Source organism: Pelobates fuscus, chromosome 1 (genome assembly GCF_036172605.1).
Source record: "Pelobates fuscus isolate aPelFus1 chromosome 1, aPelFus1.pri, whole genome shotgun sequence".
NCBI classification, from domain to species: Eukaryota; Metazoa; Chordata; class Amphibia; order Anura; family Pelobatidae; genus Pelobates; species Pelobates fuscus.
In genome coordinates this window covers 160,803,816-160,875,904 of record NC_086317.1, presented here as the reverse complement: position 1 = coordinate 160,875,904, position 72,089 = coordinate 160,803,816, and the positions used below count along the sequence as shown (strand labels likewise).

At 41.7% G+C, this 72,089-nt stretch overlaps 1 protein-coding gene across 3 annotated transcripts; it reads right to left on the bottom strand.

The window, feature by feature from the left end:
• Nucleotides 1-12,576: 12,576 nt before the first annotated feature.
• BLACAT1 (BLACAT1 overlapping LEMD1 locus) lies at nucleotides 12,577-70,908 on the bottom strand. Of its 3 annotated transcripts, XM_063444349.1 has the most exons (3): nucleotides 70,731-70,908; nucleotides 69,081-69,252; nucleotides 12,577-13,428 (listed from the first exon to the last, which is right to left on the bottom strand). In XM_063444349.1, the coding sequence occupies exon 3, from the start codon at nucleotides 13,384-13,386 to the stop codon at nucleotides 13,285-13,287; it is 102 nt and encodes a 33-aa protein (XP_063300419.1). In that variant the 5' UTR covers nucleotides 13,387-13,428; nucleotides 69,081-69,252; nucleotides 70,731-70,908; the 3' UTR covers nucleotides 12,577-13,284. The 3 variants fall into 3 exon arrangements, with proteins under 3 accessions (XP_063300419.1, XP_063300420.1, XP_063300421.1); XM_063444350.1 differs by lacking the exon at nucleotides 69,081-69,252; XM_063444351.1 differs by lacking the exons at nucleotides 69,081-69,252; nucleotides 70,731-70,908 and adding an exon at nucleotides 36,671-36,697.
• Between the last annotated feature and the right edge of the window lie 1,181 nt (nucleotides 70,909-72,089).

Below are 72,089 nucleotides of genomic sequence, written 5' to 3'. Positions count from 1 at the left end.
AGCACTAAGGTAAAAGGAGGATCCTTCGAGAACTTCTATAGTGGTAGCCCCCCCCCCCCTGCCAAGTCATCAATGGTGATAATTGGGGGAAATGACAAGCTTGCCAAAGGTAACTCTTACTTTTGTCAAGTGTAGAAAACATACTGAGACAAAGTAGCCCTTATTTTGTCTCATTATATCTTTTGACTGTGTTGGAATTTAATTGAAGATTCTATGTTTATAAAATACTAGTTTTGGGACGGGAATGACAGAGCCACTTTAAAGGAACATGCTAAGCAGAACAACCACTAAGGCCAAGGCCGGACTGGCCCGCCGAGATACCAGGGAATTTTCCAGTGGGCCGCTGCACTTGGGGCCAGCAGCGCAGCACCCGACACATTTGTTTTTCATTTCCTAGGTGGCTGCTAGAGGCTGGTACACAGACAGAGGTGGCAGCCAATTGCAGCAGGGAGGAGTGAGAGTCTCTCTCACACATTGACAGCTCCTCTGCATGGCCAGTCTGGTAGGATCCAACCCCCAGCTGGAGCTCCACCCCTCAGCCTCAGCCTGGTGACCTTTCACACAGGAAGAGGAAGTACAAGAAGGAACCTGACACAAAACTTTGAATCCACAATGTCAGTGACAGGTAAATGTATGAGAAAGAATGAAAGAAAGAAAGAGATTGTCTGTTGTGAACTAGTAGTGTGCTTGTGTGTTTGCCAGTAACCCCTTTTTGTGTTTGTGTGTGTATCAGTGAACTTGAAGCTTGTAGTGTGCTTATGTGTATCAGTGAGCTTGTAATGTGCTTGTGTGTGTATCAGTGAGCTTGTAGCGTGCTTGTGTTTGTCAGCAAGCTTGTAGCGTGCTTGTGTGTGTCAGCGAACTTGTAGCGTGCTTGTGTGTCTCAGTGAGCTTGTAGTGTGCTTGTGTGTCTCAGTGAGCTAGTATTGTGCTTGTTTGTGTGTCAGTGAGCTAGTAGCGTACTTGTGTGTATCAGTGAGCTTGTAGTGCTTGTGTGTTTGTGTCAGTGAACTTGTACCGTGCTTGTGTGTATCAGTGAGCTTGTAGTGCTTGTGTTTTTGTGTCAGTGAACTTGTACCGTGCTTGTGTGTGTCAGTGAGCTTGTAGTAGTGGTGTGTTTGTGTCAGTGAACTTGTACCGTGCTTGTGTGTATCAGTGAGCTTGTAGCGTTCTTGTGTATGTCAGTGAGCTTGTAGCGTGCTTGTGTGTCAGTGAGCTTGTAGCGTGCTTGTGTTTGTCGTGCTTGTGTGTGTCAGTGAGCTTGTAGCATGCTTGTGTATATTAGTAAACTTGTAGCGTGCTTGTGTTTGTCAGTAAACTTGTAGCATGCTTGTGTTTGTCAGTGAACTTGTAGCGTGCTTGTATGTGTCAGTGAGCTAGTAGCGTGCTTGTGTTTGTCAGTTAGCTAGTAGCATGCTTGTGTGGGTAAGTGAACTTGTAGCGTGCTTGTGTGTGTCAGTGAGCTAGTAGCGTGCTTGTGTGGGTAAGTGAACTTGTAGCGTGCTTGTGTGGGTCGATGAACTAGTAGCGTGCTTGTGTGTATCAGTGAGCTTGTAGCGCGCTTGTGTTTGTCAGTGAGCTAGTAGCGTCCTTGTGTTTGTCAGTGAACATATAGCGTGATTGTGTGCGTCAGTGAGCTTATAGTGTGCTTGTGTGTTTGTCAGTGAGCTTGTAGTGTGCGTGTGTATATCAGTGAACTTGTAGTGTGCTTGTGTTTGTCAGTGTGCTTGTGTGTATCAGTGAGCTAGTAGTGTGCTTGTGTGTATCAGTGAACTTGAAGTGTGCTCGTGTGTATCAGTGAGCTTGTAGTGTGCTCATGTGTGTCAGTGAGCTTGTAGTGTGCTTGTGCTTATCAGTGAGCTAGTAGTGTGCTTGTGCTTAGCAGTGAGCTTGTAGTGTGCTTGTGTGTGTGTCAGTGAGCTATAAGTGTGCTTGTGTGTATCAGTGAGCTAGTAGTGGGCTTGTGTGTGTCTGTGAGCTTGTAGTGTGCTTGTGTGTCAGTGAGCTATAAGTCTGCTTGTGTGTGTCAGTGAGCTTGTAGTGTGCGTGTGTGTGTCAGTGAGCTATAAGTGTGCTTGTGTGTGTTAGTGAGCTATAAGTGTGCTTGTGCGTGTTAGTGAGCTTGTAGTGTGCTTGTGTGTGTCAGTGAACTTGTAGTGTGCTTGTGTGTGTCAGTGAGCTAGTAGTGTGCTTGTGTGTCAGTGAGCTTGTGTGGGTTAGATCACTCCTGTGTTTGTCATTAGTGAGCTTGTGTGGGTCAGAGAGGTATGTGTGTCGTGAGCTTGCCTGTAGTGAGCTTTTCTGTGTCAATGAGTTTGTCTGTAGTGTGCTTGAGTGAATGTTTGTCAGAGAACTTGTGTGCGGCAGTAAGTTTGTCTGTAGAGTGCATTGGTGTTTATCGGTGAGCTTGTCTATAGTGGACTTGTTTGTGAGTGTGAGCCTGTTCGTAGTGAACTAGTGTGTATCAATGAGCTTTTCTGTAGTCAGTGTGTTTATGTGGAGCGAGAGGCTGCAGGTAAGAAAAAATATAACGGCTCCCAAAGCACATACATATAAAAAATACTGTGACACAATGAATTAGAGGGCTAGAATTATTTTTTTCCAGGGCTGCTTTCTGTTCCCAGTCCGGCCCTGGCTGCCACCTCTGTCTGTGTACCAGCCTCTAGCAGCCACCTAGGTAATTATCTGCCCAGCCCCCCAAACAAAGACTCAGAGGAGGGAAAAATAAATGTGTCAGCGGCCCACCGGGAAATTCCCCGGTATCCCAGTGGGCCAGTCCAGCTCTGAACATACCATACAAACTTTAGTTCTTAATTTAAATATCTAACACTGTCAGACAATAAATAAGTTCCAAAGTAGCACAAAATTGATGTTGCTAAAACAGAACTTCAGCTTTATCATATCAGTGCCGACCAGAAAGACTGTGAGCACCCAGCAGTGCTAGGGAAGTGTCAAACTGTTCATAAATGATCCAGGGCCAGGGGACTCCTGCCACTATAACATGTACAGCTCTCTGTAGTGGTTATCATGGTAAAAGTCCTCTTTTAAATAGTCATTCACTCGCCTTGTTCTTTGTCAACCATATAGGAACCTTTTCTCCTTCCAGGATCTGCAAAACAATTATTAATTATCAGTGTCTTCAAAGACTTTAAATGTTTTACTAATGCTATTAACAATGACAAATGTTGTAGTGTACTCTCCCTTCTCTTGCCTAAAATATATATATATATATTACACAATCCAGCACACTCGCTTAGTCACTAAACAATTATTTAAAATCTTAGAGATTGTAATAGTTTTATTTAAAAACACCTCACCTAGGCAAAAAAATAATGAGGATTTAGTTACATTATATGATCATATATTGCATAAGCCTGCCACAACGTCAATGTACCCCATTCTTGGCAGGTCCTACTCAGGGACATATTAGCCGCGAGGCAAACCAGGCATTTGCCTTGGGCGGCATTTTCCAGGGGGCCGCCCCCAAATGCCCAGGGCAAATGTATTGTTAGCCTTGCGGCTAACTAAAAATCCGTCCGGTCGGTCGTGTGCCGCAGAGTGATGCCGGGAGCCGGAATATGACGTCATATTCCGGCTCCCGGCATCACTCTGCGGCGCGTGAGGGAGCTGAGCAGAGAGCTTGGGGGAAAGTGCTCCCTCGCCAGCACCGCCCAGCAGCCACTTGACCCCAGGGAAAGGGAGAACCCCCCCAGCATTCCCAAAGGTAAGGAGGCTGGGGGGGTTGAATTAAAAAATTAAATAAAAAAGTGAGTGTGTTAATGTGAGTGTGTTTGTCTTTTAGTGTGTGTGTTTCTGTTAGTGAGTGTGTTTGTTAGTGAGTGTGTGTGTCGGTTAGTGTGTGTGTTAGTGTGTTTGTGTGTTAGTGTGTGTGTCTGTTAGTGTGTGGTTTTCATGAGCTGTAAGCCATAATCATCGCACTTATGACAAATCACGGCTTGAACTATCTTGCTTTGCATGTAATGCATCTATCTCATATATTAGTTTCCCCTTTTACATTGCATTACTGAAATAAATTAACTTTTGCACGATATTCTAATTTTTCGAGTATCACCTGTATATATGGTTAAATTACCTAATTTACTATATCAATGCTCAGTTTCTCTTACTTATATGTCACATGAAGAAAATATGTGTGTAGAGAACTGTTAACATTTTAGAAATGTCATTGTTAACTTTCTTAAAAAAAGATAAAAGGTTAAAAAAAAATTCTCAGGCAGGAAGACAGGGTGCATACATCTCATTTCCTCTCCAATAGACAGACATCAGGACACATTTATTTTACAAGAAATTAGTTTATTTATACTTTTCCATATAATGTATACAAGGCATTCAGTACAAATCTTAAAATAATCTATGTTGGTATATATTTATTAAGTTACATTTCATCATTTCGGTATTAATACATTCAATAAATACCAGGTTCACATGACCCTGATTTATAGCTTAACCCATGACAATTTAAAGGCAAAAAATGATGTTGGGATAATCAGAGTGTATAATTCATGTGCTATGACCTTATTGATTTAGGTTATTTTACATAATAACCTACATCAGTAACCTACATTTATATCTAATATAGGCACAGGAAACAAGTTTATGTATAATGCATGGGTTCCAGCAAGATTCAGATTTCTAGCTCAAACCCAACAAGCTTATGATATATATCATAAATAATGAGTACCATCCTTCCAAGGACAAGTTTATACTTCATGGATTAGACCCATCTGTCCACATGATACTGGAATATGATCATATGGCCCTGATGTATATCTAATGTAATGTGGATTATCAAAGATAATATAAAATGCTTCTTTCTCATTTCTATCTGTCTAGTAGACCTGGATCAGTAGACAAAGTTGGATAACACACACAGCACACTAAGAACTTGTATAGATCATTCTTTTTAGATAGAATGAAATATAGGTATGGCTTTATTCTGCCTCATATGTCAAGGCTATGTAGCATCCTACATGAAAATCGCAATATTCGTTAGGTTTAGAATTATCTGTAATCTCGGCAAATACGTTGAATATTTCCAATTTAAAAGGTGATCTCAACAGGATAATTTGACATATTGGATCATGGAGAGGTCTATGAAAAAGCTACGGCTATCAGTTATGTCCTGCACCACGTAATGAAGATCTGCACATATCTAATTTGCACCACCTATTTAGGACTGTGTTTTAAAAACATGGCCCGAACACCTTGCCTTCACATTTCTTTTCTTAATGGAACACTCCAAACACATAAGGCACTTCAGCTTGATTTTTTCATTTTATAAAAGTGCCGATTTACTGTATCTGCAGCTGTTGTAGGATAAGATCTTATAGAGCCCCCCAAACATGGAAAAATCATTACATACATGTGTTCCTAGGTCGTATGAAACTATTTTTTATTTGTTTTATTGAGTGTTTCTTAAAAATATACAAGGGGGACGTTATCCTATCTTTAATTTAATTTAATCGAATTTAAATTCCTTTGTGCTACCACATTTCTCCTCTCTGTATATTTCTTAAAAAATAGAACCCCTGACAAAATAACGTTTAGTTGATTTTCTAAATGGTAAGACAATAACACTCCCTTGCATTGCTAAAATAAATATCTACATATCTTTGTATATTTAAATATGCAGTTACTAGTTATTTGTTACATTTACCGGTAATTGATTGGGAAAAAAAAAAAAAAAAACAGTAACCCAATCAGTACTTAGTAACATTGTCTCTGGCAAAAATTGCAGCTCCAAGCGCTTCTTGTAGCCACCTAACAGTCTTTCTGCTCTGTTCTTTGAATTCTTCCCACTCTTTCTTACACATAACTCCCAACATTCCAGAGTGATTTGGGCTCAAAATAGGGACTGTCTTTATATAGGGACAATTGGGAGGTATGCTTAAAGAATACTTCTAGTTTAGAAATATTCTTCGATGTTTCGTGTGCACAATCAGTTTTTTTTTTTTTTTAAATTGATGTCATGAATTCAAAGTGAAATTATCAAATTTAAGACCAAAATAGCCAAACTTTCATTATTGGAGATTTTAATTACCCACATATTAGGATAGAGGTATTCGTTGTTCAGCTAGGGGAAACATTGAATCTGTTGAATCTGTTAAACGATACCTTCATGTCTCAGTTGGTAGGAGTACCAACTAGAATGGGTGCATACCTCTTGGGATTCAAAAATGGGATGGGGCAGCTTGTGCCACTGGTGATACCCAACATGGGAGGTTGGAAGGAGATCACAGGACATTTGGAAGGAGATCACAGGACACCAATATTGTGACTGTCCTGTCTAAAATCTGGACTGTTGGGAGTTGCTTCTCTGGATCAAGTAATAATTCATGTAAGGGAACACTTGGAAAATAGTGATCATAATATGGTCTCATTCGTAACCAATTGAAAAAAGCAAATTCACATGGAGTTAATCAAGAATGGAATTTTAGAAACGCCAGTTTGGATAATGATAGCTTTACAACTGGTAGAAAATCACACAGGGTAAATATATTATTTTTAGACATATTAGAAAAGTACATTTCTCAATAGACACCATTAGACAACCCGCCCTTTATCTACCAACCCAAGTGCAGTATACTTTTTTTTGTGCCTGATCTCAAATGTGTCTAAATATTGCTTTTTCTTTTTTTTTTTTTTTTCAACCATACGTTCTACACTGATCCCATGTCAAATTCTGAATCTGCCACAAATCTATTTCTTCCCACTGTAACTAAGAAGAGCTGAAGCTGACTTTTATGATATCAGGACACCCATCAAACAGTAGATGCTGCAAGCCTACTTTACGTAGGGATAACACTCAGCCAGGGCTCTGTTACACTCTACAAAACTTGTATACAGACTGAGCTTATCTGAATATTGCATACAGTGCCCCTAATTAGTCATAGGCACTTTATTAGCTGGATGTGTCAATATATATATATATATATTTATGAAACTCTCTTATTTTTCCATTTTCCAGTCATTTTGTTAATCTGCATCAATAGACATACCAGCATATTAGTGAGTACAATTATTTAAGCATTTTTATTTATATAACACAATCTTGTATATGAATGTGGTTTAAAATGAGTGTGTTGTTTCATATTATGTATTCTGAACCTGTTGTAAGAAAGTGATGCATGTGGCATCATAGGATATATTTTTTATATCCCTATTGTGCTTTTGCCACTGAATATCTTTACTGTAGATCTAAGTTATTTTATATTTTATGTATCCCCAAGCAACAATTCATACACAAACTTGCTGTTATGTTCTAAATTCATGCACTAGTTAGGCATTCTGTTTTTAAAATAAATGTTATAGCTTACTTCTCAAGAGATCTCAACAGCCAGCATCTGATTGTGAAGGGATTAAAAATCTTAATCAAATTCATATTTATATACATAAAAAAATACTACTGGAAGGCAATAAAATAATTTGCAAGCAGCAGCTCAGCATTAGCTGGTAGATAATTACATACTGCCTTGATATGCACTGAGCAGTTATGTGACATGATTTCATCTTGAAATTGCGCAAGCCAGATTGTCAGCAAATGTACAGATCAAATGTTGTTGTAACCTGGTGTATATCAGCTGCCATAAAATGTTCTGGCTTGTCATGGGAAGCAATGCATTTGACCACATTCATATCGTTTGAGTCCACCTTACCGGCATAGTTGCCATTTATATATTTGTTACGGACGTCATAGAGATAAGAGAGAGAACCTAGTCCCGACTTTCTTCTACATATTTGCTATCAATATGCACGTTAACTTAAACCCTTTTTAGAATGACACTCTTGCTCAAGTCTGATACATTTACAAAAACATACAGTATTATAGTTAATGGGTTACTATAGCTCTTTTCAAAACGTCTTCTTTTTTTAAACTTGGGCATTCCTACCAATTATTTTTTTTAAACCTACCTGTAATCCAGCGCCAGGTGAAGCTCTCTCAGCTGATCTCCACTCCTCTGTCTGATGTCACTAAGGGCCTCGCGTGGTCCAATCAATGGCTTCTCATAAAGAAGCCTTTGTTTGGAACATTTCGCTAGCTTAGAACACATGCGCTCTGAACCAGCGTGGGTAGGGAGGGAGAAAAAAAACAAACTATGGAGGTAGAAGGGAGCAAGCGAACAGAAGGAGGGTGGGAAGAGAAGGCTTCCCCTTGCAAGTGCTGTAGCTGCAAGTGGCAAGTTAATATATGTCTATTACCAGTGCGCTGTAGCGTGATGATGGACATATTTTTTGCACAGTATTGACATTTGCAAGCGGGAAGTCATGTCTGCTGTGGTTTTAACTAGCATGAAACCATGCAGAACCAGACTCCTACCACCATGACCACTTCAAATCACTGAAGTGGTCAGGCGGGCTGGAGTAACCATTTAAGTGTTTAGTCTTGCATATGTTTTATGAACCAAGAAATTTCAGGAACCTTTATACTTAAAAAGATGTATACAAAGGGTAATAAAAATGCTTTAAAAAGACGCAAGTATTAAAAACACCATGTCTTGATAATTATTCATGGCATCTGATCTATATCATACAGTTTACCAATAGAGGAAGTTTATTTGACCTCCACAGTCACATATCACTAGCACAAATATGCTTTGCTTTTTGTCTCCTTAGGAAATGTTGAGCTCAGACTTTTAGAAGACATTTGATATGTTTAATACTCGTGTGCCCTGGGTTACAGTTTACATTGCAAGTTATGCTATTTGACTATAAAACAGCCAGGGCCAAGAGGGTATTTCCCTTTATTCTGCTTCTCCATCACATGTTACTTAGAGGGATATTCACTAAACCATGAATTGGTGGAACTGCAAATCTTAACTCAAAAAACTAAATTTGAATTTCTTTTAATTTTTTTTTTTGGTAAGAAATACATTAGGAGGCCCAAGGCAATTGGTTGTTTAATTCACAGATTTCAAGTCCTGGTGTTTCCTCACATTACATTATCTGTCCACAGAGACTCAGAGTAGTTTGTTTTTAAAACAGTTGCTCTCCAATTCTCTTTGTATTTAAAGGGACACTATAGTCACCAGAACAACTTCAGCTTATTGCAAATGTTTTGGTGAGTATAATCATTCCCTTCAGGCTTTATGCTGTAAACACTGTATTTTCAGAGAAAATACAATGTTTACACTACAGCCTAGTGATAACTCCACTGACCACTCCTTAGATGGCTGCTAGATGTGCTTCCTGGGGCAGTGCTGCACAGTGAGCAGCACTGCCATTTAGTGTCTCCACCTTCTGCATGCAGACACTGAACTTCCCTCATAGAGATGCATTGATTCAGTTCATCGCTATGATGAAGATGTCAGCAGATAGCAGGCAGGTCAGAGGCAGACAGGGGCAGAGCCAGCATCTGCAGACTTGAATACAAGTAAGATTTTACTATATTTAGGGAGGCAAGAGGGAGCATGCGGGGCTAAATGGTGGTTTTCACACTATAGCGTGGAATAGATGTCTGTGTTCCTGACCATATAGTGTTATTTTAATGGCTTGATAGCACACGTTTTGACAAGACAACTGCAACTTTTCCAAACTGTTTAAATATACTCTCAATTTAAAAATGCATTATTAAATGCATGCATATTTGGTGTATATTTAATAAACTGTGGTTTTATTTATTTTGAATCTGGGTTGTGTCCCTTTAAGATTACAGTTGATGTAAAAGTATTCAACTGTATGTGCATCACAGTAAGATTCAGCAGATTTGGCTACCAGCAAGTGATAGGTAATATTACCAATGCAATTATTATTATTATTTATATAGCGCCATCAGATTCCGTAGCGCTGTACAATGGGTGGACTAACAGACATGTCATTTTAACCAGACAACTGGACGTACAGGAACAGAGGGGTGGAGGGCCCTGCTCCATGAGCTAACATTCTAGAGGGAGTGGGGTATAGTGACACAAAGGGTAAAAGTAGGGGTGTGAAGTAGGTTGTTAGAAAAGTATTAATTGAGGGCTTAGTAGGTAATTATTGACAGTTACAGGAGAGGAGTCATGGAGGGTGGGGGATGAAAACCTGCTAACAATTTAATTGATATGCTTTCTTGAAGAAGTGAGTTTTCAAAGATTTTTTGAATGAGTGGAGACTGGGGGAAAGTCTTACGGAGAAGGGAAGGGAGTTCCACAGAAGAGGCGCAGCCCTGGAAAAGTCTTGGAGGCATGCATTAGGCATGCATTAGAGGTGGGAATACGGACAGAGGATATACGTGCAAGTGCACAATCTGCTGCAGAAATAACTGTAGCGAGGTTAGTAAATAACTGATCAAAAAAGTACCCATTTGTTATCCAGCTTCCCTTTCCAAAACAATACCACTTTCAAAGCAGATTTCGCAATACTTCTCTTTTCTCTTTTTCTGGTCCACTAAAATGCTTGATGCTCTCATATATCAACTTGAGCTACGGCAATGCTACATTGCATTTTAGGCTCAATTGCTTTAGGATATATAGCTATATATTTGGTTCATAATTTGTCAACTTTTTTTTCTAGAATGTACCCATATCAGTATTAGGTAGAAAGGTAAATAAGTAATTTACTAATACAATTTTTTCGTAAATATTGCACTCTTTCTAGAAGGTAAATAAAGTTTACTTGTTTTTATGGGGATTTCAGTCTTATAATCACTTTGGCACAGTGGTGTATCCTGGTTTTGTGCTGCCCTAGGCAGGACAAAACTCAGGCGCCCCCCTCCCCCCGCGCCACCCCCACCCAACCTTTCCCCCGCCCCGCATTCTAAATACACACACACACATTCACTGACAGATACGCATACACTAGCTAACAGAAACACACACTCGCTAACAGAAACACACACACACTAACAGACACACTCACACTCAGTAACAGACAAACACACTCACTAACAGACACACACTAACAGACACACACTCACTCACTAGCAGACACAAACTAGCAGACACACACACTCACTAACATACACACACACACACTCACAGGCAAACACACACTAACAGACACACACACTAACAGACACAGACACACACCCTAACAGACACAGACACACACTAACAGACACAGACACACACTAACAGACACAGACACACACACTAACAGACACACACACACTAACAGACGCAGACAGAAACACTAACAGACACAAACACTAACAGACACACACACTGACACACACACACACTGACAGACACACACACTCACAGACACACACTCATCCACCCACATTAACACTTTTTTTATTTATTTTAAGCCATTTTTTTTTATTTTTTTTTAAGACATTTTTTTTTATTTATTTTTAACACATTTTATTTTTATTTATTTTTAACACATTTTTTTTTTTATTTAACACCCCCCCCCCCCAGCCTCCTTACCTTTGGGAATGCTGGGGAGGGGGGTGTCTCTTCCTCCCTGGTGGTCCAGTGGCTGCTGGGCGATCGGCCGGCACTGCCTGGCGGGCGGGCGGCCGGCGAGGGAGCACTTCCCCTGAGCTGTCTGCTCAGCTCCCTCGCGCGCCTCAGAGTGAGGCTGGGAGCCGGAATATGACGTCATATTCCGGCTCCGCCTCCCAGCCTCACTCTGCGGCTGGCGAGGGAGCTGAGCAGACAGCTCAGGGGAAGTGCTCCCTCGCCGGCCGCCCGCCCGCCCGCCAGGCAGTGCCGGCCGATCGCCCAGCAGCCCGCCGGCATGTCTGTTAGCCGCAAGGCTAACAAGACATTTGCCTTGGGCATTTGGGGGCGGCTTTTTTTGCCGCCCCCTGGAAAATGCTGCCCAAGGCAAATGCCTTGTTTGCCTCTCGGCTAATACGCCCCTGCTTTGGCAACCGGTTTTGCCTTTTAATGGTTTTAAATAATTCTGTATATATTCGTCACAATACATATATCATGACAGTTCCCATCTTTCTCTGTGCATCACTGTGATCCTCTCTTTAAAATAAAGTATTTATAGAAGAGGAAGAAGTGAAAAACATATGTTACAGTGATTTTAAAAAAGCACAGCCTTGTGTAATGTTTTCAATATAATGTATGAACATGCTTTCTAACAGCACCTTTATAGAGATCCCTAATAATGAACATGCTGAATGAGAAATCAGAGAGGATTTCTTTATATTACTCTGTATCATAATGTAAAATATATCTGTGCAATGCCAATAAACGTGCAGTGTTTATAAAGAGTTATTCTATGTAGTATCATGTGTAATAGTATTAACTACAGCTATACTTTTTTAAAGAAACAGTAAACTAGATGTGAATTATTTGCATTATTACTAGCATGCTATATGGAGGTTTAAAAAAAAAAAAAAAAAAATGTTGCCCAAACCCTGGCCCCGCTACAATCAGTGATGAAAGCATCCTTGTCTGCTTTACATGTAACAATGCAGGTTGTCCACTGGGATCAATCCTAAACTTTGCAGCCAGGGATATTGCATTATTAGAGAGTCCATGTATGTGTATGCTACCTGCATATTTCCAACAGCACATGTCTTTGCTGAACTCACAATGCCATACAGTGGTTGGTAGTGCTACAGCAGTATTCGTCATGGAAATTCCAAAATTCAAAAAGAAAATTCTAGTTTCAGGAGTTACAGATAGATATATTATTACTAAAAATGGCTAAATATCTGGAAAAGAATTAGGCTATTTGGGTATATAAAACACGGTTATTTCGTATACTTCAAGGTCACTTAAATTGAAAACATTGTGCAATATAACGAAACTTCCGCACTTCCCTTTCTTTGACTTGTACATGGCGGCCCAGATCTGTATGAGCTTTGGAACATTTTCCTGACCTCCTGCCGGTATAAATGTTTTGCACCATGTTTTTTGCAGCATCTCAAGATGATACTCTAAAATCCCAGATCACATTTCTACCAGGAAATTAAAAAAAATCTACAAAATTACGAGGACTGTTTGAATACAAAAACACAGTTTAGCCCACACCCTCGCTACAGAAGCCTCATATTGATAATTAGGTTCCGGGCAGCTGTAGGAGAAGACTGAGCCAATGGCTACTTCAGCTGGAATCTCCACCACTTGTGTCCACTTTAGAATGCTAGCCGTTAAGGTAAAGTATATTTAACCTGTTGTTTGAGGAGGGTGCATTAAGCAACCCTCTATACATCTGAAGTCTCTTGAGCACAAGAGAACATACAGATAGTGTCTTCACTACTGAAGATATGCAATGCATTTCCCTGTAATCATTTGGTTTACACGCTGATACAGAAATATAGGAGTTAATGAAATACATATCAGCTGGAGGGCTTGGACCTTGGGGGTAAAAATATCTTCTTCATACTGATGTTTCCTGTTCTGCTTGCTGCTCTTCTTTCTTCCTTTTCATGTTGCAAAACCCGTGAAGGCCACAGAAACAGGCAAACGTAAACTGAGGCATTGGCAGCAAGGCAGGGGGGCAGCAGGATATGACTTCGGGCACCTGCAGTGAAAAGGACAGAGTTAACAAAAAAGTAAATCTATGCCATGCTAATATTTTTGTCTATACACGTCAATCAGAAGGAACCCCACAAGGAAGAAAAATAAATGATAACTGGAGCTATTTTCCTTGATTTTGCCAAGGCCTTTGACACAATAGACCATGGCATTCTTTTGCAAAAACTTAAAAACTCAGGCATTGGTGATCGTCCGCTAACCTGGTTTTGATCGTATGTTTCAAAGCGATTGCAATATGTGGCCATTTCTGATAGCGTCTCCCTCTTTCAATCACGTTTGGTGTTCCCCAAGGCTCCGTACTCAGCCCCCTGCTATTCACATTATTTATAAATGATCTGCCTAACGTCTGCAAATCGTTAACTGTACACATGTCAGACGACACTGTAATCTACGCTAGTAAACCCAATCTACCGCAGCTTAAGGCTGTGCTCCAAAACCAATTCACAGAGGTAGAAAAGTGTTTAGCGGATAACAAACTCTTCCTAAACACTGACAAAACTGTTACAATGATCTTTGGAACTGTACCTAAATTACATTAACTACAAAATCAACAACTGTGTATCAGAACAAATTCAAATAGCACACTGACAGCTGTCTGTTCTTTCAAATATCTAGGTATGTTGCTAGACCCCAATCTATCCTTTGGCCTTCACATTGAAGAAATCTCTTCAAAACTTTACCCAAAACTAGGTGCCCTGTACAGAAACAAATTCTGCCTAAGCCCTACAGAAAGGAAACAGATAGTGCAACAAATGCTAATGCCGGTCAATGATTATGGGGATGTAGTGTATGCACCCGCACAGCAAACCCATCTTAATAAACTTAATATGTTATATAATTCATTCTGCCGCTTTGTACTAGAATGTAATTACTTTACCCACCACTGTGATATGTTAAAAGAGCTAAACTGGCTATCGCTGGAATCCCGACGCACTCTTCATCTTTCCAGCCTTGTGCATAAGAGCATTTCTGGGAAGCTCCCACCCTACCTGAGTAGAATGCTCTCCCCAGCTGTTCCCACCTCCTATAACCTCCGATCCAGTACTAGCACGATAGTTAGCATACCGCAATACAAAAATAAAGTGGCTCGATCCTCCTTTTTCTACAGAGCACCGCAATTATGGAATAACCTTAGGGACACCGTTCTTTATTCAATCTAAAATCTTTTAAGAAGTTTATGGCAATATACCTAAGCACAGAATGCACCTGTCATGGTTGAATATATTTATTACCTGTTATGCATTAAATTTATATATGTGTGCATGTATATATATTGCATTTTTGTAATATTGTATCCTATTGTAACAATGCAATGTTTTGTGGACCCAGGACATAGAAAATTAGAGAAATCTCAATGTATCCATCCTGGTAAAATATTTTATAAATAAATTAATTAATTAAGCAAAACCTAGCCTTTATTTAAAAGGTTTCCACAACCACCATGACTACTTCATTGATTTGGAATGGTCATGGTGTTAGGAGTATGTACGTACAGTGTTTCAGCTTGAAACACTACACATACAGAGATATTGTTAATTGTTTGCTGGGGGTTAATTGCACCCCCAGTACACGTGGCACTGGCAGATCAGAAATCTGATGTTAAGTGCCTGCAATGGGAAGCCTGCTATCCCCTCCCTTCCACATTGCACTCCCTCCCACCTCCCTCCATTGCACTTAAAAAAAAAAAAACAGATGTGTCCCTGTGACGCCAAAGGTGGTGCGGAAGATTAGCGCCGGGAGCTTCACCCTGGACATAATTCCACAGGTAAGTAAAAATCTTTATATTGCAGCTTATGTTGCAAACAGAGGAGGAGGACTTCTCCATAGTGCCCAATAGGCCATTTTACATAGTAAAGGTCCTCCCCTCAAAAGGGTTATAGTAACGCTTTAACTTCAATTACCAATGATATATCTATAAACATTACAATTACCAAGAGCAATACAGTATATCTATCTTTATATAATGTAATATTTTTTTCATAAATAGAACATAACTCTTAATCTATAATTAAACATGGACATCCGCATGAGCTATTTAGAGCACATTACTGTATTGCTCGAAGGCCTTGTGTGAAAACCTACATCCATCATATGACAGAGAACAGAGGATGATTGCAATATTTCCATCAATACACTCCTACACGAGTTCTCTTGGCAGCTATTTGCACTGTCTATCTTGAGCACTATCAATGTTTGCTAATATTTGAAATTTGCCAACTTGTAGAGTATTTTAGGAGACAAGAGCCTATTAAAGTAATTCCCTTTGGACTAAGCAGTGGGAAGCCGCTCCAAATTTTTACAATACCAACAGAATATTCAGGGTAGGGAAACTCCAGTGTGTATAGTAGGAGGATGAGAAGTTTTTTTCAAGAACAGGAGGGGGCCGTAAAATGCTTTTTCCAGGAAATATTTTGTATCAGATCTATACAGTACGAGGAGAAACAGGATATCGCATTCTTCTGATTCCACGATACATATCACATTTACAGTCTCAGTTTCTGAGCTGCTTGCACAATATCAAACGTCTCTATCTCATCGTAAAGGTAATGGACCGTAAAAATAAGTAACGTTTACAGTTAAATGAAATATTGTACTAGAAAAATGTGGTCCTTATAGTTGGCTTTAAAATATATTGTGTCTGTGATGTATCTTTAAAGTCACACTCCAGACTATCAACCTCTATTTTCTAAATGTATTAAAATTATGCCATTAATATAAATATAAGATAAGTATATAGAAGAAGAAGTTGGAGGTATATCCTCTTTTTCCCACGACTTAGGAGTGGCTAAGAATCTCTCAGACAATCACTATTCTCTTAATTAATCCTATTGAGATTTGCTGGGTAAGTGCCATGCATGCTAGGGCCATCTCACACCAAACTGGCATCATCTCACGCCAATTTGGCATCATTGGTGTAAATTGATACTGTTCCAGGGACTCATCATTCTGGCGTCATTATTGATAACCTCAGTTGTTAATGATATTGAATGAATCACAATTCCACTTTTACATCAGTTTTGCCATAATCAGACTGGTGAAGAACGCTATATGTCAAGCTAAGCACTTAAGTTTCACATTCGCACATTTAGCAAACAACACTCACTAAAACAAAATTGAAAATGGTCAGCTTCAAATATGGCAAATATAGCATGTTGAAATACTTCTCCTGTTTACAAGCTTCCAAGAGGCTGGCCAGAAGTCTCCTCCTCCATCAGTAATCATTTGAATAAAATGCCATGCCTCCGAAGGGAACGCACATCAGTTATTTGAAGTGGTCATGGTGCATGGAGTCTGTATTTGCAGCATTTCAGTATGAAAAGCTGTGCATACACAGTTTAACCCCTCTGCTGACAAAGATATAACATCTCAGACAGCATCACTGGCGTGCCACTAGCCAGCCCGGAACAAAAATTGCAGGCTGGCTGATATAAATTGTGTACATATTGGATGTCTGTATTCAGCATGTACAGCAAACTGCCAACACACATCCAATGGCAGTATTGCTCCCCTCTCCTTCCATGTCCTCATCTCAGTCCGTCCTCACCCTACATCCCATCTCTGCAACTAGGGGGAGTGACTGAGCTGATGGGAGAACTTGTCCTCGACACTAGAATATAGGTACTTTACGGAGTTTTTTGGGCTTTTTTGTTTTAAGTTTGGGTGGAGCAGGGTTGGTACGGTTATTCTATCAAAAAACAGTGTTTTTTTCATTTGATAATAGTAACGCTTTAAGCCATTCTAATTTCCACATGTATATGATTCAGAGCAGACCTAATAGACTAGGATGAGAGACTCTGGCCTGCCCCGCTAAAGATTGTTTCAGCTGGGAACTTTTTGTTTGTACATTTCTTTACGTATATTCACCTTCTTTTATTTTTTTTATTTTTTGTATTATGTATGTTTATGTATAATCTATATGTTAAACCCATGTTTTTTCTTCACAAACCTAGTAAGAAAAACAAAATGTCTCCATAGGCTTAGATGTAAGGCTTCAGTGGAGCAGTCAAATGGACACACATGAAAACTACAACAGGGTAAGATATTTAAGTTTCCATGAATCCAGAGTCTTAACAACACTGAAAAACAAGAAATTATTCCCCGAGTGTAACAAATGACTAACCCTACAAGTATAAATGGGAGTCCACAGGAGATCCAAATGCAGTTAAGAGTAAGATGCATAATTCAAAGGACTGGATATTATACCACCCGAGGGAAAGCAAAGATTCTGAAAATCATATTTGGTCTTATCTCAGTCTACACATGCACACTTTCATCTGAAACCCTACAGGAGAACACTGACAGCGGAAATACCAGCTGTGCCCATAAATCCCTGCTGTGCATTATATATATATATATATATATATATATATATATATATATATATATATATATATTATGGAAAGCTCCGAGGTTGAGTACTAGGTTTATCAATTTGAATTCTAAAGGATAATAGGAGATCAGTATAAAGATTAATAACAGGTTAGATGAGCCTGGAGGTAAGCCTGGCACTGGCATTTATCAAAGGCTGTAAAGAGGGTATCTGGGCTTATTAAAGCCTGATGAGAAGCACTTTAATTGTTTCTAATTGTAAAGCCAAGCTAATATAAGTTTTTTAAGATGAAAGTGGAAAAATATAGAAACAGACTGGATGTGAGGAACATAAATGATGCCAAGGAAATAAACTGGTGGGACAGAGCCAATGGTAACACCACTGACATGGAGGATGAATGACAAAAGATGTTTGTGTTTGAGACAGAATTTTTTTTCCAGTTTTTATTTCAGGAAGTATTGAGGTAGAGGCAGCTGATACGATGACAAGATCCATGAAGGAAGAAGATGTAGATATGGTTGTCATGAATATAAGAAGTGTCATGGTATATGAAACTGAACGTTGTTAGATTGACAAGAGTGGCATGACAGAGCCAAGGTGAACATTGAAAGAGCAATGGCAGGAGTAAAAAGAAAATCAGAATCATGTAGCCCAAGCCAAGAGGATCACCCTAAGCTTGCTGTTGTGACTGTGGTGCCATGGGTGCTCTGGTGCACTCCCACAGTAAGTAGCCAGTTCCACTTAAGAATAGACTGACAACAAACCTGGGGTAAGCTAGGCACCCACCACCACCTCTTCTGCAACCAGAAAATTTGCCACTGACATGCAGGAATACACATACTGGCTGAGAGCACTCAGCTGTTGCTCTAAGCCAATGAGCTAACGCTTAGAAAAGTGAACCTAATGGAAGTTTCTGTCTCTAGAGGAGATGGCAGTACCCGCTCTGTTAAGTGCACCACCCTCTTCAATTGCAAACATTCCAGAGGAGTGGGTGACAGGCTCCAGATAGACCTCAGATAAGTTGTCAACGGTTTGACTATTTACCATGGGATGGTGCCAGGGCACCATATCCACTACAGCAGGCTAGTGATTAAGGTGCTTGGAGTGTTCCTTTAACCGACTTATATATGTATATATGTAAATACATGGAAGTAGTTATGCTTTGTTGTATTTTTTTTAGTGGAATGTATACTGAAATGAGGTGCAATTATAAAAAGCTTTCTGTCCCCTACAAACAGTAATGGTCCTGCGAGACAGGTATTACTGCTGGTTCCCAAGAAGCCCCAGGTATCATTTGTTACATGATGGTCCCCATTGTCAGCCAGGGCTAGAATTAGTGGCCTCAGACTGACAAATAAGTTATATGTGGTGCTCAAATTAAGCGCTTTTAAATGTCCCTAGCCTGCAGCATTAAACAAAAATCAGGAAACCCAGTGCCTCTCTTAGTTGGGGCTACAATTAGAGGCCCCAGACTGACAGAAGAACTATGTGCTGCTCTCTCGGTGAGCATGACACATAGCTTTTTAAGTACTTGTGTCATTAAGACAATGCCCCCCACCCCTCCCTCCAGCTCTGTCAAAGTGCCAATTTCTCCCCCAGTATTAGGGAGATCCCCAGAGTTTGAAAAGCCCCTTTGGATGTCTCCCTGAATGCTCCTCAGCCCATTCATCAATACTGGGTTTGCCAGCTGCCCAGCAATGATCATAGTTATTAAAGCTGCAGCATGAGCGAGAGCTCTCCTCCATAGAACACTGTGTTTTATGATAATTTGGGCTCCTGGCAGCTTAAGAGGACTGGCAGGAAGAAAATGGCAACCACTGCAAAGGACCATAGGAAGATGATGGCGACGTTACTGTCAGGAGACTTTACAAAATATACAAAGACCCCAGATGGTGACAGAGCTGATTTAATGGAATTTGGATTTCTAGGGATATTATTGATAAGGGAAAACTTTTGCAATTTTTTTGTTTGATTTAGCAAATTAGGTTTCCACAGCACTATATAGTAAAGAAATCCCAGAGCCTTGTGTGTAATTAAAGAACACTCCTAGCACCATATCCAGTACAGTGTGCAGTAGTGGTTATGTTGCCAGGAGTGCCTTGATGCCCCACAATTGTCATGAGTCAAACAGTTTTTTACTACTGCAGTGGTTATGGTCATTGGAATGTTTCTTCAAGGACATCTCTTGATCTTTAAAATAAAGGCTTTAAAAAAAACTGCTTTCAAAAGTTTTCAGGTTAGTTAAAATGTTAGTATCTGAGTTGTATCTATATTGATGAGGGTATTATTACTTGCACTGTCTGTTGCACTAATGAGGCATCAACTGTATAGGGAGATGATTAATACAGCAAATGCAGAGGGCCAGTGTCCAGCATCAGATGTGAAGACAGTGCTAAATTATCCTTGTTTGACAGACAGACTGCTAAACGATGTGATTCTCCACATCTTGAAGGTAATTCAGCAGTCACTACAAAAAACGTGAATGTACAGTGAGCTTCCAGTGCAACGCTCTCCACCTTCACACAGGTCAGTAGTTAGTCAATGTACATCGACCACTCTTTGTACGTAGCCCTGCAGGTGACGTATAAATAAATAAATTGTGCGCATGGGTGGGTCATGGAAATGGTAGAATTAACTTGTGTGCATGAATTAACCATATCCTGCTCAGCAGGGCTGGCGCTGAACTCCCGGCTCCGGTTCAAGTTTCCACAAAGCTCTTAATGGGCTCCAAAATAGCGGCAGAGTCAGCTGACTTTAGCCGCCATTCTCCCAGACTCCGCAGCGGACCTGACAGACCGACAAAGAGGATTCTTAGCTCCCAAGGCCAAGTGTGCAGGTCCTTATTGCTGCAGCTACTATAAGCCATCACCAATGTTTTAAGGAACAATGTAAAACATACCTTCTGACCCTCCCCCGAGCTCTGTATCGCTCTGGCCCCCTAACCCTATTTCAAGGAATTAGTAAACAATGAGGCACGGAGCTGAGGCAGCAGAGTGACAGGGGGATAGATAATCTAACTCCGGTCCCCCTAGCCTTGTGTCACTGTTCTTCTAACCCACTGACACTTTAGTCCGTCGTCCTATTTATCCCATATACCAATATGTTTTGTCAATCTCTCCCCCTGTTCCTCTCACCCTTTTTCACTTGGTTCCCTAATTCCCTATCTCCTTAGACCTGCTATTATTTGGTCCCTCTGTCCCCTTGTCTATCTCACCCTTTGTCATTCACTTTGTCCACCTAATTCCCTGTCCCTCTATGTCGTTCTGCCCTCTAACCTACTTAAAGGGATAAACCAAGTGACACAGGGATAGAGCACAAGGCTGATGAGGTTAGAGGATCTAGCCCTCTTTTTCCTCGGTCCCCCTAACCTTGTCTCACTCTGTCTTTCTAACCCCATGTCACCCTAGACATTTGTACTATGTCTCCTCAATTACTTATATCCCTAAACTTTTGTCACTCTTTCCCCGTTCCCTTAGTCCTGTGTCACTGTCACTCTGTCAGCCTAATCCTCTCTCCCCCTAATCTCCAAGCCCTTTGTCAATGTCCTTCTTTCCCTCTCACTTTTTGTCAATCTGTCTCCCTAAACCCCCTAGCACTGTCATTCTGTCCACCTAATTTCCTGTCCTTTTAGCCCTGTTGTGTAATTTTGTCCCTGTAATCCCTTACCTCTCTGGTCTTCTGTCACTCTGCCCCCTGTTCCTCTTGCCCTTTGTTACTCTATCCCCCTAATCCCCTATAAAACTAGCCATGTGTCACTTTTACACTGTCCACCTAATCCCCTGTCCCTCTAACCCTATTGTGTTACTCTATCCCGTATACGTGTGTCACTCTGGCAAAAGTTAACACTGCATTTGAATTGGTGTGACTAAGCATGGAGAATTCAGACACACACACACACTTATTAATTAGATGTTAACCTTTAATATTAATGTGATATAAATTATATCAAAATGTCTGGAGTGTTCGGGTTTGATCATGAAAGTAAGGTATTGGATCATTGTGTATAAATAACTGTGTGGATGCATGGGTCAATGACAGTGTACATGTTTGACTAAATAACAGTGGCAGTGTGCATGTATGGGTAAATGACAGTGTACATGACTGTGTGGGTGTATGGGCAAATGACAACGTGCAATCATTGTTGAATGACAGTGTATGTGGCAGTGTACATGCATGGATAAATTTGTGCATGTATGGGTAAATAATTGCATACAACTGTGTATATGGGCAGATTACAGATGTCGATGTGCATTCATGGGTAAATGACAGTGTGCAAGCATTGTTAATGCTGGAGTGTTTGTGTGGGAATATTTGCCCATTCATCCAGTAGATCATTTGTGAGGACAGGCACTGATGTTGGACAAGAAGGCCTGGTTCACAATCTCCACTCCAGTTCATCCTAAAGGCGTTTGATGGGTTTGGCTCTGTGCAGGCCAGTCAGGTTCTTCCACAACAAACTTATCCAACAATGTCTTTGTGGACCTAACAATGTCTTTGCTGGATTAGAAATGGGCCTTCCCCAAACTGTTCCCACAAAGTTGGAAGCATAGCATTGTCCAAAATGTCTTGGTATGCTGAAGCATTAAGATTTCCCTTCACAGGAAGTAAGGGACCTAATGCAACCTCTGAAACACCGCCCCATACCCCTCCTCCACCAAACTTTACAGCTGGCACAATGCAGTCAGGCAGGTAACGTTCTCCTGGCATCCACTAAATCCAGACTTGTCCATCAGCAAGATTTGTCACCCCACAGAACACATTTTCATAGCGGCAAGCTTTACACCACTTGATCCGACACTTGTCATTGTACTTGGTGAATGGAAACCCATTCCATAAAGCTCCTGCTGCACAATTTTTGTGCGGATATTAATGCTAGTGGAAGTTTGGAACTCATCAGCTATGGGATCAGCAGAGATTTGGAGACTTTTACGCACCATGCACCTCAGCACTTCGTGACCCTGCTCTGACTTTATGTGGTCTTCCACTTTGTGGCTGTTGTTCGTAAATGCCTTCACTTTCCAATACCACTTACAGCTGATCGTGGAATATCTAGCAGGGATGACATTTCATGAACTAACTTATTTCAAACGTGGCGTCCTATCACATACCACACTTGAATTTACAAATGAAAACTGGGCACACTGCTAGGTGCTTGATTTTATACACGTGTCAATGGATCTGATTGAAACACCTGAATTATTAAGAAATGTGTTCCAATATTTTTGTCTATATAGTGTGTGATAATATAATAATATAATGTATAGTGGACAGGAATCAAGTGCAAGAGAGAATGACAGTCACAGAAACCTCTGTCACATCTTTGGCTGAGGCTGTTGTCAGTCTTCCTGCATGATACCAGTTCCGCATCAGGAATGCAGCCACACTGTCATTTACCCATGTGTGCATACTGTTATTTACCTATACATGCACACATTCATATACAATGTAATTTACCCATGCACTCACTCACAATCATTTACACATGCATGCACACAGTTATATACATGGTTATTTACCCTTGAATGCACACTGTCACATATCGTAATTTATCCATGTGTACACACTCATATACCCATACATGCACATAGTCATATAAATGGTTATTGATCCATGTGTGCACATAGTCATTTACACACTGTCATCCAGTACCTTACTTTCTCTTATAATAATCATCAAACCTGAGCACTCCAGACGTTTTGATATAATTTATTATATATAAATACCGTAACAATTATTTTATAGTAACATATAATATGTCGTGCTATTATAGATGCATTTTTACTTATGATTATGTTTTATTTTAAATTTACTGTGTCTAGGTGGGTCACACCAATTCAGATGCAGTGCCACTTTTTGCCAGTGACAAAGGGCTAGCACAAAAGATATCAGGGAGATAGAGTAACACAACTGGGTTAGGTGGACAGAGGATTAGGCAGAGTGACAGTGACACAAGGCTAGCTGGACAGGGAATTGTGGGTAGATTGAAAAGGGCAACAGGAACAGGGGGACAGATTGACGTAGGATAGGAGATTAGAGAGACAAAAAAATGAGAGAAACAGTGACAAAGGGCTAGAAGGACTGAGTAACAAAGGCTAGGGTCATTTGGGCTTACAGAGTTCTAGGGTATCATGTAGTTAGATAGACAGAGTGACACAAGGCTAGGGGGACAGATTGACAGGAGATTAAATAATGTAATCCTTGTCAGTCCTTAACTTTATTTAGCAGAATGATGGGGCACAGGGCTAGGGAACAAGGGAACCAAGTGAAAAAGGGTGAGAGGGACAGGAGGACAGAGTGACAAAAGGTTAGGGGGTTATGGGATTAATGAGACAGTGACATGGGATTAGGTGGACAGAATAACAGTGACAGAGAGAGCTAAGGGGTTTAGAGGGACTGAGTGACAAAGAGCAAGAGAGGCAGGGGTTAGTGACAAAATGCTAGGGGGGATTAGGGGACTGAGTAAAAATGGGTGAGAGAGAGACCCAGACACAGGCAAAAAGATGAGGGTGACATTGAGTTACAAAGACAGAGACACAAGGCTAGGGGACATTGTGGCAGGGGTGAGGGTAGAGTGTGGGTGTACAGTCTCGTAGTCTACTAGTAATGACTTTTCAAAAAAAGCAAACTGTTACAATGAAATATGTGCAGTACTGCTAAGGTTCCTGGTGCTTTGTAACTAAAATAGTAATAACAATAATGTACAAAGAGTTTTAATTTTAAAAAAGGTTTTGGTTAGTTTTCTACGACCACTTATATGGGTTATTGTTAGAAGAAGAACTCACAATAAAACCCCTGGGTCATTACGACTGCCATCTTAAATTCTGGAAACCACTTCAGAATCCTTGTCGCAGATTTGACGCAGTCGAATTTGACGCATTTGATATTCACATAGATTTTCATGGTGAAGCTCCAAGTATAATGTTGCTGCGTAACACTAAGTTCTCAGTCTTCCCCGAGTACGCATTCTAATTTTAACGCAGCCATGTCAATTCACAGAGTCAAGCCAGCTTCTCCCTCCAAAGTAGAAGCCGTCAATTTTACTAGTCTCGAATGGCCGCATCATTTTCAGTGCTGTCTTGTTACGACTAGGTCATGGGCTCGTTATTCCAGCTCCAAACAAACTGACGTGAGTTCGACCTTCATGCCCTTTTCAATCTTTTCCATTTTGACCTGGGCCTATATATACTCTCTCTGTTATAGGCATAGTGCCCTTACAGGGTTTTAGACCTTGGGTTATTTTAAATATTTAGATTTTTCCTGGTTTTACCTGGCTATATTTTGACCCTGTTATATTTTTCTGGTATCGCTGACCCGGCTAGTTCTGATGCCCTTTTTTTCTTGTTCCTTATGTTTTCTTTGTTCCTTTGGTTACTCTGGCCTAGTTTATTTTTTAGCCCTGCTATTTCCTATTTCTAAGCTAAGCATTAAACCCAGCCATTTTAATGTCTGGCTTATAACTTGGTGAGGATAATGGTGAGGTAAAGGAAGAATTGTTGGGAACTCAAAGGAAATTTTAGGCCAAATTGCCAAAGTGGAAACATTGCTGACTTAGTAGAATTGTTCAGCTTTTTTTGCCCTACATTTGAAATTCCCATTTTAGTGAATAACCCGGTTACTTGCATCACTGCATATGAGCTCCTTATAACTCTCTTGCAATTTAAGCACTTTTTATGACATTTATAACAAGTGGTAGGCTTAAAAACAATATGACCATTTGGTGTTACTAAATCTCCATATATTTAAATAGACTTGGAAGATTATTTGAAGAAAAAAATAAGACAACAAAAACAAAAAGGTTTAAAACATTTCTGTGTGTGGGGGCTGAGCCATACTTGTTTATTATGTATAAACTTTGGTCATTTCAGGCTCTAGCAGCACTCCTGTTAAAAGGACAACTTTTCAATGAAACAGTTTTGGTGTACAGATCATGCCTCTGCATTCTCACTGCTCAATTCTGTCATTTAGGAAATAAATCACTTTGTTTATACAGTCCCAGCCACACCTTCAATGCATGTGACTCACACAGCCTCCCTAGCACTTCCTGAAAGGTAGTCTAATTTTTTTAGCCTTCCTTACTGCACAGTATGTTTAGTTTAGAATGTCTTATCTATTGCTTTGGTAATGTGGTGGAATCTCGGTAAAAATAAATTTAGTAGGCCGAGATTACCACGTGGCATGTGTACGTGCATATGCTGACGTATCGATCAGTTGGTTGCACGAGGCAAGATACGATCAGTAGTGTACGGAGCATGTGCAAGAATACAGGATGTAGTATTCCCCTCCTCCATTGTGCTGAACAGGCCATGCGGTCAAGCAGGAAGTTAATTCTTATTTGTATTGATTGGTCAAGAGAATGTGCGGGTGGAGCTTAATATGGGAGGAGTTATATGTCTATATAAGGAGCCTGCACTATTGTCCGGGGCTCAGAACTTGCTGTATTTTTGGTGACATTAGTCCCTCTGAGTCCCGATCGGTGATCCAATAAAGAATCTCTTCCTTCCTGAAGAAACCTGTGTCCATCTCTCTGTGCTTTGCTTCCGTCAGTTTCTCCGGTATCATTTGGTGCATTGGCCGGGAAGCTCATCGTTCAACGGTAGCTGAGAGGCAGAGGCGTGAGACGGTCTATCTTTGCCCACGTTCTCTACGGCTGCACCCCTGAACTTCTGCGTGGACCTCCCTTCGTCTCGGCGCCACTGGTCTGTTGTCCAGGAGATCATCGGCCTCTACGTAAGAAGTGCTGGGGTGTCCCCGTCGATGAGTGTGAACTCAGGTTCAGGAACGAGGAGGTAAGACAACTGCTGTTTTAGACGGCAGACCCACTAGGGGTATACCGATTGTGCGGTAGGCCCATAAGGGGTTTGAATTGTGTATGGAATCTGCCCCCTCTGTCGGAGGGAAGGAGCGAAGGCGCACCGCTCGATCGAACGCTCTTTAGTCAGACCGTTTGATTTTGTTAGTCAGGCGGGGTTCTGGTGTAAATAGCCCTAGCCGGACACCGGTGTCTTGTCTAGACTAGCGTTCTAGGGTGTATATTACGTTCGCTAGGTCGGAGGGACCGGGAGACTAAGCGGCGCCTGTGTAAATTCGGTTCGCTAGCTCTCAACCTATCTTGGCTAAGTGGGAAGGCGTGTAAATTTGGAACCCACTAGATTTTTGATAGTAATCGACTAAGAGGCGTCTGTGTAAATTCGGTCCTCTAGCTCGCTATATGTGGTGCTTGGGCAGTGTGGCTAACCAAAACGGGTGTACATAGTTTTAGGTAGTCCATTCAAGGTACTGGCCAATAGTTTAGTTGGGAATTGTAAATGTGTTAAAGATTGTTTAGTAAAGTGTATATCTTGTTAGATAGCGCGAGTTCAGCAGTCTAGCGAGAGTGTTAATAGTGTGTTGCTGTATTATAGTGCACGGTACCATAACCCTGTATATTTACTGACACTGTATATAAGTACTAATCATTGTCGTCTATTGCATGTTTAACACCATAACCACTAATAATTGTATTGTGACCTTAAATTGTGCTTTGACCTATGCTAACCGTACTGTAACCGCTATTTGTAAAAGACGATGTTACTGGGGTGTGTTATAGACGGGTAATTCATATATAGAGAATTATAGCGTGGGTGACTGTATAGTTTCGCCAAAGGGCATAATATTGATTATCTAGTGACTGGTGTCACAGCTGTGTGTGTACGGGAATTCCCTGAGTGTTTATTGTGTTATTGTGTACGTTTCACTTGGTAACCGTACCACGTGGTGCTGTTGCCAGAGGAAACGGGTGTGATTGTTGAATAGTACGCGTGCATAGTATTCGTTGTCAACGACGTTCCATTGATAAGTATGGGCGCGTCGGAGTCAACGATTCCGGATCCCTTAGGTTGTATGGTGAAGAATTTTAAAAAGGGATTCAAAACATGTGATTTTGGGGTTAAAATGTCTCCTGTACGTTTGGTCACTTTGTGTACTAGGGAGTGGCCTACTTTGGTTGCGGCATGGCCGCCACGTGGCAGTTTGGATCCAACTCTGGTACAGCGCTTACACGTGGCTGTATCAGGTAGGCCTGAACTTTACGGCCAGTTTCCTTATATTGATTGTTGGAGACAGGCCGTAAATGACTCGCCAAAATGGATTCAGACATGCCACGAGGAGCAATGTCGCCTCATGGTGGCTAGGACTTGTTTGTCCACTAGGACTGGTGTTAGGCCCATTTTGGACACGCCCCCTGAGTCCGAGATCCCTTTGCCGCCCCCTTACTTTCCTTTAAGAGGAAGTGACACGAATGCAGGAAGTCCTGCACCCCTTCCCCCATCCACTTCCGCTTCCTCCTCCAGTACAGAATCCACCCCCTCTCGTACTAAATCTCCCCTTCCGGAACCAGAACCAACCCCCATTAGATCTGAATATCCTGATTTGGCGCCACTTCAGACTGCCGGTCAAGCTTCTTCTAGCTCGGCTCGAAGTGTTTTATTTACTAATTTTTCCCAAAACCAAGCTCCCACATCCTCATGCTTTATTACCCCCCGATCGGAACCTCTAACTGACGCCCCTCTACGTAGCCCCATACTAACCCGACAACTGACCGGTACCCAACAATTAAAACATTATCAGATGCCTCTTCGTCTGAATCCCGGGTCAGCCTATATCGATGCCGCAGGTCAAATGGCACATGCTGACCCAGTCTTCGTATATGTCCCGTTCACGACTACCGATCTCTTAAATTGGAAGACCCACAACTCCTCGTACACTGAGAAACCACAAGCTATGACCGATCTGTTCACCTCGATAGTTCAGACACATAACCCGACATGGGCTGATTGCCAGCAGTTATTAATGACTTTGTTCAATAATGAGGAAAGGACAAGGATTAACCAAGCGGCCATTAAAGCGCTAGAGGATAGAGCCCGTGCTTTGAATCAAGCCAATCCAGCAGCATGGGCCGCAACACATTATCCTAACACCGATCCCGACTGGAATGTAAATGGTGCTGATATGGTTCAACTCAGAGCCTATAGAGACGCTATAATTGCTGGCATGAAAGCCGGAGGAAAGAAAGCCATTAATATGTCGAAGACAGTTGAGGTGATTCAGAAAAGTGATGAAGCGCCCAGTGTCTTTTATGACCGATTATTGGAGGCATACCGCTTGTATACCCCCTTTAATCCGGAAGACGCAGATAATTCCCGAATGGTGAACTCCGCCTTTGTCAGCCAAGCTTACGGAGATATTAAGCGCAAGCTACAGAAGTTAGAAGGGTTTGCAGGTATGTCTATCACCCAACTAATGGAGGTAGCGAATAAAGTGTATATGAATAGGGAAACAGAAAGTAAGAAAGAGGAAGAGCGCAAGATGCGTAAAAAGGCAGATATGTTAGCGGTAGCGATCGCAGGCGTAGATAGACGGGGCCCAGATAGAGGCGATAGTAGATGGAATAGGGAGCCTTTGAGTAGGAATCAGTGCGCGTATTGCAAGGAAGAAGGGCATTGGAGGAACGAGTGTCCACAAAGAGAGCAGTACGAGAGAGACCAACCCAGGGCAGGTTACGGAAACTTTAGAGGCAGAGCGAGAGGTAGAGGAGGCCCCGGAGGGAGTAATGGTAATAGAGGGAGCAATGGGAACAGAGGAAGTGTTAGGGAAGATAGGTATTTTCCAGCAGCGCAAAGGTCCCGCGATAGAGAAGGTAGGGACTTTGTAGGATTGGCTGACACGGTCATGGAGGACTATTGATACCGACCGGGCTCCATCCCCCTTGGTCGAGCGGAGCCTATGGTCGATGTATCAATAGGGGGAAAAAGGAGTGCGTTCATGATCGACACTGGTGCTGAACATTCAGTGGTGACTAATCTAGTTGCTCCTCCATCTGGAAGGACTATTACTGTAATAGGAGCAACTGGAAGAAGTGCTGAAAAAACGGTTCTTAAAAGTCGACTCTGTACATTGGGAGGCCACGTAGTAAAACATCAATTCCTTTATATGCCTGAATGTCCAGTCCAATTGCTGGGACGTGATATGCTATCTAAGTTACAAGCGCAGATTACGTTCCTACCAAATGGAACAACATCCTTAAAGTTTAATGGACCTTCAGGTATTATGACATTATCCGTACCAAAGGAAGAAGAGTGGCGACTTTATACAGCGTTGACTAGCCAAAACCCTAGGAGTGATGAGTCCTTATTCAACATACCAGGAGTTTGGGCAGAGAACAACCCACCAGGACTGGCCCGCAATATTCCACCTATTAAAATCGAACTAAAACTTGGGGTTTATCCAGTGAGCCTAAGACAATATCACATCCCGCAGAAGGCTAAGAAGAACATCCAATCTTATCTGGATAAGTTCATACGGTATGGTATCCCAAAATTCTGTACTTCCCCCTGGAACACCCCATTGCTGCCTGTTCAAAAGCCCGGTACAGATGAGTATCGACCTGTGCAGGACTTGAGAGCAGTCAATGATGCGGTTGTTAGTATACATCCAGTTGTACCCAATCCATATAACCTGCTTGCTTTAATTCCGGGCGGGGCTACTTACTTTACAGTTTTAGACCTCAAAGATGCCTTCTTTTGTCTCCGAATTGCCGCAGAAAGTCAATGTATTTTTGCTTTCCAATGGGAAAATGCAGTAATGGGCTCAAAACGCCAAATGACCTGGACAAGACTGCCCCAAGGGTTTAAAAATTCACCTACCCTATTTGGTTCAGCTCTAAGTCAAGATCTACTGGATTTCGAGTCCATCCCAGGAGAGTGTGTATTGTTACAGTATGTAGATGACTTGTTGATAGCAGCAGTTACAAAGGAAATATGTCAGCAAGCAACGCACGATCTACTACACATTCTCTGGAAGGCAGGATACAAGGTGTCTAGAAAGAAGGCTCCGTTGTGTTTGCCAACTGTCAAATATCTGGGATTCCATATCTCTGAAGGTCAAAGAATTATGGGGCCAGAGAGAAAAGAAGCTGTGTGCCAAATACCGATACCCAAGAATAGAAGACAAGTGCGAGAATTCTTGGGGGCAGCAGGCTTCTGTAGGATATGGATCCATAGATCCATCAGGTATCAGTAATAGCCTGTTAGATCCTATATGAGATTCATGCATGCAATTAAAGTTCAATTCACTAAACAGGTGAATAAAGGTGATACAACTTCCAAAATGCACACACAATGCTGTAAGTTTTGATTGAACATTAAGCCATTCTTTTCATAGAGGCTGTGTGAGTCATAACCAGGCAAGGTGTGGCCAGGGCTGTATAGAGTAAAAAAAAAAAAAAGTGTTTTAACTACTAAATGGCAGATAATTGAACAGTGAGACTGCAATGGAATTATCTTCATACCAAAACCAGATGTGGGCCTGCTCACTGAAGATGTGTGACAGACATTATGGGCCCTTGCTGACAGGACCATGCAGGGAGCACTGCTGAAGCTCTCTTTGCATGATCCTAGTGACTGCTGCACAGTGCAAGCACTCTAATGATACTTGCACTCTGCTGCCCAGGACAGTTCCCTAGCTGTCAGCAGATGCAAAATCATAGCGGGGCTGTTGGAAGACATGGACTCACACAGCCTCTCTATAGCAGACCTACTGAGAAAGACTCAAGATTATTTACCTTCCCCTACTGCATAGTCATTTTAATTTTAAATGTTATTTGGTGCTTAGAATGTCCCTTTAATATAAGGTATGTTAATAAACTATGGATAATACTATAGGATGTCTCCCATTGATTCAATACAGGCATTCCTCACTTACCGACTGGATTCCATTCTTATGACTTGGTCGTAAAGCGAATTGGTCGGTAAGTGAGGATGCGCTACAGAGCATGCTCACCAGTGCAGGTCTATGTTCGAGGAAATTTCCCCGAACATAGACAAGCGCAGCAGAGCAGGGAATCCCTCAAATATATGTTCAGGGAACATTCCCCAAACATAGACCAGCTCTCTAATGTGGGAAACCCCTTGAATGCGTTTTTTTATGTTCGGGGAAATTTACCTAAACGTAGACAAACGCAAAAGAGCAGGGAATCCCTCTAATCTATGTTCGGGGAAAATTCTCTAAACATAGACCAGCTCTCTAATGTGGGAAACCCCTTGAATGTCCATGCTAGAGAGCTGGTCGTAAGTGTGAGTCATCATAAAACAGGTAGGTCGTTAAGGGAGGATCAACTGTAATTACATATTCAACATTCTCAACAACAGTTTTGCTATTCTGAATCAAATGATGTCATTTTTTCTGGGATAACAATTTTGTTATTCTATATTTCTTTTTTTTTTTATCTAAATTCTTTCTTTAGGATGAGACCACAGTAAAGACATATTACAATAGCTGTTTGTAATTTTCCATTCCTTAGCATCATCACTTCTCTGAAAGTTTTTCAACTGAACATAACCTAGAACTTGTGTTAACCATTTTTTCCCCATGTGATGTCATGCTAATTTTTTTTTTTTGTAAATTTAATTTTTATTGTTTTATCAACATTCATATAATTGACAGTATCAAGAAAGAAATAATGCGGAACTCGCAGGTCCCAAGTAGGACAAGTGAAGAAGGAAAGTATTCATGTAAGGTGTATTTTTATGTGAGCTCGCAGGCCCAAACATTTGAGGACTCACAGGTCCCAGATCTTATCACATATCCAGTGTAACAGTTATAGGTAATTTCTTGGGTCTTGGATCTCTGTATTCTCCCCTTTTACTTTTCCCTTATTTTACCGTTAAATAGAAATCATCAAAAAGGAGCCTCAGAACAGGTCCTTGTGACCCACATAGTTATTGATCTAGAATTGTAATAACACAAATAGAGAGGAAGGACAAGGAGGGGGTGGGTGATAGTTCGTTGAGGTCAGTGTCGGTGTCCCTCAAGACTGTGGGTTGATCGGGCCGTAGTCAGTCACCGTCAATGTCGATGTTGCTCAATACTGTAGTTTGTCTGTGAAGTCTGCAGAGGGTGTCGACAGTAGCCAGTGTGATCATGTATTTATGTGTGACAGATGTGTATCAGCTGCGCTAGTGTGAAGGTCCTCGACTGTCCACAGTTCCTCCATCTGGTAGAACCACAAGGTCAGCGGAGGACTCACCGCCTGTTTCCAGTATTGTGGGATCACCATTTTAGTTATGTTCAGGATATGGATCATGAGAGATTTTTATACAAAGATCTAGGGACCTTGGTGTAGTGTAGCAGCATCTCTGCAGGTTCGAAGTAGGGTAGACAGTATGAGAACAACTTTAACATGTTATGTATCCCCTTCCAGAAGGAGAGAATCTTCACGCACTTCCACCATAGCTGAATGCAGTGTGCCCCTCTCAACACTGCATCTCCAGCATGGTGTGAGTGGTCCTGAGTGTTCATGTGTAGCATTGAGGGAGTGCGGTAATAAAAGGTTAACAGCTTGTATGCTGTCTCTTGTGTTTTGCTAAAGCTTGAGCAGTATGTACATTTATTTTAAATGTAAGTCATGTGGAGAACAAAGCTTATAACAATGATTGACAGACATTATGGCACTCTGTTCCAAGACAGAACATTGTAGACTTGCACATTTTACTTTGGTTTTCAAACCTCACAAACACAACCCTGTTAAATATAGAAAGTAAGCACAGTATTGAAAATCCTAGAACATAACAGTTCCCTTTAAATCAATTTAACAAATCTATCTTGTCCCAAATGCCTTAGTTAGCTTTTAAACCAAACATCTCTAAGTTGTTTCTGTCATTCAGCATGCAGCAAGGGGTTAAGAGTGTATTGATATATTGAAAGTTCTCATATTTATCTTCCCATTTGTAATTTATCCTCATCTATTTTCTTTCTCTATGTTCTTCATGAAATCCCCCAGGAACAGAGTGAACAATAAGTAGCACAATGGGGCAAGCAGAGACAGAGATCTGTGATAAGGACATAGTGCTGGAGAGGTGAGTGGTGAAGAAAGGGGAGCAGTGCGATATAGGAACGACAGACAGAAGCAACATAAAATGAAAGCTAGAGTATATGTAAAAGCCCACGAAGGGACAGACAAGAAGGAGAACGTTTACGAGGGAAGAGGGATTTGGAGGTGAGAATAAAAGCAAAAGTAAACAAACATAAATAAAAATGCTAGCGAGAAGCTGGGCTGCCAAAAGCCAGAACATGCAGGCCCTCAGCATTTTGTTATTCTTTAAATATCCTTTTGACTAAGCCATTTCTCAGTCTCTGATAATTACTTTTCAGACCTCTGGATATTCCCTGCAGGTGAGCCCAAACTATTGTGAACTCCAGGCAGCTCTCCGTCCTAGGTTTAGTGTGCCAAGTAGGAACAATGAAATAACCATTCAGCAGCAACTAATGGCTTTGTGCTACAGATAATGTTGCAGCTTCATGAAGCATTGGGGCTGTGTGATTTGACTGCCATTTTGACTTTAATAAACAAAGGGAACATTGTCACTCTTAAACAAGTGAATCAGATCTACACACACACACACGTATGTACACATATTTTTCATGGTTTACTAGATTAGTAAGCATTCACATTGCAATCTAAACTGCATGGTTTCCTTTTTGTGTTTGTTTATGTAGCAATAACAGTGTTATTTATTCAGTTAAAGGAACACTCCAAGCACCATAACCACTACAGCGTGTGATACCTGGCGCCACACCGTTGTAAGAAAGCAAACCATGTAAAACAGTTTGACTTGTTACCTTGGGTCAGTTGGGTGCCACTCCCCATCTAAACTACTGCTAAGTGAAAGCACTAAACTCCCGTTCAGGAGCATTCACTCGCTTACCTGAGCTAAGCCCTGCAATGCACAGCTAGCCCTCTGGCTGAGAGCATTAGCTGAACGCTCTCAGCCAATGAGCTAAGCCTAACAGTGCTGATCGTATCTCAATGATACGAGCTTACTGCTTAACCTAAGCAGTAGTTGAGGCAGGGGCATGATGGACTTCGGGTACGAAGTTAAACCGTTCTAGGAGGGTTTAACTCCTTACAATAAAGGGGTGCCTGGGCACTCCTGGCGCCATAACTTTGGTTCTTGGAGTGTTCCTTTAAGTGTTTTTGCTATCAGGAATTCAGGTGAATTGAAAGTGAATATCACCATTTTAGGCCAAAGTAGCTGGTCTACAAAAATGATGACTAGGTGGATGTTTGAAGTTTTGCTATTTTTGCTAAAAGTTTTTGAGTTCACTTTAAATTGATGACAATACACACTTTAGTGAAAACTGCACATTTATATCTGTCAAAGTCAGACTGGCATTGGTAACTTATTTATATAGCCCTCATGAATCTTAATAATCATGGAGGACGAATGCAAAGGAATTAGGCCACACCAGTCCTCCAGAATTCTACCTGTATCTCTGGGCTAATAACGCTAGAGGCTGCCATATTGCTTTAGATAGCAGTCCATGATAATCACACAATAAGAACTTAGATGTGAAGAACTTACACCACCATGTAATATATGCAGAGGTGTACATCTCCTGTGTAATAAATGGCTTTCAGCCCTACATGAGCTATGAAACAAATCACATAGGAATAAAAAGCCATATACCACAGCAAGGGATTCCAAGTGGAGTCATCAACGTTGGAAACAGTTCAAACCATTGGAAGAGCAACAAATTAAAAACATATGTTAAAACAGATATGCAAGCCTTTTGCCATTTCGTACTAAAGGACCATCATGGTGAAACATATCTTTCCCCCTTCCCAATACAAAATCAGCAATAAAACACACACACACACCACTTCCCAGTACAAAGTCACGAAAGAGGCACACACCTCTCCCACTTCCCATTAGGAAGACACAGACATCTTCCTTCCTAATGCACAGCCATATTGGGGAAACACACCTCTCCCATTTCCGAATGCACAACAATAGGATGGACACAAAGCTCTCCCACTTCTCAACACACAACAATAATACACACACATACACACACACACACACACACACAACTCTTACACTTCCCAATTCACCAAGATTATAGAGAAATCACTTTACAATACACAGCCCTCAAGGAAATACACACCTCTCTCGCTTTCAAGTACAAAGGTACCTGGGACATAAACTTCTCCCGCTTTCCATAACAAGGAGACACACACATCTCTTTACAATTAAGTTCTGAGAAACGATCAATAGACACAGCAGTATTATTTGATGGGGCCATGCTCAACATATCTGATACTGAGGATAAATTACTCTGTGCACTCTACCGTGGTCTTTTAAGGAAATGGGACCCTTGCTTGCAGGTGGAGGTGTGTGAGCAGCACTATGTATTATATATCCGTCTTAAAGAAGCAGTGATCTGTCACTTTGCTGGCACAGATCTCTGTTGCCCCCTAGGAATGTGGAACTCCACTAGTAAAGGATAGAGGCATGTTGTTTCACCATTAGTGGGAAATAGTAAATAAAGGAACACCTACAAACGACACATACAGTATGCCTTACTGAAAATCTGTTATAACTAATAAAACTTTGCAATATTCACTTCCAATCAATATTACAGGATAAAACCAAAGGGTTGCATTCTATGACCAGAGGTAAGTTCAACTCAACTGAGTAACACTTCTTCCATTAATGAGAAATCTGTTATTAAATTACCTGTGAGAAACTTATCTCTGGTCACAGAGTCCAGTTCTAGATCTTGTTACCCTAACACACTACAATATATACACACACACACACACCATCAAACTATGTGCTTGTTAGAGGATACCAAAAACATACAGCTGCATAAAATATAGTTACAAGTCGGGGAACTTCACATCTTGCTTTATGTCGGTGTCCTCCTTCCTCTTTGTCCTGTTTGCCGCTCCACCCCACATCTTTGCATTGAAGCATCTGTCTTGCTGCTCCTCACCAACATCTACCTTCTACAGAGCACCAGTCTATGATTATTTGTCCAGTTTTGTGAACATGTAAGCGTCCCCCCAAGCGCTTTAACTCACTGTATGTGTGAATTTCCTGGGTGAATGTGCGTCTCCAGACCCTCAAAAGAGACAGAGACTCCCTGTGAACACTTGAAATGTATGAAGGGGAAGATGGGAGGGCTGAAGTGGGTGAGAGTGATGGGGAGGGGAGCAGAGGGGTGAGGGACGCAGAGCTGGGGTGGAAAGGGGGGGTCAGGTATTTTGCCTTCTCTATTCCTGGAGGAGCTAGTAACAAAGGCCCCATTCAGCTGCTTCTGGTCTGTGAAATACAAAATGCAACAGACTATTATGTGAGGCACATCAATACAACCTCCCAATCAAAACCCAGAGCAGCCACGAATCTGTGCACCTGCTACCCCATCCTTTACAATCACGGAGTACGGAATTGTGAAATTGTCCTCTACCTGTGTTCTTAAACCTACCAGCTTTTTTCTTGATGAGATCCACTATGTTTCAAAACAGGAAAAAAAAAAAAAACAACAAGTATCTTATTAAAAAACAAACAAACACAAAAAACAAATATAATATGTAAAAAAATGTATCAGGGAAAGTAAAATCCTGAATCCATTTGGATGAGTGGCTGATTAGATGTTAAAACTGCTGTACTGTGCCGCCTGATATTTAGTTGTTTCATTGTAATTTGGAGGAATAAGGGGAATGGGATAGAGGATTAGAAAACACTCTTTGTGTCAAGGAGCATTATACATCAGCTTGATTATGGCTGGGGTGCAACAAACCAGTTCTTTAGGGTAAGGGTGGGGAGTTTGTAGCCCTCTTATGGTACTGAACTGAAACATTTGGTATCTTTGAGGGGAACACACGGCTTACAAACTCTGTTTTAGGGTACTCTTCAACCCAGGTTTTAACAGTGTCTCACTTAAAAGGATACTATAGATACCAAAACAACTTTAATGAAGCAGTTTGAGTGTATAAACCATGCCCCTGCAATAGCACTGTTTGATTCCCTGATATATAGGATCTAAATCACTTTTGTTTCTCTCCATGCATTAGTAGCCATACGTCCAAGGCTGTGAAAATAGTTAAAAACATGGTTTCATTTTCAATCAAATGGTATATTATTTTAGAACTTTATATCTTCTGCTCTAAATTGAATTTTGATCACACACAAGATTCCTGGAGGGCCTAGAAGGCTATTAACAAAGCTGGAGTAAGGAATTCCAGAGTAAACAGACTGCGCAATAAAGGAAGTTTAAACATTAGATATCCCTTTACAGGAATTGTTTAGGAAGGCTGTGCAAGTCACATGGAGGGAGGTGTGACTAGGGCGGTATAAACAAAGTGATTTAGCTCCTAAATGTTAGAGAATTGATCAGTGAGACTAGAGGGGCATGATCTATACACCAAATCTCTTCATTTAGCTAAAGTTGTTTTGGTGCCTATTGTGTCCCTTTAAGCACATGTACTTCGTGCACATTCTCCTTTGTGCTCCAGGATACCATGAGCAGCCACTGCATTAAAACCAAAGACAGGTTATGTGAATAACATTGATTATGTCATTCAAATGGCACATGTCAAGATGTGGGATATATTAGGCAGCAAGTGAACAGTCAGTTCTTGAATTTCATGTATTGAAAAAAAAATATGAGTGACTTTGACATGGGCTAAATAGTGATGGCTAGATGACTGGGTTAAAGCATATCCAAAGTTTTGTGTGGTGTTCCCGGTATGCAATGGTGCAAGGAAGGACAACCAGTAAACCAACATCAGGCGCCTAAGGCTTATTGCTGCACATGGTCTGATCACATAGGTGAACTACTGTAGCTCAAATTGCTGACAAACTTAATGCCGACAGTGATGCAGTTTCACAGTGCCCGTAGTGACCCTGTCCACCACCAAAAGTACCTTCAATGAGAATGTGCTTCACCAGACCATGGAGCAATGGAAGGTTGGCTGGTCTGGTATAGCACGTTTTCTTTTAGATCAGGTTGCTGGTCGGGAGTGTGTGCGTCGTTTACATGGGGAATAGATGGCAGCACTATACACTATGAGAAGAAGGAAGACCGACACATCCGATATCAAGGCTCTGGGCAAAGTTCTGCTGAAAAACCTTGCGTCCTGGCATTCATGTGGATGTTACTTTGACATGTACCACCTATCTAAAGATTGTTGCAGACCCTGTACATTACTTCATGGCAATGGTGCTCCCTGATGGCAGTGGCCTATTTCAGCAGGATAATGCCCTCTGACACTCTACAAGATTGTTCAAGAATAATTTGAGAAAAACGACAGAGTTCAAGGTGTTGCCTTGGACTCCACATTCACAGATCTCATTTCGATAGAGCATCTGTTGGACGTGCTGGAACAACAAATCTGATACATAAAGGCCCCATCTTGCAATTTGTAGGATCTGCTGCTAATGTCTTGGTGCCAGACACCACAAGACGCATTCAGATGTTTTGTGGAGTCCATGCCTCAATGCATCTTAGCCTTTTGGGTTCACCCTACACGATATTAGGCAGGTGGTTTTAATGTTGTGGCTGATCAATGTATATAGCACTTAACAATAGAGTACTCACCTGAAAAAGTGTTCAGGCACCAAGAGCCCGAGGCCAAATGCACTAGCACTGCTCACATTAAGCTGTCACCTACAGGAAGCCACCTAAACAACCATCACGTTACAATACAGAGCTGTAAATACAACCTTCAAGGGCAAACCCACGTGTGATCCTAAGATCATAATTAACAGCAGAGTGTCTGACTGCTTGACTCTCACTGAACATATCCTCCACATAATACAGAAACATGAATTTCTCTTGTGCTGCTCCAAATAATTAAACATACATTATTAAAAACACCTAGTTTTCATCAGTGTTGCTAGAAAAAGGTAAAAAAAAAAAGATTCTTATAATTTTTACATTTTTTTTAATGCAAACAGGGGGGGGGGCAAAGACACAGTATCGTTGGGAATACAGATTTGAATTTCTAATGATATAGTGTTCCTTTAAGGATAGTGCGTGGAACATTATTTAACAGAATGGAGATTCACAATGAGAGATGCAGACCACTAGGGGATTTCTTTAGAGGTAGCCTCACTTCAAAACAGAAGGAGAATGCCACACTGATTTGAACATGAAACTGGAGTATAGAAATCTTCCACACTGACTAGATATTCAATGTTAACAATTGCTTCCATCATAAAATGGATGGGATTGAATGCTGTTTTACTGGTGGGATACAGGGCCTCCACATTCAAGCAAAGACAACAAATGAGTGGGCCAGGCGTTTCTGTCAGGAACAAAGATACTTGTGGAATTTTAAAACTACAAAGGCATGGTATAGCTAGAAATCTATGATGGAACAATATAAATATTTCAAATTATTCTAAAGCAGTGCAAGTAGGATTTTTAAATATCTGATACCATAATAAAGAGGCTTGCCGTATTCATTTTTTGCATTCTATATCTTTTATTTTAAGTTAGTTGGTAGTTCAAGATGCAGTCTTGGGAGCTGCATCATGAAGCACCCCTTGGCTGATTTGGATGAGTGGAATTACCTTGGGTACTACTACTTTAGCACCCTTTCTGTTCTGAGGACAGTGTATGCGACTGGAGCACAAGGGATACCCATAACAACAATTTTAGCGCTGGAATATAATACTTGCTAATAAAATAACTAGGAGAAGAGGTCGAGGTCAAGGTCAAACATAGAATGGACAATTTGGTTGGTTTCCTGTGTTGGTTTTCTTTCTTACATTTTTTTTTTTTTACATTCTTTATTTTTGTTGCATATTGGTAATAGTACAATTTCAACAATGGTAGTTGACACACTTTAACGAACTTTAACAAACTTGTACACTTTTTCAGGATTTACAAAAGCCTGGACATGTCAGTAGGGTAGTTAGTCTGTTCAGTGGGGTCCCTGGGTAAGTCAGGGCGGGGTACGTGATATGGGCCTATTGGTGGGGGTCGTACTTGTGGGTACTGAGTTAGCAAGTGGCCGACCCAGAGTTCGTGTAGACCTGTGTGATGTGGCGTAGTCGCTCCTCTCCGGTCAGGGGGGTCTCCCAGCCTCACGTCGGGGGCATGGGCCCATTATGTGAGTGAGCCAGCCCCGGTCAATTTCTATTTATATTATATGATATGTAAGGGGAGGGAAGGAGTGATACTTTATTCAGTGAAGTAGAGTTCAGAGGGATTTTAGAAATCCAGAGGCTTGGGAACTCAAGTCATGTCTGGTCTTGCTAAAGGACTAAACTGATTTGTATGTTAAATATGTTCACAAGACCTGTGAGTTCTATATGTAAACAGTTTTTAAAACCAAAATTAAGGCTTAGGCATTGGTTTACTTAGATTATAACCCACCAATGTAATAAAATCTGTTTTAAAACAACAGGTCATTGCAAAAGAACCATACAGAAATGTGGGTTAGATTCTAAAAAAGTGAGTGGGATTGGGGCATACAAAATTTAGCGCTGATGTTGGTTTCTGCCAGTGCCTGGAGTTAAAGAACGGACAGAGTGGCGGTGCCTTCGAAGGAAAGGTTCAGGTAAGTAAACCTGACCTTTCCCTGTCCCCTCTTGCTAATTATGCAAAGACCCCAGACGGTGACAGAGTCACTTTAAAGAAGCACTATGGTGCCAGGAAAACAAACTTGTTTTCCTGGCACTATAGGGTCATTAGGTTCCCCCCACCCTCTGGTCCCCCCTCCCGCTGGACTGAATGGGTTAAAACCACTTCAGCCACTTACCTTTCTCCAGCGCCGGGCTCCCTCTGTGCTGGGGAACTCTCCACCCCCATTCGTCAGATCCAAATGCGTGTCAAGAGCCGCGCATGCATTCAAACAGCCCATATGAAAGCATTACTCAATGCTTTTCTATGGACGTCCAGCGTCTTCTCACTGTGATTTTCACAGTGAGAATCGCAGAAGCGCCTCTAGCGGCTGTCAATTAACCCTCAGTGAAACATAGCAGTTTCTCTGAAACTGCTATGTTTCCAGCTGCAGGGTTCAAACTAGAGGGACCTGGCACCCAGACCACTTCATTGAGCTGAAGTGGTCTGGGTACCTATAGTGGTCCTTTAACATGATTGTTGTTTCTAATGACTATGACTATCTTAGTAACTATGTTTTCCTGGTGCTGTTTATGTGTGCAATATTAAATATATGCTCAATAAACTCTGAATATTAATCATATTTTATTATTTATTTTTTTTAAAGTATGTTTACACTGTTTCTGTGTTAAAATCTGAAATTGGCATTCGAGCAGATGAATCACATAAGCGAACTGCTAACGAACTGTGGTTGCAAGTTAGAGCTTCAAAAATGCCACTGTTTTAGCTGGTTATTCATATATAACATTTTATGTTAACATATCTAGATAAATCTGAGTCTATTTCTATTGTCAAGCTTAAGTGACTTTCAGAATCCATGAAAAAGATCTACAGATCATATATATAAAACGGACAGTGAAAGAATAAATTTAACTTAAAACATGCAACTAGGAGCCAGTTAATGATAGGGTTAATATGTTTTACTGTGCTAGCATTCAGAGTAAAAGGTGAGGTATAGTCACCCTATCCAACATCTATTCAATACACTGCACAGCTCGGGCTCTCATAGCACAGAAAGAGCTGATCTTTTCTTTGTTTGGTTCCTGCATTTCTTTCAACCAAGCAAAGCTAATATCAGCACACAAATTACCCAGGGGATTCACCACATTAAATGTGTTTATTAAAATCATCTAGGTCTCACAGTAGCAATAGCAAAGGGAAAGAAATGTACCATGATAATGATTCTGCCTAAAAAGAAAACACATTAGATCAATTTCTTCTTCTTCCCTTATTTTCTTTTACACGAGTTGTCCAACTATTGGCCAATGGGGAAGCTTTGTTTTTCTGTTTTTTTTTTCCACTTTTTTTAAACGCCCGTTTAATAAATCCACAGGTTCTGCTATATTATTGTTTTCAAAGCTAATTGCCCCTCAGTCTATGTTCCTGAACGAAAATGTGTCGATGTTTGACATTTTAAAATAATACTAGTCTCTTAATTTCAGAGAATGCATACAGAACATTGATACTTATATGCACCCCAATCCTTCATCTGTTGGATGTAAACATGACTAGGTGGGTGGTTGGATGGCAATGTGACAGAGTGGTTGGGTATTAGTGACATGCTATGTGGCTGAGTTTGTGAATGTGATAGGGTGACTGGGTATGACTGGGAGGTGAGCAGGATTATACTACCAGTTTGGAGTATGTGGCTGGATGACTGGCTGAATGGCAGTTTGTTACTGGGTGAATGCATCCTGTTGGTGGCTGTAGATGATGGATAGGTAAGTGGAGTATGTGACAGGGAAACTAAGTGCAGACGTTATATGGGGTTACGTTATAAGGTGAATGGATGCAAGTGGTTGGTGGTACGTGACTGGAGATGTGTATGAGGTAGTGAATGGGAAGCGAGGTGGAGGTGACACGGTATGCGTATGGATTATAATGACAGAGAGGTGAGTTAGAAATTTAGTGACAGGCTGGGGGTGCAATCAAGTAAGGTGAAAATGACTAAAGGGACACTCTAAATGAAGTGGTGTATTTGTGCAGAGTGTTTGTTTCCATTCTCAATCTGTTCCCTTTTATCTCTTTCCACCAGCCTCTGTTCATGTACCTCTGCCTTACTTGCTCTCCTCTCCCCATATTCTACCCTTCCCCACTTGTTCCTTCCTTCTCGTTTTCCTCTTCCCTCACTTGTTCCTCATGTATCTCCCACCATTCCTCCATGTTCCCCTTCCATCACTTTATTCCTCCTCCCTTTTCATATTCCCCTTCCGTAAGTTGTTTCCCTTGTCCCTCTCTTCTCATCCCCTTCCTCATTTTATTCCACTCCTATTATACCCCATACTCACACTTGCTCCCCTCTTCTCTCCCCTCCCTCCCCTATTCGTGTCCCCAAACATGAACCTGATTGTCGCCCAGCACCATTGGGGTTGCACAGTAACAGCAGGTGTAAAAGCAATCAGTAAAGAAGGTCACGTGGGGTTATGATGCTGACATTACCTGCACACCTTCTCCAGTATTTCCTTCGGTTGCCTGCCTGAAAAAGAGGACCTGCTGCCACATTTGCCAGGCAAGAAGAGGAAAGAGCAATTCCTCTTCTTGGCTGAGCACACCGTGAAGCCTGTGCTACCACCAATAATAAATGGTATGATCAAGGAGTGCCACCTTCTTCCGTTTGCCTCATCAGAAATCCAGCCCAGCATGCTGAAGTAGAAGGGAGCTATGTAGCCAATCATAGCATGTGCTATGAACTTCAACCTCTAGCAACTTCTGTTATTCTTGCAATCCAGTGTCATTTAAACCTGACACAGTCCGCTGAGACTTTTATCCTTCTGAGGTTGGTAAAATGAGAACAGTCCAGTTGGGTAATACTAAAATCAATACCCTACACATTACAAAAACTAGTAATAGCTAAATAAATAACTGCATATTTTGAAACAAATGCATACAAATGGAATGGAATGGCAGGCAGTCAGAGACAAAGAATAAGAAATAAATCATGTAATTCAGTAAGGAAGGAGAGATCAGGAAAGAATGGTATACTTAAAGGACCACTAAAGTGCCAGGAAACATACTCGTTTTCCTGGCACTATAGTGCCCTGAGGGTGCCCCCACCCTCAGGGTCCCACTCCCGCCAGGCTATAGGGTGAGGAAGGGGTTAAATTTACCTCTTTCTCCAGCGCCGGGCAGGGGACTCTCCTCCTCCTCCTCGGCTGAATGCGCATGTGCGGCACGAGCCGGACGCACATTCAGCCAGTCCATAGGAAAACATTCACAATGCTTTCCTATGGACGCTGGCGTCTTCTCACTGTGAAAATCACAGTGAGAAGCGCAGAAGCGCCTCTAGCGACTGTCAATGAGACAGCCACTAGAGGCTGGATTAACCCTATTATAAACATAGCAGTTTCTATGAAACTGCTATGTTTATAGAAAAAAGGGTTAAACCTAGCTGGACCTGGCACCCAGACCACTTCATTAAGCTGAAGTAGTCTGGGTGCCTATAGTGGTCCTTTAAGTGTTGTTAGCACATGACTGGTATTGGAATTATAAGGATATATAATGTTGCTTTCTTAATGTAGTTGTTTTGGAGCATAGACCCTGGCCCTTTTCTCTAGCTATGTCAAATTTTGGAGAATACACCTCTAGTTGCTGTTAGACTGACAGCCACTAGAGACATTTCCTTTTAAGACCATTGAAAATAAAAAAAAGCCTCACGTTTTATCTTCCACGGGAAGCATTGTATTGGTGAAGTGCTGCAAATTCTGCGCATGTGCCGTGGTAACTCAATGTTTCTCTATGAATAGCATTGGATTGGACTGAGATCATCAGGGATGGTGATCCCAGAGGAGCCAGAGTGGCTGCCGAAGACTGTCCTAGCACTAAATAGGTAAGATTAATAGCATTTTTCAATATGGGTAAGGGTTGGCACATAATCAAAGGCATATCTAAAGGATAAAAAATATATCTAAAATAGTTTAACACAGTTCTTATCAACTTGATCAGTTGTGAATAGGGTAAGTAGGGAGCTGAAGAATATCACAAGTTATGAGTAATGTGTGAAAAGGTTAGTCCATGCAAATAATATTCTGAAAAACTATTTTGTAGTGGATGCTCCAATTACTTCTTTCTCCTGTGACACATACTCATGGAATTTTCCTATTGATTTCAGAGGACGTGATAATGCATCGCTCAAAGAAATATCTAAGCACGTTTTGAGCTACTTATTGAAACAACCCCCACTGTGTATTTGTGTGTTCACTAATGCAGCTGCGCAAAGAAGCATATCTCAATTTTTCACAAAATCCTGCCAGGATTTCATTAAATAAATAACTTTAATAACAAACCAGTCACATTGATTCTATGTTTTGTGATACCCACACACACATACTACATATCCTAGATATTCTCTTTCCGTGTGCATTCAAATAATAGGGATGAGCCACTATTTTGTTGGTAGACACATTCGTTCAAATAAATGTTATCATACTCATATCACGTATCAAACTAACGAAAAAAAAACGCATACTTTTACAACTGTTAAGGAGCATTTAATCGTCTTACATACCCAAACTGTATCTAACAACTGCACATACGTATAAAATAGTTAGATTCAGGGCTTACTAGAAATGTTAAAAAGAAAACAACGGACCCCTAAAGCACTCCAGCTTGCTAAAAAGGGTTATGTGTGGAGAGAGTGCCCTTTTTTCATTTTATAAAAAGTGTATATTTTAACAGAAATTGGCACTTTTATGAATTAGCCTTGTAACACCCCCTTGGCTTTCAAGCAGACAACAGGTCATCAGTGAACCTGCCTGCCTTACAAAGACTTCTCATAGAGTTGTATTGGGAAGTCTGTGATTGGACAGCCACAGATAGTCTGGGCCAAGGCCGGATTAACATAGGGGCTGATGGAGCTGCAGCTCCAGGCCCAGGCCCATGGAATAGGCCCATTGGTTTTAAAAAAAAAAAAAAAAAAAAAAATTTTTTTTTTTTACATTTTTTTTTGTTTTTTTTTACACACTACTCTTAGGGTTGCCAGGTATTTCTCATGTATTTCTTAGGGTTGCCAGGTATTTCTCAGAAGTATTTCTCAGGTATTTGAGGCTGCCTAGCCGGTGCCGGTATTGCAGTAATACCGGCAATACAAATGTCTGTCTCAGTATAAACATAGTTTATTCTGCAATACCAGCGCCGGCCAGTAGGGGTCGCTGTTTGTGTGGAGAGAGGCAGTGATAAGAAGTTACGGCATCTCCCTCCCTGCATCTCTCTACTCACTGATCCGCGGGGACCAGTTCTGCACAGAGAGTCCAGACAGCAGCTCCGAGACATGGGGACGCTGAGACATTGGGACACTGGGTAACATGGGGACCCTGAGCATGGACGTCCGCAGGAATTTTTCCGGGGGGGAGGGGGGACATAATTGTAATGACATCCATGCTTGGCCCCTTTTTGACAGTGTCATGAAAGGGAAGGAGCATAGTCATTTTCACATAAAGCCAGGGTGAATAGCGTTTTCACAACTATGGTGTCAGGAATATATGTTTGTATTCCTTACACTATAGTGTTCCTTTCATCAAATTACAGGAACATTCTGGTCACCATAACAACTTTATCTAAATGAAAATGATGTGATGCAAGGAGGCCCCTGGGTGCTCTTTCTTTGAAGGGGTTAAACCGCTCTCAAATGGTTTACCCCCAAAGGCTTCCTTCAGCTCCAGATCTCCAGGTCGCTAAGTGGTATTCAACTTCTGAAACAGAGTGTCAGGAAGTGCAGATTGACGTCAGGCATGGGTGCTGCAGATTGGCTAGAGTGGTCAGCTGACCCTCTAAGCCAATCGCTAGTTCCCGATTCATAAAAATGTTTTACGTTTTTATGAATGGGGAGCTACTGATTGGCTTAGAGTGCTAGCTGACCCATCTAGCCAATCAGCGGCACCCCTACCCAGCGGCCCTCTGTGTTTCCTGACACTCAGTAAATAAAAGTGAACACATTAACACTGATATTGTTTGTTTTTACCTGGGGAGATGAGAAGGTCCAAAGTTTCCCTGCCAGGCCCAGGTACCAACGCCTAATGATGTGGTGTCCAGAATGAAGTGCTCCAATCTCATTTTCTTCTCCTTCATTTGACACAGTCTTCTTTGCCTTCTGAGGCTCCTTCTGCTCCTTTACCTTTCTGCTACTTTCTGCTTATTTTGCGCCCTTCTGCTCTCTTTCTGATCCCTTTCTGCTCCTTGATGGCCCTTCCTGCTTCTTGATGGCCCTTCCTGCTTCTTGCATACCCTTCCTGCTTCTTACTGCCCTTCCTGCTTCTTTCTGCCCCTTCCAGCTTCTTGCAGCCCCTTGCTGATCCTTTCTGTTCCTTCTGATTCTTCCTGCCCCTTCCTGCTCCTTGCTGCCCCTTCCTGCTCCTTGCTGCCCCTTCCTGCTCCTTGCAGACCCTCCCTGCTCCCTCTTCCTACTCCTTGCTGCCTCTTCCTACTCCTTGCTGCCCCTTCCTGCTCCTTGCTGCCCCTTCCTGCTCCTTGCTGCCCCTTCCTGCTCCTTGCTGTCCCTTCCTGCTCCTTGCTGTCCCTTCCTGCTCCTTGCTGCCCCTTCCTGCTCCTTGCTGCCCCTTCCTGCTCCTTGCTGCCTCTTCCTACTTCTTGCTGCCTCTTCCTACTCCTTGCTGACCCCTCTTGCTCCTTGCAGACCCTTCCTACTCCTTGCAGACCGTCCCTACCCCTTCCTGCTGCCCCTTCCTATTCCTTGCTGACCCCTCCTGCCTCTTGCAGACCCTTTCTGCTCCTTGCTGACCCCTCCTGCTCCTTGCTGCTCCTTCTTCTTTACCCTCCTGTTCCTTGAAAACCTTTCGACCCCTTCCTGCTTCTTGCTGCCCCTTTCTATTCCTTGCTGGCCCCTCCTGCCCCTTGCAGAACCTTTCTGCTCCTTCTACTTTACCTTCCTCTATGCGGTCTCCCCCACCCCCCATCCCTCACTTACCTGCTCTGTAGGCTGCCTCTGTGCTGCTCCCCTGCGGTTTCAGTCATGAGAGAGAGGCAGGGATAAGCTGTAGCTTCCTGCCTTTCTCCATTCACAGCGCCACCTACTGGCCAGCGCTGGTATTGCACTGTATTCTCACACTAAAACGAAAAATAGCAGCACAAGCTGAAAAATCCGGGGGGGCCAAGTACCCCCTTTACCCCCCATTCGGATGCCCATGACCCTGAGACACTAGGGACACAGTGGCCCCATGTCTCCCAGTGGCCCCTAGTCTGTGTCCCCATGTCTCCCAGCCACTGTCCCTAGTGTCTCAGTGTCCCCATGTCTCCCAGTGTCCCCATGTCTCTAAGTGTCCCCTAGTGTCCTAGTGACATCAGGACACATGGAGACATGAGGACACAGACTCTAAGGGACACTGGGAGACATGGGGATACAAACACTAGGGGACACTGGGCGACATGGGGACACTGAGAGGCATGGAGACACAGGGAGACATGGGGACACTGGGCGACTGAGACATAGGAGACATGGCAGTGTTCCCATGTCTCCCAGCCAGTGTCCCTAGTATCTCAGTATCGCCATGTGTCCCTGGTGTCTCTCAGTGTCTGTAGTGTGCCAGTGTCCCTAGTGTCTCAGTGTTCCCTAGACTCCCAAAGTCCCCTAGTCTCCCAATGTCTCTGTGTCCCCATGTCTCCTAGTGTCTCAGTGTCCCCTAGTATAAAAGAAAAAATCTCAGGCACTCAATGTGATAGATTTAGGCAGGTTTATTGGACACCGCAACGTTTCGACCTGTACCCAGGTCTTTATCAAGTCTCCAATGTCCCCTATGTATCAGTGTCCCCTATGTATCATTGTCTCAGTGCCCCATGTCTCTCAGTGCCCATAGTGTCTCTGTGCCCGTAGTGTCTCTGTGCCCGTAGTGTCTCTGTGCCCGTAGTGTCTCAGTGTCCCCTAGTATAAAAGAAAAAAATCTCAGGCACTCACTGTGATAGCTTTAAGCAGGTTTATTGGACACCACAACATTTTGACCTGTACCCAGGTTTTTATCAAGTCTCCAGTGTCCCCTATATATCACAGTATTTCAGTGCCCCATGTCTCCCTGTGTCCCCTCGTGTCTGTCACCCAGTGTCCCCAAGAGTCTCAGATTTCCCAGGTCTCCCAGTGTTCCCTAGTATCTGTGTCCCCATGTCTCCCAGTGTCCCAATGTCTCTCAATGTCCCCTAGTGACATGGGGACACTGGGAGACATGAGGACACAAACACTAAGGGACTGGGAGACATAGGGACACAGACATTCCCCCTTTTTGTGTATGTTCGCCCTTTCGGACGTTCTGGTTATGTGATTTGTGTCAGTAGCCCACCCTTTTACCGCATCCATAGACTTCCTGCTTTACTGGACACTGCTGTTAGGGGGTATGGGTTTACTTGAAAGATGAAAGCATGAGATTAGCAAAGGGTATGTGTTTTCTCATAGTTGCATCCTATGAGTTTCCCTACAGCATCATCTCCATCAGATACATGACGCTTAGGAGGTAGGACTGTTTTAGTGTTTTTGGTCAATAAGATTTTGTAATTAGGCCCATCATAATTATCAGCACCAGGCCCACTGGGCTCTTAATCCGGCCCTGGTCTGGGCTGAGTTAGAACGGGAGGGTTTACAAAGGATTTAGACAAGAGACCTGCAGTTTTGCAAACTGTTTTTAGATACACCCTCAACGAAAAAAAAGGCACAATTAAATACATGCATGTTTTAATTGGGGGTATATGAACTATACAGTGAATATCAATATAATGGGGGCATTGGAGTGTTCTTTTAAATGATATACCTAGTTTGAATTTATCATATTTTAATGCATTATGAAGACAAAAAACTTAGTAAAAATGTAAATGAAAAAATAACGTACTTTTTCAACCAAGCTATGCCCATAAAATTCTGTCCATGAGGTGTACTGAGTATATACTGAAAAAACATAAATAAAACCACTTAGTGGCTTCTTTTAGCTTTTCAAATGCCTTCATTTTTTCATGAATGTTGCTATATTGGCAGCCTAAAAGAAGCTGTGAACTTTATTGCCTTGTGGAGATGAGGGGGTAAGTAATGTCAATCACAATCTCTGCAGATGAATGCTGAGATTGTGGGCAAAGGTGAGAGACGTTTCAATCTGTGGCCAGGCAAGAAATGTCAGGGAAAGTAAATGAGGTTTTATAACTTTCACTGTGCTACAAGTCAATGCTTTGGTGTTGAGATAACACAAGATAGTATGTTTTTAGCACTTGCTATGCGGTCCAATAGGCAGCTTGAACAACTCAAACAAGAGTATCTTTTTGCTGGTTGTAAATGGTTATTGCCTAGGAGTAGGGGAGCAGCGCTTTGGACATGCCCTCATGTTAAGGTCAGCATGGATCAGTATGTAATGAGACAAGAGGATAAGGGGCAAAATATAGTGCAGTATGTTGATTACTTGGTTAAAGAAGACAAAAGGAATTGGGAACCTCCTATAGAATGTAAGCTCGATTGAGCAGGGTCCTCTTCAACCTATTGTTCCTGTAAGTTTATTTGTAATTGTCCTATTTATAGTTAAATCCCCTCTCATAATATTGTAAAGCGCTACGGAATCTGTTGGCGCTATATAGATTGCAATAATAAATAAATAAATTTACAATGTATGGAGTTAATAATTAGCTCCAATTTGCTCCACCTGGGCGGTGTAATCCCCGCCTGTGAATATATACTTGATATCTTGGTCCAATAAGGGGTAATCCAGAGGTATGAAAAGAAAACAGAACGTGACACCAGTATAGTGTAGCATTTCAGATATGCTGTGTGTAGTGAAAATATATAAGTACACACAGGGCCGGTGCAAGGATTTTTGCCGCCCTAGGCAAAAAAAGATTTTTTTTCCACCCCCTTCGCTCCACCCATGATGAGACATCAAAATACCCAATCCATGTGATCTGTCCATGTCATGACATTACAAAGAATTGCCAGGAATTCAAAGTGAATTTCGTATTTAGGTAAAAAAAAAAAAGCTAAACAGCAAACATGGCTGAATTGGAGATATTTTCTTTCTCCAATTTGGTTATTTTGGCCTGACACCTACACTGATCCATACAGACCCACACATACACTGAACCATGCACAAACACACTAAACCATGCATACACATACACACTGATCCATGCATACACACACCAAAACCATGCACACACACCGAAACCATGCACACACTGAACCATGCATACACATACACACTGATCCATGCATGCACATACACACTGATCCATGCATGCACATACACACTGATCCATGCATGCACATACACACTGATCCATGCATGCACATACACACTGATCCATGCATACACATACACACTGATCCATGCATACACATACACACTGATCCATGCATACACAAACCGAAACCATGCATACACACACCGAAACCATGCACACACACACTGAAACCATGCACACACTGAAACCATGCCCAAACACACACACTGACCCATGCAGTCACACACACACAAACACACTGACCCATGCAGACACACATACACATACACACGTTCTCTAAAATTGTAAAATACACACTTACCATCGTTGCATATATCAGTTAGCAGCATGGCATCCCATCACTCCCTTCATCAGCCTCACTTCCTGCTCCCACCTACTTGACCCCAAGTACAGGGCAGGGGGTAGGAGCGAGTGAAAAGTGGACCCAGTGCAGGACTTAATGGAACACTCTCTGCCACTCTTCCCCACTTCCTTCATTAATCCCTCCCACTAACATGTCCCCACGCCCGCGCGTCCCCTGATGAAATGGGGATCAAGCCAGGCGATAGTGTAAGGTAGTTCTGCGCTGCATAGTGTATGTGAAGGGAGTTCCGCTGGCGCCTGGCTGCCATACTGAATTACATTTCTTTTTATGACCATGTTGCCAGCGGCACGGCGCCCCCATGGGTCTGGCGCCCTAGGCAACCACCAAGGTGGCCTAATGAAAGCGCCAGCCCTGAGTACACACTCACATTTCTAAGAGACTACTGATGACTCCCAGTGGATATGTGTGGCAGAAATCCTTACCATGGTATGCATAAATAAAACAGATATACAACATTTCTAGTGTTCACTGTATGGTGAAAATCTATAAGAGTAGGAGGAAACATACACACTGATGTAGAGCAAAAAGTGATTTTGCTCAATCCATGAGGAGTAAGTGGTAGATTCCCCACCAAAGAAACTGATGGCCAAACATCAGGATAAAAGCATGAAGGTTTAAGAGAAAGAAAAATCAATACCGGTAGTTTTATTTAAAATAGTATATAAAAACAAAAGCGAAAACAGAGTAACACACTAACACATTTCACCAATCTTACAGGTTTTCTCAAAGTGTTACAGGCAAAAAGACCTTCACTGTGTATATCTAGCTCAGTGCAAGTTAAAAAATAATGGTAACATGACATCATAATCATGTGACAATCTAGTAAATAACATTAAAACCATGCAAAATTAAATAATAAAGGTAAATTATGCAAAATAAAGGGCTTCATTCATCAATAGTTTAAAAACCAAAAATGAGAGCTAGGGCAGAATGAAGGGAGTAAAGTAGCTCAGGAAGAGGTGGACCAAAATGTCGCTGCAGATCTGCATCACGCGATCACCTCAGAATAATAAGAAAAAGTTTGCCAATATGAGGCTCGCTTGTGGAGATAAGGTAAAACCTACAAAAATGCTAAAAATAAGGGCTTGGAGAGAAAAAACACCTCCAAGGGTAGAGTATTAATATGGCGCTGTGGCCTGCAGACGTAACTGGTGTGGCCACGGAAAAAAAACTAGAACTGGAAAAAAAACTACTGGCATTGTGGATTAACTAAAGGGTAGGATAGCAAAAAAACAAAAGATATAAAAGAGCATACATTTTCTACCGACACCGCTTCCGGCGGTATATTCATATTAATTAATCTCAGCCTGCCTCTTCGATTTGAGGGCTGACAGGCTTCTGGGCTCCCTCCTGACTTCTCCTTCACCTGCTCTAGACCTTTCCTGTGCTTTCCCCCTCTCTCACTCTACCGGGCTGTCAGCTACCGCTTAGCTCATTCACTTCCCTCTGTCTGGTGCACTCCCCCCCGGTCTGGGCCGCTAAATGCCTCCACTTCGGTCTTCGGGCCCCCAGGGGTGGGGGAGCTCAGCAGGAGATATGGTAATCTACTCCATTAACGCGAGGGGTCTCAACTCACCACAAAAAAGGGCACGGGCGCTTCGGGAATTGAGAGCCCTCAGAGTCTCCATAGCATTCATTCAGGAGACCCACTTCCTGGCCACTCAGACTCCCAGGTTCTCTAGTAAGTTTTACCAAACGGGACACTTCGCGAACAACCCGCTAAACAAGTCTAAAGGGGTGGCCATTCTCTTTTCGGTAGACACCCCCTTCAAGAAAGAGGAGGAACACGCAGACCCCCATGGAAGATTCATCTTCCTGAAGGGCACAATCCACCAAGTAAAGTACACTTTCGCAAATGTGTACCTACCCAACAAGGGCCAGAAGGCCTTTCTCAAGAAAACACTTGGAGCCCTGGAGGAATTTGGGGAAGGCAAGCTAGTGCTGGGGGGAGACTTTAATATCCCCATGGACCCACGACAGGACACATCGGCCGGGGGGACGACACTTCCGGACCATGTAATACGGGGCACTAGAGCGCTTCTACGAGATCACCAATTAGTGGACTGTTGGCGCACGCTACACCATGACGAGAGGGATTACACCTGCTAGTCGACAGCGGACAAATCTTACTCCCGACTGGACTATTTTTTTCTACAACATCGAGACCTGGATACTCTCCTCACAGCGCGAATAGCACCAATGACATGGTCGGATCACGCGCCAATACTCATATCGGTCAGATCTCCGGGCCCTACCACACGGCAATGGATATGGCGGCTAAATGAAGCCCTCCTCGAACACCCAACGATCTCCGCAGACATTCTCACACACTTAGAACAATTCTTCCTCACTAATGCTAACCCAGGAGCCAAACCGTCAGCGGTATGGGAATCCCACAAATGTGTGATTCGGGGACTCCACGGCTCACATCAAAAGAAGCTCCGTACCCAAGAAATATCAGATCTGCTGAATCAGATAGCAAATCTGGAATCCTCACACAAAGCCACACTGGATGACACCACATACAAACAACTGATGACGGCTAGAGCGAAACTACAGACTCCAATTCCGGCTAGCACGTAAAGGTTTTTATGAGTATGGAAACAAATGTGGCAAAATGCTTGCCAGAGCATTAAGAACTAGAAGACAGAAATGCTATGTGCCACAGATTAACCAAAGGGGAGAGAGCCACCAGACCCCAAAGGCTATAGCGGAAGCTTTCAGGCAATACTACGCTACTTTATACAATCTACCACCCACGGCAGTGGGCACAGAGGGGGATACCAGGAGCATCCAAGAGAGGCGACTGGAATATGTCACACGCCACATCACTTCCAAACTAAGTACGGACGCGAAAGACGCACTCGATGAACCCATCTCCGTAGAAGAGATACACCGGGCGGTGAAGCTCGCGAAGACAGGGAAAAGCCCGGGACCGGATGGGTTCACCGCACAGTATTACAAAAAATATGTCGCGACCCTGGCACCATATCTAGTGACAGTCTTCAACTCCATCAAAGAAGGGACCACGCTGGAACCGGCGATCCTGCTGGCCCACGTGGTGGTGCTGCCAAAAGAGGGGAAGGACCCAAAAGAGTGCGCCAGTTATAGACCGATCTCCCTGTTGAACGCCGACTTAAAGCTCTTTACGAAGATTCTAGCTCTTCGCATCCAACCATACTTACCGGGACTCATCCACCCGGATCAGGTAGGATTTGTCAAGGGCAGGGAGGCAACACGGTGAAAGTGATCAACCTCATACACGCAGCTCAAAAGCACTCGTCCCCAGCACTGATGATCTCGACGGATGCGGAGAAGGCGTTCGACAGGGTGGATTGGTCATTTCTGATGATAGCACCTAAACTGTCGGGATGCGGGCCCTATATGCTCTCATGGATACAAGCTCTCTACTGCAAACCAGCCGCGAAGGTTTGTGTGAATGGGATTCTGTCCTGCCCCTTTGACATACGCAATGGCACCCGACAGGGATGCCCCCTACCACCCCTACTCTTCGTCATCAGCCTGGAACCATTCCTCAACGCAATACGGGGAAACCCGGAGGTGAGAGGAGTGAGGGGGCCCTGGGGAGAAAGCAAGATCTCGGTGTATGCCGATGACCTGCTTTTCTCAGTTACAGACCCAGGTAAGTCCCTAAGGGCGATCATGCAAGCATTTGAGGAATATCATCTCCTCTCGAATCTACAGATCAATTATAAGAAATCGGAAATCCTGAACATAGGATGTAACATGAGTACGGTGAAAGAAATCCGCGACGAACTCCCGCTACACTGGTGCGGCGAAGCCCTGAGATATCTGGGCGTGTGGGTGACTGCAAAGCTGAACGACTTATTCCAACATAACTTTGACCCACTACTGGAGAAGATACAGAAAGACCTCCAACAATGGGCACTACCGCATATCACATGGTTAGGGAGAATAAATGTCTTAAAAATGAATGCACTACCTAGACTACTGTATCTCCTCCAAACCCTACCGATTCATATACCGAAAGAGTTCTTCACCAGGGCACGCAAATCCTTCACCCAATATGTATGGAATGGGAAACAAGCAAGACTACGATACGAGATACTCACCCAGACTAAACAAAGAGGGGGATTAGGATTACCGGACCTACTCAAATACTGCCAAGCAGTACATCTGCAGAGGATCGTAGAATGGAATCAGGCGCCACCAGAGAAACTCTGGGTTCAGATGGAGACCGGCCTCGCTGGGATTCCACTGACAGCGCTACCGTGGATGCCGGGGGGAATAGAGGAGTTACAGGGGAGGGACCACCCAACCATAACCGCCACAATGAAAATGTGGCGGACGCTGGCACCGCGGGAACACATGTCACCATCAGTGTCACCGATGTACCCCATAGAGGGAAACCTGCGCTTCACGCCGGCATCCTCCCCACAATTCCTAATGTCTTTGGGGTTACCCAGGAAGTGCAGACTCAAAAATATCACTACAGGAGAGGGAATAGTACTGCTGAGGGACCTACCGGCACCCAACCCTGCGAGGTTTTTGACGCAGTTCCGGTATCATCAGTTGACCAGGTATGTACGGACCATCTCACATCGGGAATCGGCGAACAGACAACTTACCGCGTACAAAGCACTGTGTGACCAAGGCACCCCCCTAGCACACGGGATATCGGTACTGTACCAAATGATCTTACCAACTCACAGTGGTAACCAGACCCCATATTATGCCAAATACTGGGAGAGAGACCTGGGACATGCGCTAACGGACAATCAGTGGCTCGACGTATTCGTGAACATACATAAATCCTCAATCAGCACAAAATACCAGGAGTCGGGATACAAACTAGTCACCCACTGGTATAAGACCCCTGAAAGGCTTTCCGCAGCAGGTCTAAGCGGGAATCCAGAATGCTAGCGCTGTGAAAAGGAACTGGGCACGCAATTTCACATTTGGTGGAACTGCCACAACATCAAACCCTTTTGGGAGGGGGTGCACAAGATCATCACCGACATAACAGACGCCAGTGTGGAGCTCACCTCCGAATCTCTTACATGCCACCTCTATGCCGCCCACGAAATACAAAAAGACAGTGATACCGCACTTACTTAATGCAGCACGCAGTCTGATACCCAGCCACTGGAGACAGAAAACGGTACCCTCTACTAGAGACTGGATAAATAGAGTAGAAGCAATAAGAGAAATTGAAGAACTCATTCTGACATCAACAGGGCGGACCCAGCGATACCATCAGACCTGGTACCACTGGACAAAATGGCTCGCAGATGACTCCGCAGGCGGACAAGGGTCGCGGGGGCGGGGGCTGGCGGCCTCGCTGGGGACAGGAGGCTGCCCCGGCGGGGGGTGGGGGGGGGAGGGAGACCTGGGAACACCTTCTGAAACAAGGTAGTTCTACATGGACTCTTCATCTATCCTATTTTCTCCATGCTGTACACTCCTATACCTGCCGGAACCCTATCCATGAACCGGAGCTATGTCGCCCCGAATCCTCCTCTGGTAGCCACACCTGGGGAAGAAGGGCAGATTCGGGGTACCTAAAGGAAACGCACTTACCAGACACACAAACAGGTGGGAGGGAGGGAGGAGAGGGGGAGGAGCAGCCGGGAGAGGAGGGGAGAGAATTGGGCCCCAAATTAATCAGGAAGAAATAGAAGGAACACGCTCAACCGGAGCACCATAGGTTCCACTCAATCAATAAACCTCTAGGAAAAGGGAGTAACCAAGCCGCATCGTCCACACACACAAACACGGGGGGGGAGACCCTGGAGGGAGGCCTGAAGGGAACCAATAGGATATTAGGGAAGGTAGAAGGAGAACAGGGACACACGCTGGGCCTGAAAACGAAACAGTGAATACAGTTAAAACAGTTAAATAAGGTTACGGATCATACTTTTAAGCCAAGATACATTGCTGAGGCCGCAGTGAACACACGCCAGAGTAAGGCTCGAGGCGGCACGGGATCAGCTATGTAAGGACAGTTATCTAGACAAGAAATGTGATTTACTATGTCGTATAATACTCAAGTGGCGCTGTCAGTCAATATGTGAAAATTTGTAAAACTGCATAACTGCGCTAATAAAAACGCAATATAAAAAAAGAGCATACATTTTGACGGTGTGACTCAGACAAAATGGCGTAAACCTAATAAAGTGGTCATGTGAAACAGTATGGGGCTAGGAATAAAATATGTAAATTAAATAAAATGAAATTAAAAATGCATGAATAACGTGACATGCATAATTAAAGGATCACTATAGGGTCAGGAACACAAATATGTATTCCTGACCCTATAGTGTTAAAACCACCATCTAGCCCCCCTGGGCCCCTCATGCCTCTACAAATATAGCAAAATCTTACTGTAGTCAAGTCTGAACCTGTAACTCTGCATGCTGTTAGACTCAGAAAAACAAGCAGTCTGCTGACATCATCAGAAGTGGTAGCCTGATCCAATAACAATGCTTCCCCATAGGATTGGCTGAGACTGACAAAGAGGCAGATCGGGGCAGAGCCAGCATGATTCAAACACAGCCCTGGCCAATCAGCATCTCCTCATTGAATCAATGAATCTCTATGAGGAAAGTTCAGTGTCTGCATGCAGAGGGAGGAGATACTGAATGTTTGGATGCATTTTAGGCAGCCATGACCCAGGAAGGATCTCTAACAGCCATCTGAGGAGTGGCCAGTGAAGCTATAACTAGGCTGTAATGTAAACACCGCATTTTCTCTGAAAATACAGTGTTTACAGCAAACAGCCTAAAGGTTATGATTCTAGTCACCAGAACAAATACAATAAGCTGTAGTTGTTCTGGTGACTATAGTGTCCCTTTAATAAAAACATATTATTGACATGTAGTCCATAAATAAAATACATATTTGGACATAAAATAATACAAATGGATATAGGGACAGAAAAAAAAAGAAATAAAACAACATCATTGACATGTAGTAAGCACTATCTATCTATAAAATAATATAATTGGTCTAGGATATAGGATCATAAAAGAAAAAAGTAAAAATCTTGTCAACATAAAGAAAATAAAATGTAAAATATGAAATTAAATATGTATTTAAAATATGAGATAAAAAGTTACATGCCATTATAAAAAGTTAAAAAGGTCAAAATCTAGATTTAAACCATAAGGGACAAGCCTGTTGAACTAAAAAGACCAGTGGCGACCGGACCCGTCACTCCAGGGGGTCCGGCCGCCATGTGGACCCCTGCCACTGGGTGCCCGCCGTCATATGTTGCGGCCCAGGGCCGTGAGGCAAACCGCCAGGGCCGCACGTTCAAGGGGCCCATCCGGTGGCTCATGATGTTAGGGCCTCCGATAGAGATCAATTTTCAGGGGGCCCTGGTCAGCGCTGCGGCGCTTTAGCAGCTCGACTGGGCCTCCTGAGATGACATCAGACGCTAGGAGGAAGTGACTTCCCCGGTCACTCCTCCTAGCTATCAGAGAGAGCCCGCGCTAAGGTAAGGAACACCCCTAAAAATAATATTGGGTTTGTCAGAAAGGATATTTTTTAAATCTATTATCTTCTTTTGGGATCCCCCAATGTTTCTTAATAATTCATTTAATTTTGATATGCTTGCTATTAAAATCTAGAATGATGGGAATTATGATGTTTCTTTTTTTCTGGATTTTGATATTAGATTAATCTCTCTTTATACAGGTGTCCAATGTCTTTTATCAGGGTACCAATCTTTTCAACAGGATATTTCTTCTCCTTAAGATTGTTTTTTAGCGAGTAGGCTTGTTCCAAAAAAGTTTCTAGATCAGTACAATTCCATTTTAATACAAGTCCTCTTTTAAAAAATGTTTTAAGGTTTTACACATCTCTTAATGCGTTTCGCCAAAGGCTTTCTCAAAAGTCTTTTGAGAAAGCCTTTGGTGAAACGTGCTAAGTGAGGACATATTTTATCCACAGTTTGTTTATTTGTTTTTACTTATATAACTGCTATTTCCAGTTTTTTATTTAATAAACCTACTATTTAATACAACACCACCTATGGAATACATCCTTCATACAGCCCTCATTATCCTTCCAGTTCCAGCATATATCCCTAGGTGGGGATTGTTCCACCTTAAGTTCTTCATACCAGAGCAGGACATTGCTCTGGGTGACGTAAGTAGGATATTTTTCTCCATCATACCAATTGTTTGTATATACTATACCATTGGATTTCCTATTTTGTCTTTTTTTACATATACCTACTCCATCCTGAAAACACTTATATCCATAGACGGGGATTATTCCGTACAGGCCTTCATAATAGAGCTGAGACAGCTCTAAAAAGTGTGAATGTGCACTTTTGCCCATTTGTACTCCCTTCACAAACATCTACTGTGCCATAATCTGTTTCTTGCTTTGTACTTATAGATTCAGTTAGTAAGAATATCATCTGTATCGTATGTATATATAATCTTAAACGCTGAACACTTTGAGAAAGCCTGTAAGATAGGTGAAACACATTAGTGTGTTACTCTTTATCACTTGTTTTTATATACTATTTTCAATAAAATAATGATTTTTATTACCTTTGGACCTTCCTACCTTTTGGTCATCAGTTTTCTTGGTCAGGAATATAACATTTACACCTTATGGATTGAGCGAAACCATTTTTGCTCTATGTCAGTGACTATATTTCTTCTTACTTTTCTAGATTTTTACCATACAGTGAGCACTAGCATTGTGTTATTTGTGTTTTATCTATATATACCACCATGAGCAATTCTGCCACACACATTCAAGAGTGGGAAGCTGTATATATCCAAGAGTAGAGATTACGCTATTTCACGCTATCCACTGGGAGCCATCAATAGGCTCCAATAAATGTGAGTACATATTCACTAGGGATGTGCATAGGCAAAAAATTTGATTAGGTTCAGACTTCCAAAATTCGGGACTTCGGCAATTCGGCAGTACCCCGACTCCTAACCCTACCCCTACTGTTACCCACCCCTAACCCGACCGTAACTCCTAACCCTACCCCAACCCTAACCCTACTCCTAACTACTAACCCTACCCCTACTCCAACCCTAACCCTACCCATAACACCACCCCTAACCCTACCCTACCCACCCCCCTAACCCTAAACCCAACCCTAACCCTACCCCACTCCTAACCCTACACCTAACCCAACCCTACCCCTAACCCCACCCTAGCCCAACTCCACCACTAACCCCATATTCGGTTTGGTTAGGCACTTCCGAAATTTGGCTCTTTGGCAATTCTGGACTTCAGCAATTCGGGACTTCTACAATTTGGTTCGGTTCGGCACTTCCGAAATTCAGTAATTCGGACATTCGGAATCATACATGTCTAATATTCACTCCACCCAGCATATCTGACATGCTACACTATATTTGTTTTACTTTCTGTTTTTTTACATACCTCTGGATTAGACCAAGATAGTAAGTATATATCTGTGACAAACCCTGTAATTTCCGTTGCCCCAGTTATTTTTCCTGCATTTGGAAATTGCCCCCCTGGCTCAATTAACTTCACACTAATCAATAAAGTAAGTGCTTTCCCTGGGCGGCCGCCGTTCGTATAACCAAACAACACATGCACTGCTGGAAACCGGCAGCCATCTTGTCTCCCGAAAGCAGGCAGCGATACTTGGTCGTTGAGTGTATGGAACTCTAGGTCCAACACTAACTCGCGAAACAACGGTAACTTTGTACCAACACCTGCTTCTATTCCCAACAAGCCAGGAGAGAGCTATTCGATGAACGCAAGAAGGTACGCACGAACTAGATGAATAATCCCTACCTATGAGCCAGGGGAACCGTTCGGTTTTGTTCGGAAGTGACCGACCGCTACCACTTTTCTTATGAAACTATTTTGGGCAGAAGCCATATGTGTGCGGTCAGTCATAACGTTACTCTGGTGGCGATTCGGCTGTTTTTGTGGGATCTGAGCGCTATTTAAAGTATTTAGTAAATTGGGCGGACTAGATGGGCCGAATGGTTCTTATCTGCTGTTACATTCTATGTTTCTATAATCAGTTTGAAAAATATATTCCAAAAAACAACCCAGAGGTGGGTATTTTTATATCTAGATCATCTGTAACAATGATACAGAACTAGTGTAGCCAGAGAGAGTGCATCAGGTTGCTTAACTAAAGTGGGGGTTAACCCCTAATTGGATAAAAATATTGAAACGGAGGGGGAGAAGGGATCAGAGGCAGATAAATATTAGTACCTTACAATCCAAACTTTCCCAAGGTTGGAAGCAACCCAAAGATAAGTAACTAATAAAATATAACCTTTAATAAATATAATATAAATAGATTTGTAGAGTATACAACTCGTAATTGATCATAAAATGCTAGCCAGCACCAAGCTAACAACACCATCCAATAATGAGAATACTTGGTTTCTATTTTTCTTTTTCACATTTTTGGATGATGTTGTTAGTGGGTTGTATACTCTACAAATCTATTTATATTATATTTATTAAAGGTTATATTTTATTCGTTACTTATCTTTGGGTTGCTTCCTAGCCTTGGGAACGTTTGGATTGTGAGGTACTAATATTTATCTGCCTCCGATCCCTTCTCCCTCTCCGTTTAGATCATCCGTAATAACCAGGATTTAACAACTTAAACAACAATAAAACATATTGTAAACATGTAGGTGGTAAAGTCAGTTCAGATAGGTACACATTTAATCCAAATATTTGCTAGTAATTTGTACAGAAGTAATTTTCTTCTCCCTACGTGGTTCCGCCACCACAAGTGCACTTTAAACTGCAGTGCTTTCCAAATGATTTATTATATTTGTGTAAATTTTTTAGATTCTTTTTTCAACATATAAAACATCTATGAATATATAGAAAAACATTTCAGATTACAAAATCTTTATATTTTTCATAATATTAAATAATTTTAAACGTTTATCCAACAATATAAAATCATTTGGAAAGTTTATCTAACAATAGTGGCCTAAGTTAATTCATGTCAATGAAATACTGTTTGTTTGTTTTTTCTTTATAAAATTGCATGTCCAATTAAATAAATAAAAGATAGATGGTCCAGTACACACTCAATGTCCCTTTATTTCTTACCTTCAACATCCAGGTAATGTTTCCAACAAATACAAAGGTGGATATTTATGTCACTGACACTTTTCTGTCTAATTTTCTTTGAATTTCTAGCAATTTGATGCATCACTATAAATTTGGCAATCTTTTGAAATGGAGATTTCTGTGTAAACTGGTGGAATTTAATATGAAGGAAACTGACTTTAACCACTTACAGACACATGCTTGTTTTGTACTTAAGGACACAAGCAACTTGGCATTTTTGCTATTTGTGTGTTCAATTGCAATTTCCATCTTTCTCATGTTGTCACGACTACTAGTGTGGTCCAGCATGCAGAAACTATGTAAACATATACATAGACAAGAAAAGGAAAATAAAAGGACAGAGCGTAAACCGGACCTTACAATGGCCGGACTAATACGCTAGAGACAGAGAATGGTCAAAGGGAAAGCCGAGGTCAAGGAAGCCAGAAAATACACAATACCGTTTACACAAGCCAAGTCAGGGAAACCAGAATTCAGAATAACCAGGGAAAAGCCAAGATCAGGATACCAGGAAATCAGATTCACAAATATAAAGCACTCAGGAAACCAGGAACAGGAAACCACGACAGGGTACTGGAGTGAGCTAGGGATTTAAATATCCCTCTCAAAGGTCTAATTGGTCAGAGGGCGACCTCTGACCCCAGAACGTGTGTGCGCGTCGACGTCGTGACGTCACGTGCACGTCCGTATAAACTTCGGGGGCGGAGCTGAGTTTAGGCGCGACCACGCATTCAGCGCCGTTTTGGATCCGGGCGCGACGGTCGGAGGATGCGGAGAAGCGGCTGTCGGCTCGCCGGTGAGCAGGTAAGCTTGTGCCGTCGGCTAGACTGTGCCGGTCGGGCACAGCTTTGCCACGCGGTGAGCCGGCAACCGCAACACATGTATTGTTCCAACACATATTATATATTTTAAAGATATTTTTATACATATATAAATACTCACTTAATATAAAAAAATGAAACAAAAAAAAAAAACCTTACTCACAGTTTTGGAAATAATATGTAGACATTTAACTGCCACTCACTGTTAAAAATAAAAAAAAATTTTAGTTTTCATTTTTAACCTGCACATATGAGAAGGTTTTTTGTTTATTTTATTATTTCTTAAAATTGAATTCAGCTAAATCTATTTTTAATTAAAAAAGTGAAGATAGGCCTATGTTGCCAAGCCTGAGGCTAACCCATCACATCACATCCCTAATACTAACGATAACGCTAACTCTTACAGTAACACTAACGCTAACTCTCAAACACTAACCCTAACTGTAACCCTAATCATAAACATGAATACTAACTAACTCTAAATACTAACCCTAAACACTAACTGTATCCATAATCTTAAAGGGACACTATAGTCACCAGAACAACTACAGCTTAATGTAGTTGTTCTGGTGACTATAATCATTATATGCAGGCATTTTCATGCAAACACTGCCCTAGGGACACCTCCAAGCGGCCACTCCTCTGATGGCCACTGGAGGTGCTTCCTGGCTCAGTTCTGCACAGTAGGCAGCAGTGGCGTTCAGCATCTCCACGCTCTGCATGGGGACGCTAAATTTTCTTCATAGAGATGCATTGATTCAATGCATCTCTATGAGGAGGTGCTGATTGGCCTTAACAGTGTTTGGCCCCGCCCCATGCCGATTTCAGCCAATAGGCGAATGAAAATACCACCCTGCTGTGAAGTTTTTTTTTAACCTTTCCGCTTTATTTTCAGTTACAGTCTGCACTATTGGAATCTTTCTTTTATATTCACATATTTTAACCTGAACCAAGAGAACCTGACCACTTCAAGATCTACAACCCATACAGACCCACATCAAATCCAAGCTCCTGTAAGTCTACCTGGCTTTCTATCTGCCCATTTGATATCAGGACTATTGTATTTTTTACTCTATTTTAATATATGTAAGTACATTACTGTATTTTAAATTACCCTACAGTTTTATTGTGGTGCGACATACCTTATTTTTATTAATTAATATTGGTTTTATCATATCATTTTACTTTTTTTTGTGGCGCGACCTATAATTTTTATTTTTATAATCCTAGTAGTGTATTAGATAGAGTCCCCCTGCTTATGTCAGCAAAGGGAATCCCTTTCACGGATGGCAGCAGAGGGATTCACTTACAGTACAGTGCACTCAGAGACCCCTCAGCACCGTGCACATTCAGCATGAGAGGGATTGTTTCCCTCTTTGTTTCTAAATCCAAGAGATTAGAGATCAGCACTGGGCAGCATACATTGCCCTTCATTGATCACCCTCTGCAGTCTGTGATCACGCTGCAGTAAACTTGCATGGTGCTTCTCAGTACCTGCTTGTCTTTCTCTATCGGAAGGTATTACCAGTGATATCAATAATGACGACAATAGGTAATGATGCATAGCGATGTAACAATGTATTAAAAGAAGTTTGTTCTTATGTCAAAATGCAAATAAAAACTATTCAAGGAAAAAAAAATAATGATGCCAATGGGACCATGGCAAAACACAGTGATTTAAAGGGATGTGTGCAGCGCTAACTTATTGTGACACAGGGGAGCTCCATGCATTGAATGATAACTGGGGTTTCCCAATAACCAGCAGGGAAATGATCCTTAAGGATATGGCACCCATGATTGAATAATTCCATCATGTGTCATTAAGAATATTACCAACTCTTTTCATAACACTTTGTAAATATCCTTCAATGTTTATCAAACCTAATCTAGTATAGTGCAATGTGCAAATGTATACTTCACAAACAGGAAGTAACAGGTGTAAACCCAACTATGACAAGTATTTATTGGTCACAACACATTTGTTTCAAGTACATAAGTCACAATTAATGGATACCTTGCCTCTAAATGTCTACACTCCACTTAAAATGAAATCATCCCAAATGCAAGATATTTTACAAAAGTTAACTTGTATATTTATTTTCCGGTTCTAACGGGAAATATTTATAGAAACAGCTAAATATGAAATAGAACTTTCAGGATCACATGTCCTAGATACATGATTCATAAAAGGGGGTTACATTTTTTGTGTGATTAGCTGAAAGCTGGCAACATTAAGCATATTCTTTTTTTTAATTGGGAAACATTGTTGTAAAAGAATACTTGAAAGCATTGTGATTTAAAAACTGGAAGATTCCCCATTTACCCACTAAAGGAACACTATAGTGTTGGAAATACAAACATGTTTGCAGGGCTAACCTCCTGGGAACTTTGGAAAATATTGTCTTCCAATATGCCAGCCATTTTATATGAAAAGGAAGAGGAAGTTCCCAGCATTCCAGTCTATCACATGACATATCACTGGAAAGCCCAGGATGTCCTCTTTACAATACAGCAGGGCTTGATAGAGTAGCTCAAATGAATAAAAAGAGATGTATGTGAACGAAGTTAATTGGCTGGGTCTCAGGAGGTTAAACTACCTATTTTGGACCTTTCTCAATGCCTATGAGGTTATGAAGGTAAGATTGACTTACCTATTAACTCTCAACGTGCCGATTCCATCCTTCCACTCTGCTTCTTGGTTGAAATCATCAGTGTATAGTGGAAGGCTAGTGCGCATGCATGGCATAATACCACACTGCGCCAATCTCTGTGAAACCACCTGACTGAATAGGGCGAATGTGAATCTTGTGTGTGTACATATATATATATATATCCTCTTACGGGGCGAATGTGCCTCTTGTGTGTATTTATTGTGGAAAGGCTAGCACTTGAGGTACTTAGTAAATACATTGACACATATCACAGGCCATCTGTCTATCTGCCACATAAACTCATATTAATGCACTTTTAAAAGAGAGCAAAAATAAAGTGACAAGATGTCTACTGGTTTTCAGCCTATTTAGGTCCAGTGCACACTTCAATAAGATAAATATTTCCACATGACAGGCAAACTTTTTACCTTCATCGGCTGGTTTTAAAGGTCACATTTACTTGAAGCCTTACTAGATATATATGCATTGCGCTAACCAAATTAATGTATTAGTGTTAATTAATTGCCAGATGGAAATCACAGTTTTTATGCTGATACTTGTTAAAAACAAACAAACAAGAAAAACACACCCAAGGATTGCATTCATCCTATTATAGCCATGTACTCAATGTCTACGTAAACCATTTTCAATACGTTTGACTAAAACTGTGGGTCCCCAAGGAAACCTCAGCTTGACCCCCAGCACACATATTTCTAATGCAGAAGTTCCACTTCACGTTAGCAATACCAATTGTGTCCATATTTGCATGGCATTGATAGACTGAACCCATCATTTGTCATGCTTCAGGGGCCTATGGTTTTGGTTAAAGTATTAAAAAATGTTTTACCCAGGAACTGCAGAAGGGGGTGGGTTGCAACCACAGCCTACAAGCACCATAACCACTTCATCATGTTGTAATGATGATGTCTCTTAAGACAGCCCCTTTAAAGAGCAATGTGATACACTGAAGCTGCTGACAGTTCCATTTTGCTCACCCCAATAAAATGTTTCTGAGGCATTTACTGGGGTGAGGTATGTAGATGAGCAAAACTAAAAACACACTACCCTCTACAGCGCTGCTGCGTACAGCAGCTGAAATCTTCCCATAAGCCCTTGTACGCCAGGCATTTTTCAATAATGCCTTCTATTCACTGCACACAAGCCATCATGGGAAAGCAAATAATTCACATTCTATGTCAGGTTGTGCCTTGCAACCTCACACATGATATAAATATAATTGAAAAAATGTAGCAATAGTGAACAATATATTTAAAATAAAAAGTACCACTCATAGCTAACTTCCACTGGGCCTGTGCAGAAATCCCAGAGTTCACAGCCCTCTCTATTCTTTGGCATCTATCCTACAACCACATCCTACCATCTGATTGAATGCATTTTCTCTTTCAGCTGTTTAATTCGCTGTTCTTTCTTCTAGGACTGGCTGTGTATAAATGATTTGTTCACTTGTTTGTACACATACCAACTAGACATGGCTCCAAACGAGCACCTATATATAGAGAGGCACAGTCAAGGTAAATCAAAAAGCAAGTCCACTTAGAAATATACTTGTGTATTCATTTTGGAAGAACTTTCACTCCATAACTAGGTCTTTCTCCCTTTTTTTTATTTTCTATAATTCTTTATTTTTTCATCTTGGCAGACAAAGTGATAGCTCATTAGCATATTGGCTTGTGCAAAAGCCAAGTAACATGTCATGCATTTGAACAGTGTTATATAATAAGCAATCATAGACACTGCACGTTCATTGTAAGTAATATCTTCGTCACTGTCCACCAAGGAGTTTTTAATTAACTCTTAACAAACACTAACTTGTGTCCCATTCAATTTCTAACACGTTTTTTCACTTATGCTGACTTGTGATTTGCCCTCTTCTCTATACCACCTTTTTAAGATTCATTCATGTTTGGTGTGTTGTTGTATTACTCTTTGGTGGATATAGTGTTTCTCCCTTTTTTGTACCCCTTTGTTTCCCTCTGACCAGAAACGCATTGACCTTTCTGCAACACTTGACAAATCTTGAGCCATATTACAGCTTTTTGTATCAGGTGCTAGAATTAAGACATGGAGGTACTCCTAGACATTACGGGGTTAACATAAAATCTAGGTGATTACGGTATATATATATTTTTAAGTGTTAATCAGCAATACAATCAAACAGGGTTGAATTGTTTACATTTTCTTCAACTATTGTTGCTACAAATTGCTGCATAATCACAGATTTACATGAGCTTATATACAACAGTTTTTTTGATGGGGGCAGGAAGAGGCCAATAAATAAGGTGGAACTAAATTCATTAGCTTTTTTTTGGCTTCTTCATTAAACTATTCTGTGCGTTAATTATGTAAAGAAATTACCTTAAATTCTTTCTTATTCCTTCCGGCATCAACACTTTTATTCTTAATCTCAAAAAAACACGCCTTCTCTGTCTTCATATCACACTCTATGTCCTGTGTCCCGTACTAAATTCCCCTTACCCTCTGTGCCCCCTTTTCTTTTCAGTTTGGTCTGCGCATTTCACTCTAAGAGGCATTAATCCTTTCCTTGCTGGAACACCCTGGAATTCACTGATTAGTCTCTGTATTTATCTCTGTTTTTTATCTATAGCATTTGTAGATCATCCTGCCTCTGCTCTCCACCTCTTACTCCTCCTTACTGTCAATATCTGAAGGGTTGAAGGAAACAATACTTACCGTGTTGTGTTTTCACAATGACTGACCCAGTACTGCCTCTGCCCCCCTTTCTCTCTCTCTCTCTCTTTGTCCCTCTCTTGCTGGCTGCAGATTATGTTGTGCTCTCCTCTGCCTGATCCTAGGGACGCTCTTCCACACACAGAGAGATTCCCTCCTGGTTTATAAGGAGGGGCTGTGAAGGACAGGCATGATAAGGTGGGGGCCAAAAGCATCACACAACACAAAAAAAAACAAAATATCACATTAAGATTCCACTTAACCATTTCCACGACAGACACAAATGTCCCTGCTATCACCTGTGAATAGGTTAACCCCTTAAGGACAAATGACATGTGTGACATGTCATGATTCCCTTTTATTCCAGAAGTTTGGTCCTTAAGGGGTTAAAAGCGCAAAACATGTCAAATCATCTTGGAAAATGATTGTGCCAGGTGTTATTTGAAAGGGGGCATTAATAGTCAAAATAATCTTGTGTTTGTACAGTCCTGAGGGACACAACAAAATAAAACAGGTATAATAGGGTTACAACCAATCAGGAGTTTTACACCTGTACACCTTGTAGCCATGTTGCTAGGGTACAAAGGTGCTTCTGAGGATGTCTAGAATGAGTGACTTGATAGTGAGTTTATGACTGTAAAGCAATACACAAAAACAAACCGAGGTGTAATCAGGTTAAACAAACATATACTAAAAATGAGGAAGAATAAATATAAGTGCACTTATTTATACAGACTATTTAAGTACACATACTACATACACACATATGCAGGTGTAGTCTTATAATGAAAGTTTCAAATTATTTGTGGTAAATTACATATGCATGCAAGATTTATATTTAGTCCAATGAATATGTGCAGGCAGTATATGAGTAAGCAAAAATCTACTTAAAGTATATGGATACTAGTCATTACGTCTACACGCATTTACATGTATAGTCACTATTACTAGTGTACACTACATGTCTGCTGGTATATTAATGTACATAGACAGACAAACAGACAGATAGATAGATAGACAGACAGATAGATACTATGTAACATGCACACACTTTTTTAACTGGTATTTTTTAAATTAAATTATACAAAAACACATTCCCCCTAGGTGTACACAACAAAACATATTCAAACACAAACCACTACGCTGCAACTAAAAAAAAACACACATACAAAGACCTACACTATTCTGTATATACATACATTCTGTGTACAAACATACAATTCTTCATTCACAAACAACTGTAAACGCTTGCACAAATATACACTTTGTAGCTTCTCATAAATATACATGCATGTATATTTTCTACAGTGCTCCTATTAAGAATTATATTTACACAGCTCAGCTAAAGCAGACTCTCCCACAAAGACTTATTCACACTGAGGCATACACTCCTAGACCCATTCACATGCCTACCTAAAAAAAGTGAACTAAATGTACAAATAAATGAACAAAACATACATATGCTCCAAATAGAATATAAAGGCTTCCCCTAAAATACCTACACAAAGGTTTTACACATATGTCCTTAAACCTGCACATGCACTTAGCCCTGTTTTCTTACTGGGATGTAGAAAAATGCACAATTCCATTGGTTTTATACACACACAATCACACACACACATCCTACAGAAAACATATATTAAGTGATTCTACCTTGATGCTCTCTGCAGATTCCAAACAGGATGTCACAGCACTGGAATCCCTGACTGAGGAAAACCCACATACACAAGTGAGGAAGATAAGAAGAGCAGGGTGGCAAGCTTAGGAAAACATTAGGAAATGGGGACAGAGAAGAGGCAGGTGGAAAAACACAGGCAACCCTTCTGCATAAGCAGGGAGTGAGGGGGGCAGTGGAGGTAATAGGAGAGTGGAAAAGGAGGGGTTGGAGATGGAGGGGGGAGTCTGTCACATCCCCACTGGAGCAGCTCTAGAAACATACTAATAACCCATTCAGTCCTGTGATATGCTGCAGAGCATCTAACACAACCCCCTGCAGACCATCTCACTAAGGTCACTGTTGGGACAACCTGCAGTGCATCTCAATAATAATGACAGAGTAGGGACTCTTAATTACAAGCTTTCCTGGGTAACTTTGCAAAGCAACCTCTGACACCACTAACCTGCATCCTGCTAGCCGCTGTATATCAGGGTACCTTTTAATTTCCTCTGGGATAATGGGTCAGCACATATGATGTATTTACAATAACACACTGCTAACATATTCCGTGTTCATTCCTTCAGAAGGACATCACAACAACAGCTTAACCCTTCTCACATTACCCCAATAACCGCTGGGAGACTTTGTAATACAATCCAGAGAGATTTTTAGCAGGTTTTCAGAGGTAGGTCTTATTGTGGATACAGTGTATTTCAAACATACCATTTTCTGTCAAGAATCCATTTATGTAAGTTGATTGGCTAACTATCCCTCCATTGTAAAACTAGCTCAGTGATCTTTCCCCCCCCCCCTATAATAGTATAATATATACTAAAATAAATTCTGAAAATCACTTTGACTCGACTTTAAAAATATAGTGTGGGCAACTGCCTAGGGCAAGGTGACTATCCAATTCCTTTTCTGAACAATGAAGACCCACAGACGGTAATGAAATCATCACTCCTCTGTTAATTAAACTTTTGGATACAAGTTTGAAAATTACCTATAACTTGCGTTAACTCTTTTCATGGGATGCTCCATCTTATTTAAATGTAACTGACGTCACATTCCAGTAAAGCCCAGGCCAAGCCAGGGCACACATTGCATTATTTCATTTCTCCTCGACTCTATATGTTGACCGTCAGGTACAAAAGACAGACGTTATAAAAAAACACTGACAGGTATCCAGTATGGAGGTGCTCTGTTCCAGGATAGAGGGAAATATATTTAAAATATTGAAAAAGTAGGAGAAAAAGATGCCCCGCCTCCTCCAATACCTCCCTGGTTGTGCTGGATTGTGATATAATTTGCTACATCTTAAATATACATTTAAAAGAGAATGGGGCATTACATTC

What these genes read in the sequence shown, in the direction of transcription:
- BLACAT1 (XM_063444349.1), bottom strand. Translation starts at nt 13,386, where the DNA reads ATGCCTCAGTTTACGTTTGCCTGTTTCTGTGGCCTTCACGGGTTTTGC.